The sequence below is a fragment of the Ciconia boyciana genome, chromosome 24, assembly GCF_034638445.1.
Source record: "Ciconia boyciana chromosome 24, ASM3463844v1, whole genome shotgun sequence".
Taxonomy (NCBI): domain Eukaryota; kingdom Metazoa; phylum Chordata; class Aves; order Ciconiiformes; family Ciconiidae; genus Ciconia; species Ciconia boyciana.
The window spans coordinates 442334-507644 of record NC_132957.1 but is presented as its reverse complement, the minus strand read 5'-3'; the positions used below and the strand labels follow the sequence as shown (position 1 = coordinate 507644).

The window sequence follows — 65311 nt, the reverse complement described above, 5'->3', positions numbered from 1 at the left end:
TTCTCTGGATGGATTAAAGTCAGAGCTGATCAGGATAAGCCCCAATAAGTAGTAGCCTTCTACCTGCTCATACCATACATGCATAGTCATCTCCAAAAGCATTTATTGCAGCTTTGGGGGAATGCTTACATATGTAGGAATGAAATGAGCTGGGGATGGAGTGGGAGCCCCTTGAAGATGATGGGGGTAAACTCCAGCTGTGCTCATGATCCCAGACCGGTGGTGTGATAGTGGAGCTGGAGGAAATAGCAAGTGCTTCTTTAGCTGGTCAAGGAAGGGGGACAAAAATTGCTCACTGCAGAAGGAAGGGACAAGAGGCTGTTCTAGGCCCCTAGAGCAGCTGTACAAATACCTGATATACCTAAATGTGGCCCCAGCTCCTGTGTCTGTCCTCCTTCCCTGGGGAAAATCCTGGGGTTAATGATAGCCTCAAGCACAATTGCACAAACAGCCCATTATACCCAGCTCCGTGCTATCTATCTGCTCAGTCTTGCATTCAGAAATACATTTTTAATGTTCCATTTGCTTAATTGAAAGCTTGTTTAGTCCCTGGGTGCACCAGCAGATACTGGAGTGCTGTGTTTTAGCCTGGATGCTAAAGTGATTAGACTAAGGTGGTTTTTTATGCATCAGATAGAAGCTGGTGAAGGCATTTTTTTATTTATTCATTGCCAGGGGTTTTTTTGGCAGACCTCTGGTTTGCTCCCCAGTGGTGCATTCGATCTTCCTCTGCAGGAGGTGCCCGGAGGACAATGCCAGCCGGTACCAAGCGCCAGCCGGGGGAAGGCCAAATGCCCCAAATCTTGCCTAGCTCAGGAACTACAGCTGCTGCTCTCTTCTGCGTCTCGGTCTCGCCCTGTTCTGCCGTGCAAGTCTCCACGCCCCACCAATGTCAATGCCACCCCATGCCCCCAGGCCGTAGGTCCCGCGCCGCAGCGGGTGGCGTCCCGGGGCGCTGCCAAGGTCCCTCTGCAGAAGCAGCCGGTCCCGGGGCCCTGTCGTCGTCTGAAATCCCCCTGGAATCCTCCCGCTGCTTCGTTAACAGCCGCTGGGAGCGCGGCTGCCCGTTCCCCCGCAGCCCCGCGGGGGGGGCAGCTCCCTCCAGCGGCAGCCGCAGGGACGGCGCTGGGCTCGGGTCACCGGGCGCCGCTCTCCCCGAACAGCCCACGGCTCCTGCACCGGCCGAGCCGGGCCGTGCCAGCCTGCGGCCCCACAGCAGCTCCTGACACGAGGGTCCACGCAGGGCTTCGAGTCCTCCCAGGAAAACCGCACCGGGCAGCTGGAAGGAAGGGCCGCTGCTCGGGCGCACGCTCGGAGGGGCCGCGCTGACGGCGGTGGCGGGGTCCGAGCTCAGCACGTGCCGGGCGGCTCCAGGCTGCGGGGTCTGGACGCGGTGGGACCGGGCTTTTCGGGGCCAGAAGCGCTGCGGGACAGCCTGGGGCTGCGGCCCGGCCGGGTGACACAGGGCTGGCGCGTGCCTCGATGTGGAGCTCGGACTCATCAGTAGAAGCAGGTTGAACCGCAGCTGCTTTGGACCCGGGGGTTCTCTCAGAGCATCGTTAGATCAGGAAGACGTTGTGCATCAGGTCCCAACCTGGCTGTGTTTGGTGGCCCCAGAAAGTGAGGAGAGCCCCGACCTGCTGCACAGAGCCCCCTCCAAATCCAACCTGCAGAACGGCAGAAACAACCGTCGGGAGATCCGACAGTGGGGCCTCAAGCCCTTTTTAATACAACAGTGGAATCCAAATTGCTCTTTGCAAAGTTTGGCAAAAAGGGAAGCTGTTTGTGCATACACAGAGCTACACCGCTCGGGTGGACGGGCTGAGTCCCTGCATCTGTGGCACTGAGACACTGGGGGGGAGAAGCCAAAGGCATTGCCCTGAGCCCTCCCACCACCAGTGCGGCTGTCGCAGAGCACTGCAACAAAACAAAAAAGGCAAATTGGCAAACCCCCGCTTGAACCTCAAACCTGGTGCAAAGCCAAGAAACAGAAAATTAATAACAAGAGGCGAGTTCTCCACCCATCGACGCTCCCCAGGCACTCCCCCAGCCCGGCCCACGGCCTAGCCAGCGCCAGCAAGAGTCACACTTTCAAAGCCGTCCCTCGCTCCAAATGCCTCAGGGCGCCTGGCAGACACTGGGGCATCAGGACCCTCCCAGTCCTCCGAGTAACTTCAGCTCTTCTGCTGGAGCTCAGCAGCATCGAGCACAACGCGAGTTTCCCATGGACGTGTCTGGCATGGCTTTGCAAGCACCTGCACCCTTACCAGGGACACCTCCCAAGCAGAGTATTCTGGGCTGACTCCCTTGAGGGTGCTCACAGACACCCAGAGAACCAGATCCCACTAAGAGGGTGGGAAGGAGAACTCCTGGCTCAAGCATCCCAGGCAGGCAGCTACACCCCAGGGCTGAGGCATCCAGGACAAGAGGCAGCATCTTGGGTGACAATTTTGAGCAAGTTTTTATCATGTAAAAAAAGAAGCAGATGGCATAGGCCTGTCTGCTTTTAAGGGTGTGTGCCCCACCATAGTTTAAGAAAATATTTGGGGCTTGTAGGACCTCTGCTGCCTGAGGCTTGGTGGCCTGTGGCCAATTCAAGAACACACATGGGATTTCCAGAAAGGGTCTGCAAACACATTGCCCCATCAGCAACTGGTGACACACGGCTGGTTTTGGTGACACAACACCGATTCTCCGATGCAAAACATACCATGAGCCTGGGGGACTCCTGAGGGTGAAGGATGTGGGGACTCTGGGCTCACGCTTAGCTCCGCATCGCCCCAGGGCAGCTTCCCTCCTCTAACACCAAGTCATCTTCACTCCCTGCAGCCCGTGTTAAAACTACCCCAGGAGATTTCAGAGCTGGACGGCACTCAGGAGGATACCTCCCTCGTATATTGCTCTTTAAAACTTTGGGCAACAATTCCTAGGCATTGGAAGAAGAAAAGAAGAAAGTGATTTCCATCCAAACCAATAGAAGTAGCTTTAGGTTTTTTTACCCCCCCCCACGCATACCCAATATTCAGTTCAGAACCAACTAAGCTACCTGTGATAGTGAAAATAAGATGTTTTACTTTTGCTGTGCATTTTAACCAGAACAAAGCGAGGGAAGAGAAGGCCTCCTTTGCAAGACCAGCAAGCAGCCACCCTCCTCTCCCTCCTTTCACCCAGCCACTCACTGGATGCAGCATTATTAGGTGTGGGAAACCCAGCATGGGATAATTCCCCTTCGCAGGAGATTCTGCATCCAACATGTTCCAGCTTTGCCTCTCCTGATGCTATTTAACTATTCATCGGTTGGATGCTTGACATCCCTGGGTGTGCTCTAGTCATTACTCAACGGGGCTGTTTGCTGCGGTCCTGCAGGGATATGAACAGCATCAACAGGAGAAAGTGATAATGCCTTCCTGCAGATCCTGGTTGTTAAAACCCCCTTCAGCATGGGAAGGTTTAAAAGTCCAACGCCCCATGCTGAGCACCAAAACTGCAAAGAAAAGGTGAAAAGAAACATTTCCTCCCCGCTTCTTCAGCAATCGCTGTCTGTCAGAGGGGAGCAACTGGCCCAACTCATTACTAGGTTGGAGTTGGCATCTTCCCTAGACCCCCGGCTCTATGAATTTTTGGCTTTCCTTCCCAGCTGCTTCCATTGCCTGATATGCAGTGGGGATGCCTAGACGCGGTTTCCCACATGGCAGTGGGATTGCAATGTGTTTGCAGCATGCTCTGTTTCGCATTCCATTTTCAGGGCCTGGTTCATAAAAAGAATGATTTTCACTGAGCAGGAGCCGGATACCCCTGCTGATCGATAGCTGTGAGTCTGGGTGCTGCCTCTTCTCATGCTCCCACACATTTATTAGCCCTTATATTTGGGAAACGGGGCCCCTTAGAAACCACAGTCCTGCCTGCCCAGGGTGTTCAGGTGTCTGGGGGAAGTCAAGGGCAGCTCAGCACCGCACAGCCCGGAGGGTCTGAACCACCATCTCCCCCTTCCCCGACCCTGCTCATGCGTGGAGCATCTCCCGAGGCCAACAGTCCTCCAGTAAGTCTAAAGCCATCTTTTTCCTCCCCACTGTCTCAGCCTTGCTCCCGTGTGATACTGGAGACCCACTAATCCTTTAACCGGCTAAAGACTCCTCTGGGGAAAGTAGGGCAGACGAGCTGTGATGAACGCAGCCCAGGAAAGCAAGAAATCCATTTAATGAGCAGGGCGAGTTTCCCTGCGCATCACAGAGAGAGAAGGGAGGGAGCCATCGTCTTCCCCATGAGGGTTTGTCGCAACCACAAATCAAATGCGTGAAACCAGCGGATGCAACGCCGGCCTGCACACGCTGCGCGGGGCCATGCTGCGTAGGGCGAAGGCTGGAAGGGAGGTCCCCAAAGCAGCGGGGACATCCCTGGGCTTTCTGAGTGGCTCTTTGAGGCTGGCCCTGCGGCTTGGCCTGCACTCGCAGGACGAATTGCCGCAGCTCTGGCGTCGAGAAGGCAAAGGCGTCCTGCTCGGAGCCAAGGCAGCCGCCAGCGCTCCCCGAGTGGCGAAACGGCCTTTTGCTCTTTATCACTGATTCGTTCAGGAAATTGCCTCAAGCCGTGCCAGGAAAACAAAAGGGGAAATGTTTTCCTAGAACAAGTTGTGTCACCGTGCGGGGCTTTTTTTGCCAGAACAGCTTTTTCAGCTGGTGTTCAGCGCAGAAAGGTGTGACCCGGAGCGCTGTGTGGGGCAGGACCCGTCCCAGCCCGCAGAACGGCCCGAAGTGAAAAGCAAAGCGCGGGCGTGCGGGGCGCGATGGCTCCGAGCTGCAGCCGAGCACCGGCCGGGCGGTTTAGGGGAGCCCCCCCCGTGCCTCCTGCCCCTTGGCCTCGGTGCTGCGCTGACGCCCGGGCCGGGCCGGGCCCCCCGGGACCGGCGACCCCCCCGCCCCGCGGCAGGGCGGTGCTCGGCGCTGCGCGCCCCCGCCCAGACCCCGCGCCTGCCCCGCCCATCCACCAAACCCCGCCCCTCCCGCCCCAGGCCCCGCCCCAGGCCGGGCCCCGGCACCGCCTCGTCTCGCAGGGTCCGGGCTCAGGCACCCAAGCACCGCCCCTCCCCAGCTGCCGTCCTTCGATTGGGCAGCGCCGCCCGCCAGTCAGAGGCGCGCCCGCCGTCTATTGGGCGTCGTCGATGGGTCTGGCGCGCCGCCCGCCTCCTGCGGGCTCTGGCGGCCGCTGATAGGCGGCGGCGGGAGCGGCCCCCCCGCCTGGGCCGCGGTCGGTGCCTGGCAGCCAGAGGGTCGGCGCCGCCATCGCCATGGGCACCCGCGACGACGAGTACGACTACCTCTTCAAAGGTACCGCGCCGCCCGCGGGCCGCACCGCGCCGGGCCGGCCGCGCCCCTCGGCGGGCCCGCGGCGGCGCTGGGCCCGGCCCGGCCCGCCAGGCCGCGCTGCCCCGGGCCCGGGGCGGCCGCCGCGGCGGCCTTTGTGCGCGGGGCGGCCTTGCGGGCAGCGCCCGCCGCCCCCCGCCGCGGCGGGGCCCGGCTGGGCCTGGCGCCCCGCTCGCCCCCGGGCTGCTGCGGGGGAGCGGCGGCGCGGGGAGAGCGGGGGAGCCCCGCGGGCCTTCCCCGCTCCGCCGCGGCCGGGGCTGCGCGCTGGCAGCCGGGCGGCCGTGATCCCCGGCGGCCGCGCCGGATGGGGGAGAGGTCCGGGGCTTGGGCCGGGGGCTGGAGGGGAGGTGGGCTTTGAGCCGGGGGCCGTGCCCGGCGGCGGTGCCGTTGGCGTGGGTCCCCCGAGAGATCGCCCCCGGCGTCGAGCCGGAGCGGAAAGAACTTCAGCTTCGGTGGAGAGCTCCTTGGCAGGCGGCTGCCCGAGCACCGGCAACCGCAGGCAGGACGCTCGGTAGCGTTGGCTTGGCTTTGCCCGGGGCTGTTCTAACGGCTCTGTCCCCGGACGCGTGCAGTTCTGGGCTGTCCAGCAGCTGCGTGCAGGGGCTGCGTGAGGAAATGGGTAACTGCTGGGTGGGCTCGGTGCTGCTCTTCGTGCGCCAGCTCGGGCGTTTGTCACTGTCGTTGTGTCCTGCGTGTGTGAAGGTCGCTGCGGGTCGGTGTCCTGCATGTGTGGAGATGCTCGGGCTGACCCTTTCCCCGAGCATCCCACAGCTCTGCCGTTGAGGCCTAAGAAGCAGCGTGGGTGAGTGTAAAACATTCGCCCTCGTGTTTCCCAGCCTGTTCTACGCTTGATCTCCTGTGGAAGCATGGCTGAAACCCTTAGGCTCACCCAAAGAGTTGACTCCTGCAGAAGGCGAGGCTAACGTTGCCATCGATGGGTGCCCGGGTGGTCTGGGAGGGGTGTGGGTGTGCGCTTGCTGCCATGAAAATTTCCCAGGAGTTTGATGTCGGGGGATGCCGTACATACCTGGCCCCAACAAGGGCAGCAGTGATTCCACACTTGCTTCTTTAGGAAAGAGCAATTACTCATCTGTTGGAAATATTTTATGGATGTATTTCCCTGTTCGGTCTATTTGTTTTACAGTCTTCAAGATAGTGAGGGGGAAAACCCCTTATTTCTTCTCTGCCTATAAAGCAGAAGACTAGCCTCCAAAAATATGCTAAACTGTCTGGGTCTAAACTAGTTTCCTTCTGAAGTCATTCCACCATCTATTTCCCAAGTGGTTTAATAGCCAAGAACTTGAAGGCCTAAAAATTTCTTTTTTTTTCTTTCTGTGAATAGCCAATTAGGTAGGCAAAACTGCATTCATCTTTAAAAATACCTATGCCCCTTTGAAATGTGTTTTTATCCGGAGTGAAACTTAACCTACATCTGTTTGGTTAGGAACCATGCTGTTGTGTTGATACTGCAAAGTAACTTGGCATACTTCATAGCACTTAATGAAAAATGGGGGAGAGAATTGTCCTTGTCTGTGTGTCCTTTGGGTAGGGGTAGTTGTGTGGATGTTGTTTTAAAAATAAACCAACCAACCCACAGAATACCCCTTCCCTAGCTACTCATCTTTTCCTTCCTGCCTTCTAGGCTTTTTGGGACTAGGCAAGAAATAATGAATATGGATGGGAGCAAGTGGGACGAGGTCTCCACTGTAGGACCAACTCCCCTTCCTTTCCCTTCTGCCCCCTCCAAAAATGGAATTAAATATCAAGGGGAAGTGACATAATGGAAAGAACAGTGTCCAGGGGTTGGTTTGACTTCTGGTTTAGACCCTTCTTAGCTACATAGATGGCTTTTGACCGCTCTTCTGTCAGGCATGTGTAGTGGTCAGAGGCAGAAATAATGGTGGAGGAGGGTTGCAGTCTGGGAAAGATTATTCTTGTTAAATTTAAGGTTTGACCATTTCCCCTACCACCTGTTTCCAAAGGAAGTTTGGTTGGACTCTGATTTTAGCTTTTACAGTTGCGCTTGTTTAAGAAATTTGAATCCTTGCATTGTAGTAATATTATTTAGGATGACTCCAATTGAATGCAGTGTTGCTTTAAAGTCACAATTTTTACTGTTTTATATAGTGGAAGATCTGGAACTGCTTGTATAGGAACTTCTGTCATTTAGCATAGCTTATACTCATCAGCTTTATGAAAGTTTAAAAGGCAAAGAGACCCATTTATTGTTAGTAAAATATTTATTGTTCATGTAAAATACTGCCTATAAAACCCTTGTTCAGGAGTGAAAATGGCCAAGGAGTTTGTAGCACCAGTTTCTGCGCGTGGCTGGCACGCTGTCCTGAGTGTTCCCTCGCGCACAAGAGCGACCGCTCGCGTTGTCCGTCAGCTTGTGCTTTGGGACCGGCCATTTCAACAGGGCTGCGGGAGAGACGAGCATTATTGGCTTATCGGGCTTAGCACACAGTAGGCAAAAACTAATTTAAGGTTTGGTGGCACTCTGGGGATGTGAGTGTGGTTATAGTCAAAGCTGCTCTGCTAAACTAGCGCCTCTTTATCTTTATTCCCAATTTCCCTTTCTTCTGTGTGCATCCCGGCAGTCAGGACTGCTTATTTTATTGATCACAACAAAATGTTGTTTGTTAACAAAATGACTGAGCCAACCTTGGGGAGAACAAGCTGAATTCTGTAGGCAGAGCTGCACAGAATAATGAGGCTGTGAGGATCTTGTTGTAGCTGCGTTTCGGTGATGTAACCCAAGCGAAGCCAGCGATTCAGGGCTCCGTTCCCAATTACTTTTGTAGCTGGGATGGTTAAAAAGCAGGAACTTTTCATGATGAATTTTGAATGGGTTGGATCTGGAATTGAATTCATGACCTTTTAATAGTTGTTAAAATACTGGAAGCCTTGTACCTATTAAAATGTGATCTGCACATTAATTTTCCTCTCAAGAAGATGAGCTATTATCAGTGTTTATTTTAAAAATTAAATTTGAGGTTGAGCAGATGTATGCTGGCTCATTAAAAAGGAAGGAAAAAGCACCCGTAGAAAAAAGAGCTTTCTTTACCTTTGTGGGAATTTAGACTGCTCTGATTAGAGCTTAAGCCTAACAAAGGCTGTGTTTATTAAAAACAAATGCGTGCCACATTAGTCATCAATATCTGGCAACCTTATGTACTTAATATTTATAATGAACTCTGCTTATGTGGTCTCTGCTAGAGAGAGTCTTAATCGTCTTGATTGTTCAAAAGAATATATTATTTTTGCCAGATTAATAAACTAGTGTATTTAAAATGCTATCATAAACTTGATTTTTTTCTTTTTCTTACCAACAATCTATTGCCCTGGATTTTTAATTCTGTCTTTCGCTTGCTTTGTACCAGGATCCCAAGCTATGAAGCGGGTGTCCGGGTGGTAGGATTGTGCTCTGCTCGGGCAGCTGTAGGTCTGGGGGTCATGAGGCCTAACAAGACACGGGAAGCAGGGTGATGATGGTGACTGAGATCTGAATGCTTTGCTGTTGATGAATGGGTAACGTGGTGAACGGTAACCTGCAGACTGGCACCGTGGGATGGAGGAGGGAGAAAATCAGGAAAGACTGAAGGAGCAGCGCCACGATTCAGGATGTAAAAAGGGCACTAAGCTTGTGGCTTGCTTGTGTACTTACAGCCATCTGATGATGATTGGTGCTGGTTATTGGTTCAGGTAACTTCCAAGTTAAAACCAGTGCATCTTTCCATTACCAGTGTGGCCCTGAAGGCTGTTTAGGGAGTGTGACTTCATCGATTCGGGTCAGATGTGTTTAGGGAATATTCAGGCTCTTAGATCCAATTTGGAACTTTCTTTTCTGCTCTGTTGAGACTTCTGCATTTGAACAGGCAATGCTGGCTGGTGGCCTATTCCCAAATTTAGGAACTTTTCCAAGATGTAATCACTTAGTCCAGAATCTTGAAGGTATCTTGTTGCTCAATTCCCATAGAAAATAAAAGTTTGTGGGTTCTGTCTGCATGTGGGCCTCCACTCTTTGAGTCTTTCTCCTGAAAGTGAAAATGCTCATTTAATGCTCAAGAGTGAGTATTAACAAGAAGCACTTGGAGACTGTAAGGTAGAGAGAACATTATTTACTGAGTTGGCATCTGGTTGCCTTCCTTTGTTACTTCTGCATCCAGCAACTTTTCAAAAATGCTCTATTATAAGCTCTGCTAGAATGTGGAGCAGCCCGGTAAAAGGGAGCCTGGTGCTTTGCTGCCAGATTGCAGCAGAGGTGAGTAACCAGCTGTAGTAGTACAGGACCCCCTAAATTTTCTTCCTGCGACAGCTGGAGTTAATGACCTGAGAGCCATTTGCATGGTTTATGCACAAAGCTGATAATTTTAAAATGCCAGAGGATAGGAGGTGGCTAGAACCTGGGGAGACGGCTGTGCTTTCTCAAGCTGCAGATTCACGAGAAGGTAACTCCCTTTGGAAACAGTTGGAAGCTTCAGGGTTTTTCCAAGCTGGTGTAGCTTGTGTGGTGGGTGTTCTTACCTCCTGGTTGTGGTCAGGGCTTTGCTGTACCCTACAGCATACTCCAAGGCAGCAGATCACTGTGCAAGATGGATGACCTTTGGCTCGTTCTTGGAACGCCCCGTGGAATTAGTGATGAAAAACTGTTTGTCTGGAAAATAAAGCTAACAAAATCCTGGAGTTAGGACTCATAATACAATCTTTTTAATATATCTGTTCTCATACCCTAAAAAATGGTTTAGGCGGTTTGCCAGCGAAGGCAGAGCACTGTGAGGAGCTGATTGAAGCTATCCCGGGTGGGGAGTTGTGGCACCTTGCCACAATCCACTGGCTGCCCGTTCCTGCCTCTGTTGTATTTTGACTGTTCAGCTGTGCTAGCACAATTGTCCGTCTATCTGTGCTGTCAGCCGGATGAAATGCTGGGGGGGGTGGGGGGGTGGAGCATTTCAGCAATCTCCCCGTGCAGCTCGGGAGCTGTCGCAGCAGAGTAACAGAGGGCTACAGCAGGAGTTTGGGAATGTGCTAGCAGGGGTGGGGAGGTACGCGAACTGGAGCAGTGTGCTGCCAGAGCTGTATCCTGAAACAACAGCCTGAGCAGAAAAAAGCTGTAATAACGCTAAAAGACGGGTAGGATCCTTGGCCCTGGGAGAATGCTGGTGAGCTCATTCTGGAAGTGTGTAATGAGAAGAGTCTTCTGTAATTTGCTGTGGAGGGATCAGGAACGTTTTCTGCCCATGTCTGCTTTTCTATAGGAAAAACAGATCGTATGAATGAGGAAGATCAACAAATCTGCACTTTGAACCAAAGTAGGAAATATTCCCAAGGTTGAAGAAAGCTCACTGAGACTGCCGTTATTCCTTCTGCTCAAGCCAGGATACAGTTAGCTTGAATACCAAAGTCATATATGATACAGTATTTGCTGAGACTAAGGGAGGATGGCTTAAAGGAAAACAAGACTAAAAGCAATTAGGTATTTCTTGCTCTAGTCAGTAATACAGGGATTTAAGAAAATGTGTGTAGTTGCATTAGCTGCATAGTAAAGAACCTAGTATGACAAATCTTGTCTTTGGAGTTGTTGATGAGAAGGTCTCACGGAGAGCCCGGTCTAGCGTGGCTGGGTATGAAGCAGCAGCAGCCTGCTCGAGCAGGAATGGCAAAGAGGTGTGCCTCGGGATCAGCAGGGAGCTTCGGCCCCAAAGGAGGGGGAAACTCTTACTACAAGATGTATCTTTTATTTTCACAATTCCTTTCAGTAAAGCTGGGTTTTGTGTGCTAAAGATTTCTCTGCACTAACATTTTTCTGTTAACATGGCAACACCTTGTGTGGAGGCAGAGATTTTTAGCCCATCTTTTACTTCTCATGCAGTCTGCTAGAACTCGTTTTGCTAGATGAAGTTCTGCTTTGCTTTTTATCTTGTTTGTAGTATCAAATGTCTCCTATTTTCCCCTTTTTGTGGTGAACATATTTATGAATTAAATTATTGAAATAAAACACCCTGTATGACCCCAACAGGGACTGCAAATAATTGTTTACTTACTGCATTGGGTTTTATTTTAAATAAAAATAGAGCAGGCTTATACTGTACACAGGCTTTTGTCAGGCAGACAGGTAGCCTGTTGCCATGTTCTTGACTGTAGTGTTTCTTAAAATGTGGTTAGCCTTCCTCTGCAAAAGGTCGAGTATGCAAGGGACATCTAGTAACTGCTAATTGCTGGCGGTGGCTTGGGGCCTCCAAAGCAATGTTTAGCTGTTGATAGTTGCTGTAGCAATTTCTCATTTCTATCTCTGAGGAACTGCACAGCTGCTAGCAACAAAAAGGCTTGGGGCTGTTTTGGGGATGGAGAAGCAAGCTGTCAGTAGTAAAGTCTGAGGTGTTGTCACCATAACTTTCTCCTATGTTTATCTGTCTGCGCAACTCCTCTGGGTCCTGGCTGCAAGGCAGCATAGCAGCCAGGTAGCACCACTGCACTATGTAAATGCTGGTATGAAGAATTAATTTTGACAATAATGTCCTTTCTTTCAGTTGTGTTGATTGGAGACTCTGGAGTTGGGAAGAGCAATCTTCTGTCACGTTTCACACGCAATGAGTTCAATCTGGAGAGTAAGAGCACCATTGGGGTGGAATTTGCCACCAGGAGCATCCAGGTGGATGGGAAGACGATAAAAGCACAGATCTGGGATACTGCAGGACAGGAACGATACCGTGCCATTACCTCAGCGTGAGTGCTATGTCTTTGCTCAGGCTAACAGCGGAATTCTAGCAGAGATGGTACAGATAAATTTATGGGTAGAGCATTAATGAAACACACTTGGGACACATGACAAAATCATTACGACAGACTTCAGTGTAGATCCAAGTCATAAGATAGCAAATACTTTTGTGTTCCTTGATTAATATAATGAAAGTAATTTTTAGATTCTAATGATTCTATTATAGAAAAAATGACAGGTTAAATCAAAAGTGTGGGACATCCTGTTTGAGTCTTGTAATTTCGGTTTTTTACCTGCCCTGGATGTGCTGTCTTCGTCATGTGGAATGAGTGTCACTTCTGATGGAAGCTGGGTACTGCTTTGTATCAAGTTTTGGTCTAGGCATGGTAGCTTACCATAATGCCAGTGGCTTCTGGTCTTCATTGCCCCCTCAGTCTTGAGATTGAGAGTATTTTTAGGACAGTCTGCAGCCACAAACTCCCTTGGAATCTCAATGACTTCGAGTTAGTCACAGCCCTGAAAATTAGGTCCAAGAGCACATGCTGACTAACCAGTAAGTAGGAAGGCAACTGTGATAATGCTGACTCTGCAGCATTAGGCACGTACCTATTTAAAACAGTGGCGTTGAGAAGCTTTCATGTACGCATCTTGTTAATCCAGACAGTGTCTTAAGATGTAACCTCTGTATCTGTTTCTATGCAGGTAGTTGGCAAAAGTATCTTTTAGAGGAAAAAAGAAAACCCTATTGGCAGGCCTAGTTATCCAGGGCATATTCTGATCAGCGAGTTTAAATTTTTTAGTGTTACAAATGTATACGAGTTTTTAAAGGTACCAACTTGTTTCCGAATTGTGCACAGATTGAGCCATTTGTATTAAACTCAAGGTAAGGGGAACTCTTTTCATGGAGGTGAAGTAGGGTAATGCAGAATAGATGGGAGAAAAACAGAAGAGCATGGAGCCCAAAGGGAATAATTTATAGGGAAGGAATGCAAAAACAAAGTAATGCAGAAGCAGATGTAAGTGGCAATTTCAAATTCTATCTCTTTCCATAATTGTTAGCGTGTTTTTCAGAATTTTTTTTGTGACCCTTGAGTTGTTCTTACTGGTGTGAAAGCTCAGCAGAAAAACTGCTGGCCGAGTCTGGTTCAGCAACAGACTTGGCTGATGAGAATCAGTGCATCTGTAGTCCTGTGATCCTGCCTCTCCTTTATGCTGGCACAAGCTCTTGCTTGACACATCGCTAGGCCAGTTCAGCTTGCTAAGCCAGCAGAATGCCATCCAGCAGTAAAAAGTGAATGTTTTCTGCTGACTTGGTGCCCTGAATCGGTTCAACGAAGTGTCAGACAGGTGCTGGCAGAGCAGAGGAGAAATGGTAGGATTGTGTGGGAGAGAGACACGGACGTTATAGGATTGCTGATATAGATTGGCTTGTGCTGTCCTGAGCCCTTGGCTTGAGTTGAAATGGACCCAAACCTGCACTGAGGGACCAAACTCTGTTCTTGGATTACGGGCTTGTGGATAAGTGTCAGTATAGCCCAGGGTCCCCCCTTTAATTTTTAAGAGGGACAGGAGGTATTTGAAAGATCAGCAACAAATACTGACGTTTTACTAAGGACTATTTTCCTGGTAGAAAGGTAAGTTACAACTTCACAAAAACCTTCTAGCAGTACTGATTCTGAAATGCATTGTGAGTTTTCTTGCACACTGTTTTAGCAGACTAAAAATGTCATGGCTTCCACAGTCTCTTCAGCATTTTGTTACATACATTGGAATTTTTTGGGGATGCCATTAAAAAAAGCCCAGCGTTTGGAACTTGGTTTTAGGCTTAAAAAACCCCAACAACAGTATTTGCATCAGCACAACTTTTTCCAAAGCGGGGGGAATGTTTTTAACTTTTTACTAGTAACCAGTATAGAACAGCCAGGTACCAGGTTTGTTGGTATAACTCGGACAGAGCTCTCTGTAAAGGACTGTGCCTTATGGTTTCAGATATTACCGTGGTGCTGTTGGGGCTCTTCTTGTCTATGACATTGCCAAACACCTCACCTATGAGAATGTGGAGCGCTGGCTAAAGGAGCTAAGAGATCATGCAGACAACAACATTGTCATCATGCTGGTGGGTAACAAGAGTGACCTCCGCCATCTGAGAGCTGTGCCTACTGATGAGGCCCGGGCTTTTGCAGGTTTGTAGACAGTGTGTTCTGGGTTGGTGCTTTCTGAACTTGATGACGTTGATGTAAGCTGTAATCATGCTATTATTGTCCAGGACTGAACTTTCACCTCCAGTTTTATTTTTGACCCTAAAAAAGACATTTAAGATTTTTAAAAAAAATTAAAATATCTTGGCTTATTAAATAGTGTGTGTGGTTGGGTTCGTGGTTTTTTGGGTTTTTTTTGTTTTTTTAAATCTAGTGGTAGTACATGTTTTTGAAACGCTGTCCTTGAGCTGCCTGATAGCTGAAGATTAAACACTTCCTCTAGCAAGGCTAGAAACAGTAAGCAACATTTGGAAGAGAAAATGTCACAATATAAATACAAAATATCACAACACAAAATGTCTTTCCTTCCTTCCTAGAGGCCTGATTCTACTGAGTACATATCAATGTGGACAGCTGCAGATGAATACTGAACCTTCTCTTAGATGGTGTAATTTCTGCTCCAGAGCACTGATGCATATAGTAGTGTATTCTAGTTTCATTTAAATGCAGTGATATCAGACTTGGAGATTATCAATTGTTGGGAGAAATCAAGTGGGTTATGTGAGCTGCTGTCACTGCATTACTTCTCTTTCTTCCTTATCTTGCAGAGCACTGGTCAAATACTCTTTTGCCGTTATACGCATAGGGATGTTCAGCTTACTTTTGTGTGGCTATCAAACTTGGAGGTGGAATTTAAATGTATAGCCTTTAAAATCCTTCTAGGAATATTACTAGGGCTTGCTTAAACATGTTTTCTGAAGTTTGCTAGTAAGCAAGTACCCTGTGATTAGTAAAACCACTTTAAATTTTCAGATGAATGAGAAGTGAAGTCTATATAAGAGAAGCAAAACAAGTTAGTAGGCACCCTAGATAGAGCATTACTTTGGTCACTTGGTTCAACATCTTATTTTTTGCCCTGACTTCCTACTAAGGCTGTTGTAAATAGCTAGTGATAGTACAGGTGTTGCCGTTTAAGCTCGTGAGTGAAATTTGCCTGTTTCTGGGCAGGTGGTACAGTGCCATTCTAGGTGTGATGTTTGGGTGTTAATCACAATATTTTTTTTTTAAAAACCAAACAAACAAAAAACCCCCCCCAAAAATACATATCTCTTGCATTGTAAGAAGAAAGAAGAAAATAGACTGTATTACTAGGGGTTTTATTGTAATTTGGAGGTGAAGTCTGATTAGGAAAGTGTAGGTCTGTTGATCTTTTTGGGGTTGCAGAGGAGAATTGTGACTCCTGTTGCACCCAACGTGCTTTTTCTTGTGCCTTTGCTCAAGGTACTTCTAGGAGTGATCTGTAGCCAGCTGACAATAATATTGTATTGCTTAACTGAACAAGGGCTGCAGTGAGGAAAATGTTCTCAACTATGGAAAGGCAGTGGTCAAAGGTGATGCTGCTGAAACGCTAGCAGCTAAATAAATGGTGTACTAAGTTGTTCCTAGTGTAATAGGAAAAAAAAAAAGACTGTGCCCCGGCTGATTTTGCCTAAAAATAAAGGTGAAAACCTCAAAGTAAAGGTGAAATAAAGTGCTATTAAAGTTTTTAACTGAACCACTTGTTATTTATTACAGAAAAAAATAACTTATCTTTTATTGAAACTTCCGCTCTGGATTCAACAAATGTAGAAGAAGCCTTCAAGAACATCCTTACAGGTATGGTTTGTTAAGGACTCAGAAGACCTCCTGAGGTAGTGGATCTTCTTCATGGGCACATTTTACAGTTATCTAGAATGTTTTGGAAATGAATGCTGGAATGATGGTTAGTTTGCAGGCCTTCTGATCTCACCTTTGTATTCTGCCTCCCACCCCACACATACCTTTCTGCCCAAGAATCTGGAGGTTTCCAGTCTCCTGATGTTTCATAAATTCAAGCTATTGCAATAGCACAGTTATAAAGGCACTAGTAGTTCTGTGCCTGCACAAAATCTAGGCAGCGAAGCCACAGCCATGCTAGGAAGTTAAATGTGTCAGTGTGTTCTCTTGCACCAGACTGGTACATAATATTTTTGTCCAGACTACTGAACTCTTGTTCTCAGCTGATGGCAAGGGTTGTAGGTGACGGTGCACCAACAGCATAGCTGTGTGCAGACTGCCTTCTGGGAATGTCCCTGAAGAGTCCCAGGAATTGTCTAAGAACGTGATAGTGGTCACAGGCCAAAATGAGGCCAGGGCTTATGATTTCCACTGCCCAAGAATGTTCCTCAGCATGTACAACTGCTGTAGATGTGGCTACTGAGTGCACAGCGTCCAGTTGCAGCTTCAGACTTGCTATATGTGTGGGAATGCTACGTGGCTCATGCAGTAGGTCCACTGCATGTAGTATCAGAGGTATTCCACACAGTAGTACTCTACTACTTGCTTTTTTCCCCTCTTTCAGACTGGGGCTTAGAATTTCCATTCCTTAAGATGGAGCTGTTGCCTGAATGCATTTTCTTGGCCCTGGAGTAAGGGAGCACTCTATTGTACATGAGGCCTAGGATTCACCAGTAAAGCTTTATTACTGTAGGTACACCAGCAAGTCCTCCTTACTGGGCCAAGCCATGGCCAAAGCACTTTTGTTAGTAGGCTCACAGAGATTTCCAGCTGCTGTTTCGCAAATTTGAGCTGAGCGCTCATTTGGCCTCTGGAAGAGTGCAGCTCCGTTCTAGGCTAAATGCAGCACATGGGGAACTTACTGATTTCCTTCAAAGTGAGGCTGGCCAAGAAATGTGAGTTGTATGGTCATGAGGTAGGAGAAGGAGGAAGGACAGGGTTGAAGTGGTGAGGATGTGTGCTGGGAGGTATGTAGCCTACAGGCAGTAGAAGCGGGAAGCACACAGAGCAAGAGAGATGCTTAAAATAAGTGCTGCTCATCTTTGTGTTGTTACTTCAGTTGGGGTGGGTCACTTTTCCTGAACTTGGGGTTTGGCCTAATCTTACTGTAATTTTAGTTAGACTTTAGTTTGTATGAGTGTCAGCACTGGATGCATTAGCACTTTGTGTTCCAGAGGATGTATTATTCTGGCACCAGTCTGAGGTGACTCTGCATTTGGGTAGCTCTGTGCCTGAGCTAATCCTTGAAAGCAGAGTCCTGGGAAGCATGGTGCTGTCACACCCAAGGGTGTCTGAAGGAAACCAGCATGGGCCTGCAGGACTGCTGAATTGGAGCTAACAAACCCTGATAAACTTGAGCGTCTCTGCTTTCAGAGACTCTGCCTTCCACTCCGTCCTCTGCAGTAGTTGTATCTCAAAATACTGTTTGAGGCAACAGGGAAGCTGGTGTTTCAAAGCATGGTCCTCCACTCCTAAAATGAAATAATTGGTAATTGGCAAAGAACCGTTAAAAATCATATCTAAATAGGAAGAGGGCTATCAAACAGATATTGGATTACTGTTCTACCTCTGGCTGCCCTGTGAGATCTGAAACTGGTCCTAAAGGGGAAAACGCCATATAATTTGTCAGCGTGTTTGTTCTGTCTCTTGAAAAGCTCTTTAAGACCTATACTGTGAACATGAAGAGTTGGCAAGATCCAATTCCTGATTATTGCTTACCATAGCTGAATTCTAGACTGCTAAACTGTCTCTATAGTCTCCCTCCTGTACACTGTTTTGTGAAGTTGTGCCTGATTTACATGTCCCCCAACATCTCAAGATGAGCATTTTCTGAGCTTTATTGTGACCAGATATTGATTTCAGTTAAACGAGAATGAGCTTTTGTTCTGGTTCTACTTGATTATCAGGAAGTGTCTGGTGTATGTTGCTTATTGGATGTTGACCAAAGAATTGGCTTTGTGTTATTGTTTCTTGATTATGTATGCATGAAAGCCTATTACTAGGAAAAAAGCTAAGTTTTAATCCGGTGAATTCTGTAAGGCAGGCTCTTTTAGGTTTCTTTTGCAGAGGTGTGCAGGGAAGCAGTAAGAAGTGTTGAGATCACTAGGTCTGGTGCTGGCCAACTCTGTTGGTACCAGTAATGTGTTGCAATTAGAGGAAGATGATCAAGAAGAGGCAGGCAGGAGAAAAAGGATAGCCAAGCTGCTCCTACAAGTAAAAAGCCTGACAGACTAGGAATGGGTTATATTTGCTGCCCAGCAAGATTTGCGTTGAGTTATTAGAGCTATGGGTGAAGCAACTGGAGAATATTGCTGTTGAGACAAAGCCATAGAGAAGACCGCCTGGTGCCTGAGCTGGGACGGTTTCTTGCGCCGGGCAGCCTTATAGCAGATTCACTGCTTATCTGTGATACTTGGCTGGGTCTGAGGCAACTTGCCTGGCGCTTTGAGATAGTATCCATGGTTTTAGTGCTCTGAGTGTAGTTCAGCAGTTGCCATCCATCCTGTCTTCCCTTGCAGTGTTGTCCTGAGACTGACCCTGGGTAGAGAAGATGGCCTAAGGTTGCTGTAGGAGAGAGCCCCAATACAGTCTGCTGTAACAGATAAGATACACAGGGAGCTAGAACTGAAGCTGAGGTGAAGCCTGGGCAAACTGAACTCAAAACACTATCTCTTAGCAGCATCCTGGGCTCCCAAAAGTGTTGAGATTGTCCAGTTCAGGTACAGTGGGGATGTGGCTAGTAAGACCAAGTAGTCCTGAAAAGGCTATTCCTAAAGTGATTACCTGGGGGAGAATCATCCTTCTAAGGGAGGAGAAGAAACATGGGGAAAATGTGTTGTGTAGAGCAGTGAGTTGGGAGCAACTGCAGGGGAATTGGAGGAGGGAAGAGGGTGGGAGCAGCAGGACAGGAATTTCCTAACTGGCCACCAGTTTGAGGGATCACTAAAGACTGGGGGGGGCACCACCCAAAACCCAAACAGATTCTACCCCAAAGAAAAGAGGGCTTGGCAATGACTCTGAACAGCTAGTACTAAAATACAGCACTGAGCAGGGAAAAAGGGGGATGTGACAATCCTGTACAGCTCTCCTCATCCCTTTCAGCAAAAAGAGCTGAAGGTAGCCAGTGGCAACAAGATCAGTCTTGGGTTAAAGGTTTCCATTTTAAACAATGCAAATGTGTGCAGCTTCTTTAAAAAAAAAAAAAAATACATAAACAAACCCCACATAGTCCCCCATGATTTTCAGTCCTTACTAAAGACTTCGGGTGTTGCTGTTTTGAGGCTGTGTCTGTATGAATGTGACCATAATATTTACCACAGGCTTCCAGGGAGGTACTTGCCCTTTTCCTGTCTCACAATGGAGGGAAGTTGGAACAAGGGCTTATAGTCAGTGAAATAAGTAATTTAAAAACCTTTCAACTTAAATTATTTCTGCTAACTATGCAGTTGAAATGGTTTGTTTCTGAAAGCTTTTAACCTGGCAGTCTCTCTTCAGTGATTACAGCTTTGTGGATCCATGTGCTTTCAGGCATAAATTAATTTGAGTCAAATAAATTAATTTTCTCAGGAAAAGCATTTTTGGATCAATATGGGGCTTTATGGAACCATGTAGCTTTTTACTGTCACGGGTGGGAAAACTGATGTGTTGCAGAGAGGAGCAGGCATTTCTGTCATTTGTAGTAGCAGCTTGCCAGAAGCTAAAGTGTGAAATAGATAACCATCATTGCTGCTGCGCAATGACGTTTTGCAAGCATCCTGTTCATTGGTGTTTCTAGATTATGTTGCCCATTATTTTATCAAAAATAAGATGATTCCCTGTTTTAGAAATGAGCATTCCTGCTCCCTTCTCATTTAAAAAGCGTTTAATAATACCCATGTTCATGGAGTCATTGAAAAAGAACGTGCTGTTGTGGAAGACAGTAAGGAATCTTGTCTTAATAACTTTTCCAGACAGAGCTGGCATATCCATTACAGAGCTGGAAAGCCAGCCAGATGTTACATGCCACAGCTGGTCAGACTAGATTCCCTTTCACAGCTCTCAAGTTAAAATCTTCTCATTCTTGGGTTCTAGCATCTTCTTTGACAGCTTGCTCCGACATGTGCATGTGCTCCGTTGGAGGCAATGTCTTTCTGGGCTCTAACAAGTCTGTTCTCATTTCAGAAATCTACCGCATTGTTTCGCAGAAGCAGATTGCAGATCGGTCTGCACACGATGAGTCTCCTGGCAACAATGTAGTCGACATCAGTGTCCCACCAACCACTGATGGACAGAAATCCAACAAACTCCAGTGCTGTCAGAACCTGTGACCTCCTGTAGATGACTCCTGTGCCCTTCACTTCATCTGTGCTTCATTTAGAAACTTGTGTGCACTTCTTATCTCCTGTGATTCAGTGACTCCCTCTTCCCTCCTTTACCCCATTCCCAAGTCCCCCCTTTCATCTTAGAGCTTTAATTGTAGGGCTAACATTCCCCTGCCTCTGAAATCCCTTTCAATGTGGTGACTTTTGGGCTTGAAACGTAGGCACTGATCTGATAGACGTGTTTGTGTTGGAACATCTGCTGCTGGATATTATCCCATGAAACAATCTCCTCAGATGATTTTGTTATTTTTTTTCTGGGAGAGAAACCATGGGGACTTGACTATAACAGTTGAAGATAGAACTACATTTAGGTGACAAGGTTTTTTTCCTCCCATAGTCAGATATTTTTTTTCTTGTGTTTCTGTAAACATGGGGGAGAAATTAAAAGAAAATAGCTATCCTACCAAATGCTCTGTTTTCTGTCCTGATAAAGTCTCACAGTGAGGTTTTTAGTGGCTGCACACACATAAGAAAGCTGTTGAAAATAACATTACTTATTATGTAATTACCCCTAATGCAGTTAGCCTGGCTGTGTAGTTTACCATTTCCCACTTGGGAAATCTTTCTCTATTCTTATTTGGGAACAATGAAGTATGTCTGCATTGCTTCCTCTGCCACCATGAATGCCTGTGCTGCTTGTGCAGGCTTTATGAAGTGGCTTAATATTTATTCATGGCTTATGTTAATCAGTTAACATTGTACAGTAAGTGCCAGCATATTGATTTCAGAAACCTTTTGCAACCTGTACAAGTAGGCTTATTTTGTACTGTAGGTCAATGTCTGAAAGCAGGATCTTCTATAGTTCCAAGATTTTTTTGCATGCTGCTTTTTCTCTAGATCTCTCCTACCCTGTTTGAGTGAGTGAAGCAATATTTTCATGTCATGTATATACCTGCACTTGTAAGGGTTTTGGTTGTTGTAGAGAAACACAATACTTTATACATTTTGTAAAACTTCTGCAGAACCATAGCATCTTGAACTTTCTCTTCATGATCTTTCACTATTGACCTTGTGCATAATCTTGACCTCTACTAAAACGCATAATACTAAGATTTCACATAATAACTACTAACCTGTTGTTTTCCTCTTATTCTGTTTTTCTGAATTGCAGACTGTAATTCTCAAATGATTGTACTTCACCTGATGTAACAGATTTGTCATCAGCAGGGCTAACTACTATAATACTTTGTTTTGCTGAATGGGAAGAATGTTATCACAACTTTGTGTAGTCAGTCTCTTGCTAGCTTGTGAAAATCTTCTATGATGGCTTTTCATCATTCACTAGCTCTTACATACTTGCATCCCCTCCAGTATACACTGAATGTTACGATGAGGCAAATACTGGATGAAACTATCTAAAGGAAGAGTTGGAGACCACGTGCTGCTCTCTGAAGGCTAGTGAAGCAATTTGCAGTGAATTTTTGCTCTGTATTCTGAGACTGTACCTCACTTGATGAATCCTACCTGCATATTAGTGAGTTGACTTTTCTTTTCTGATACAAAGCAAATACAAAACTGTGAGTTGTACTTGAAGGGGAAATCTGACATTCCAGTCTCGACTGTTCTGTCTGGTTATGTAATAAAATTAAGGGCGGTTAACTCTGATGGCTTTTCTTTTATAAGATTTCCAGACCAATGCCTTTAATTTTGTACTGTATGCACCTAGAGGGCTGTAGTTCACAGCACAGAGTGCATGTGGTGCCAGCACTTCCACTTTTCAATTTTGTTTAGAGGATACATTCAAGGTGAAGGGGTGCACGCTTGCAGCCTAATCCCATTGAATGAGGATATATTCCTCTTTAGGCATCACAGTGCTCTGTCCTAAGGGTGTCCCAGTTCAGGAAGCACTTTCAACACTTGGTATTTACTTTAATAGCATCCTGTTGAGAGAAGGTGCAGCCAGTGGGAACTGGAGACATCTCCTTTTTGGTGGTCCTAGACCAGAATGTGATGTGCAGTCAGTATTTAGAAGGCTGGCAGATGAGCACACCATCAGAGAGAATGGAAAATTCTGAGATATTGAAAATATTTCATTCAAGAAGAGGTGGACACTAGTGGAGCTGGGCTCCTTAATTTTGAACAAAGCTTTTTATAAAGAAATGAGTTGAATAGCTTGAGGAAGAATCATGCTGTTAAGAAGACTTCTTAGTTCAGGGTGATGTATTAATGTGTTTACTCTGCAAATCCTGTTCTTAACATGAAGTTTCTAGAATCAATCTGGCCTGGTATAAGAAGCTGAGAAGCAGTTTTCACTTCCTTGTCTCTTAAAAGAGTTTTTCTTTAGTCTTTGACTTTGTGGAAGGCTCTAAACTTTGCCTCAGAGTCCCAACAAAAGGTTCATGTCTAGGGCTTAAGTGCTGTTAAATTATATGGGTATTGAAGAGACCTTGTACAACTTCATTGTGTGTTGACCAAAGCCCCCTCAGAGCAGGTGGATCTTGGACTCATACTATTCATGCCCAGGGGTTGGGTTGTTTTTGAGATCTGTTGCATGTTGTGGAAAGGCCTACTGCCTTTTGCTGCAGGACCGTTTGGTCTACCCGAGATGTGGGAAGCATGTGTGTGCAGGCACATGTGCACACGCATAGCTTGTGAGCACTGTAAACTAAGTGGTGGTTTTATCTGCTGTGGTCACTCAGTTTATTAGCCTAGCTATTGACTCTTTCCCAGATTGCTGTGCTGCTCTCCAGGCAGTTAGAGATGCAGCCCTTCTGTGGGTTTGAGATGCCCTTGCCTAGACTAAGCATGGGGCCGTTAGTGCCAATAGAAAAAGGACAGTGGACCAGTTCTGCCTGGTAAAACCATCTTCCTGTGCATAGACAGGGGAAAATGCTTTTGATCTTGAGTACCGTGGTGTCCTGCTGAAAGCATTGTGCATTCCTCAAACTATAGCTACAACCGAACCCACTGTTGGTGACAGCTACTGAAATTGCAGAGGGGAAGACTTGGAGGAATCCTGAGGAAGCCTGAACTGTTGAAGAGCTGTCTGACATTCAAAGAAGCTCTGCAATAGGCCAGAGTCCTTAACCATGCTTTCCTGATGTGAAAATAACAGTTAAATGTAACCTCACCTGGACTGCTTCATACCGCAACTTCGCTGGCTCTGTGTCTCTTAGTATTACTGTCAGGAAAATAGAAAAGGTTCTAGCTCTCTTCCATCTGCCATAAGATGTCTGAGGGCAGAATTTGGCTTATGTAAAACTCCTGATGACAGGAAAGCTGCCTGTGAAAGAAGGAACATGTGCTATACTTGCTTTGCTTGGATGTTGAGGATGACTTTCATTTAACTATTGAAAAATAACACTAAAAAGCACTGGGTGCTTACCACCCAGTGTCAGTAATATAAACCTCAGTTGAAGGCTCCTGCTGATATTTAGAACAGGTCCTCCAATGCATAATTAGACAGGAGTCATTTCTGCTAACTACCCTGTTAATTATGGGGAGAGTAAAGGCCAAAATTCCCACGTAAAAGTGATTTGGTGGTGAGCACACAAACAGGTAATTGGTAAAATAAATTCATTGGATACACTGCCTCAGTCTAATGTCTTTTCTTCCTATTGAGTCAGATGCTTACAGACTAGGTGAGTTAAAGTCTGGGATCTCCATCGAGAGTTTGTCTGTAGCCTGCACAGGACAAGAAAGTTTGGTTCATAGGAAAGTTTTAAAGCTCTATACTTGTATAAATGTAAAAATCCAGTTGATGACTGACTGCTTGCTAGTTTGTTAAAAAGATTTTTGTGTGTGCTGTGGAGACCATCAAAATTTGGTAGAAGGAAAAGGCGCTATGATCCCTTCTTCCCCCAGTGGCTGCTTCTCAGCACTTCTAGCAGGTTAGAAGCAGTAGAGACTGCTGCATCCTAGAGATCCCCCCTCTTTGGCTGCTGTTCTGTTAGATCACTTGTAATGACCCCACAGTATGTGGAAAGGCTGGTAATGGGGTATTCCTGTGCGAACAGGAGAGAGCTCTCAGCTGGATGTGCCAGGATGGTAAGGATTGGTCTGTGCCTTTTATTTGAGTAGGTCACTTATCAAAAGCTGCTTGGAAAAAATGTACAGTAGGTATTTTCGCTTCCTGATGCTTTGATTCCTGCATGCTATACTGTGGATGTGATCTGTTTGTGGGCTGTTGATGGTTGAGTCTTACCTGTGCTTGGTGATCATTTCTGTTCCAAGCATGAAGGAAGAACTTGCTTAGAGGTTCTGGACTCTGTAGAAGAAAAAAGATACTAATGAAGTGACTCAGTCACTTAGGGAGGCCTTTTTCCTTCATAAAAAAACCTAGGGAAAACAATATTAAAGGTAGGGGCCTGAATTTCAAATAAGAAAAGAAAAATCAGGCTATTGGAGGTGAAGACTAACTGTCCTTCAAGTAAAATACAGTGAGTCAGGGCTGAGGTTGGATTCTCTTGACTTGCAGACTCTTAATAGATAATACAGTTTGAATGGTGATTAATGGAATGTTTCTGTGAAATGAGTATCTCCAGGGCTGCACTGTTTCAATAAATAACAGTAATTCTTATTTTAAACTGGTCAGATAATGCACGGTAGTGTTGTCTATCAGGCTTTGTAGGCTATAAATAGCACTGGACCTTTATGCAACCCGGAAGAGAGGTTCCTTTCATTTACTTTTATTCCTGGTTCCTGTGTTAAGTGCAATTCACTTTGTAAATATACGCATCACTTGATTTTTGTGCATGCTTATGATGTATTGTGGATATAAAGATTGCCAAATCATACCGTGTGTGTAAAGTTCTGTTCCAAACACAACTGTACAATAAGGTGTGAACATAATTTTGGACCTGGTACCTTGCTGGCTCCGAAGCCTGAACGCTGTGTTGATACTAGCCATGGCTAGTACCCCTGCCCTGGCCAAGGGTGTGACGCTCGAGGCTGTGTCCCTGCGGGGAGTGTCAGTCCAGAGCCGGGAGTTCATTACCCTTGGTATCCACTACCCCCGGGAGCAGGTGTTCCTGAGCGGGCTCGTCCCATCGCTTCAGGACACTGCGTTAGTCTTTGGAGTGGTTCCTGGTGCCCTCTCGCACCTGGCCTGGCCGCGGGAGCGGTCACCGCCCGCGCTGGTCACCGCTCCCGCGGCGCCAGCGCTCGGCCGGCGGAGGTGGGAGCACGCCCCTGGGCCCTGGTGGTCCTCCACGGAGGGACGCGGGAGTCCGATCTGGGGCTTCAGTTGTCTGCTGCTCCAGAAGCAACTGTTCGAGTAAGGCGGGCGTGAGGCCGGCAGAAACCTGAGGCGCCGGGCTGCGGCAGGGGAGGGAGGCCCGAGGCCGCGCCGGATCCTCTCGGGGAAGGGGGGGGCCTTCCAGCTGCTGCCCGAGGGGAGGAGGCACCGCCGGGTCGCCTCCTCGCTCGCTCTCCCCCGGCCTCCCGAAGCCTCGGGCGGGGGCGAGGGGCCACAGCCGCCCCCGACGGGGCCGCTCGCACCGCGGCGGGGCCGCCCCGCGCTGCCGGGAAGCCCTGAGGCGCCGGGGCCTGAGGCGCCGGGGCGGGACCGGGCCGCCGGCCGGGGTGGGGCGGGGCGCGCGTGCCCTTGGCCGGGGGGCGGGGCGCGGCCGCCCTGCCGGGGCACTATTGGCCAGCGTCTGTTGCCAGCGGGGTCGCGGTGCGACGCCGGCCGGGTTCCGCGCAGCCCATTGGGTGGGCCGGCGTGACGTCAGCGCAGTGCGGCGCGGGGATTGGCGGGCGGCGGCGGAGCCGCTGTGAGGGCGGGCGGTCGCGGGTGGGCGGTGCCCGGCGGCCGCAGGAGCCGGCGATGGGGCGGCGCGCGCCGCGCTGAGGGGCCGCGGGACCGGGACCGCAGGTACCGGGCGGGGGCGGGGCGGCACCTGCGGGCGCCGGGGGGCAGCAGCGGCCGCCGCCGCCCGGGGCCGACCCAGCGCCCCGCTCCTGGCCGGGCCTGGCCGCCCTCCGGTGCGGCGCTACGGCGGCGGGAGCGGCGTCCCGGGCGGGCCGAGCCGAGGCGGCCGGGCCGCGGTCCGGCCGGCCCGGGGGTCGGGGCCCGAGAGCCCTGACAGCCCTCCCGGTCCCCCAGCCCCGCCCGGGGGGCGGGCCCCGCCACGGGGGTGTCCTCAGCGCCCCGGTGTCCGGCAGCGTCCCGCCGCCCGCGCTCGGGTGCCGGAGCCGCGCCCTGGGGACGCGCTGCGCCGCGGGGTCTCGGGGAGGATGGCTGACCCGGCCGCGCTTCCCGCAGCCGCCTTCCCGGGAGCAGCGTGGCCTCTCCCGCAGGAGCGCCTGGTGCCGGCCCCTCTGCCCGCTCCCGCCGGCGCCGGGCAGCCGTGCGAGCCAGCTGCCCCAGACCGGCGGGCGGTTTTGCCGAGCGCTCGCCTCCAGCGCCGTGTCCCGAGCGATGCTGTGAGCCGGCCCGGCCGTGCCTCCGCCGCCTGCTGAAGGCGGAGCTGCGGCCCCTTCCCGCGGGCCTGCGGCTCTTCCCGGCGGAGGACGGGGAGCGGGCCGGCATCCGTCCCCTGCCTGGGAGAGCTGGGGGTGTTGCGTAGAAACTTAGCCCGGGAGGAAAATGTTGTAGGCCTGGAGGTTTGGAGCAGCAGTTTTTTATATCTGTTCATCAGGCTTTATTTCCACGCGTGTAAGTAGTTACTGTGAAAAGATTTCCGTGCAGATGGACTCCTGTGCCTGTTTTTTCTCCTCTTTTGGAGTGCTACTGGCTCTTGTTCTAGTGCAGATTTTTGACCTACTGAGGGCTGTGTGGCATGACAGGGAATGCACTGTCTTGTAGAGCTTGTTACAAAGATTTCCCAAGAGAACAAGCTCAGTGTCACAGCAAAACCAAAGAACTTGCTCAGCTGTGTCCTGGAGCACCACCAGCTGCCTTCCTCTGTGGCATAAGCTTAGAGCTTGTGATTGACTTATCTTAAACTGGGACTATAAATCTCTCTATCTCATTTAAGCCAGTTTTCTTGAGACAACCTAACTGCTTGTTTGTGAATTTGTCTGAGGGACGAGTCTGTGGCTCGTATACAGGAAAATGATTGTGACATTGGAGGTACTTTTCTCACGGTCTCAAACATTTGCCCTGTCATATGAACGTGTTCTCTATTTGATGGGGAGACCAAGACTAAAACCCGAAAAGCCATGCGATGGCCTTTGACTGAGACTTCTCGCTTATCCGTGCAATTGCCTCCGCTGTTAGTACCCACAGAAACGGTGCTCACCTAAACATGGGGTGATGCATCTGCGTTACACGATGCTACTGCCCCGTTGAGAGTTTAGGCTGTTGTGTGACTCGTCCTCTCAGAGGAAGCTGTGCAGAGCTCAGATTTTACAAGCAGACAGGTGGGGTGTCTCTCAAGTCAGTGTTGATGATGACTAACTGGAAAGACTAGGGTTAGCCAGAGCAGCTCTGGCTTTTCACCAGGCTTGTTTGTATTCAGCGCACCATCCCTGCAGTGTCCGGAGACGAGGCTGTCCTGCCCTGATGTGTGTGTGATGAAGATCTGTCAGCAGGGATGTGCTTCTCATCCCACCCTGTGCCCGTTATTTGCTCGTGCTCAAGGGACTGTTCATATCCCCCTCTCAACCCTCCCTGTTACCAGCCCTCATTTTCCTTGGGACTCTCATTCTCCTGCTCCACTGTCCTTCCAGCAAGCGTTTATCTCTGTATCTTTCCCTTCTGATACAGTTTCTAGCGCTTTCTTGACCTTTTTCCAGGTTCTTGTCAAGAATGCCTGCGATGCCGCTGCGGTAGGTCAGCTCCGATGGCCATGGCCAGTCCCCTTTATCCACCCTGCTCATGGGGACGTACAACCTGGCTCCGTTGCCAAGCTCGCACATGCACAGAATAATCCTTTTAACAGCTGGATGTTAGCCTTGTCTTTCCAAGGCTTAAGTGTTTGAATACTTTTTTGCGTCTCCAAAGGATTATGGAGACAGCTGCAGGGGAGAGTGTTTGGAGGGCTAGAAGAGCCCTGGTTTTCCAGATGCATTTGAAACTGTGATGGTATGTCACCCTTCAGAAACAGAGGCTTGAAGGGAAGGGAGCTGGGACTGGAAAATCCCTTTGTCACGTGCACTGTAACAGTGAATTTAATAACTCCAGCTGAGGACACAAGGTCTAACTACCCCCAGGCATGCGCAGTGGAGTGTTACAGGCAGCCTCCATCAGTAAGGAAGTCGTAACTTTGCCAGGAGTTGACCAGGTGGCACAGGAAACAGCCAAGTGTGAGCTTAATGTGTATGCCATGGACATTAAAGACTAGCTGTAAAACCTGGATTGTTTGTTTGTGGTGAGCTAATTAACACCACTGGTAGTCTTTAAGTGGAAACAGAAAAAAAAGCATTGCAACTAATGGTTTCTTGTTTCTGATGTGTTTGCCCTTTTTTTGTTGTGGAATTGCGCTGAGGCTGCAGAGTGAGGTCACCCCACCCTGGACACCAAGGAGACCATGCAGATGGGCAGTATTACAAATGTACTTCTTGTAAACAGCTTCCGACAGAGTTCTTGCCTTAGTAGATGCTGGAAGAGGGGCTTTCTCATTCCAGGTTATTGATGCTGGCCCGGATCAAGCAAATGCACGGTGTTTCCCTGGGGGGAAGTTAGCATAGATTCCTGGAAAGAGCATGACCAAAATCAACCCAAATGCATCCAGCACAAGCTGGGCAAGTTGAGACTGGATATGGGCTCTGAGACTCTGTTAGTCCTGAGGGACTGCTGCAGGTCCTCAGGATGTGACTTTGTAGTAGTTCTGCAGGCAGCGATACAAAGTAAAATGTGCATTTAGGGGCTTTTTTCACTATTTAAAATATCTTGGCTTTTCACGCTAAAAAACACAGAACCTTTTCTTAGAAGATGAAGGGAGGAATCAGGCATCCTGAACTATAAACTACAGGATGAGTTTATTTTTCCCCCACTTGACTTTGACTCAGCTTTGGATATTTAGAGATTTCAGAGTTTCCGTTTTCTAAACTGGCTTTTTCCCCCCTCCAGATTAAAGTTCATGATTGGTGTGTCTTTTCTTCCCCCCAGTCTTACTTTGGTTAACTTATGCTTCTGCATGCTCTTAGCTCAAACCCTTCCCATGAGAGAGAAATGATTTCTGTTTACTTATGTTTGTCCCTTCGAAAACACACTAACCACTTTTAAGTTAGTAAGAAACGGGCACACAGTCTCTGTGATGTAAAAGACAAGCCATATGAAAAATAAAGCTGTGGGTCACTTTTATGTGGAGGAAATGAGCACAGCACCAAATCAATGTGAAGGGTAGGCAAGCAGTTTCCATGAAGTTCGTGTAAAATGGCTTTCTCTGGTGCTAAAACGATGGAGTAATCTGTGCTGAGGCACGGTTCGTGGCTTATTGAGACAGTTAATGTCATGCACGTGAATAGCAGGTTCTCCACCTCTCCAAGTCTGGTCTTGTTCTCTTCCCAGCTCTGACTGCAGCAGTGCCATTCCCCGGGGAGGATGCTGTCATGCTCGCTCTGTCGTCTTTATGCCGTGTTTGCCATAGTTAGACCAGGTCGGCTCTAGCTCATCAGCATCGCAGCAACAAACGCAGCTCTGCTGGGAGAGGTGGTTACCCACTTGCTGAGCATTTGGGAGAGCGCTTGGCTGTTATCCTGCTTTTTAAAAGTGGGAAAGTTGCTACCGGGCTTCTTACAGTTTTGGCCACCTTTCCTGGTGGTGGAATATGGCTTTCTACAGCTGTGACGGTTACAGGTTGTGAGAGCTCTAAGCACTGATGGTAGAATGCAGAATGGCAAAATCCTGAAGGCATGGACTGACAAAGTGTCTTGGGGCAGGGACTGAAGCCTTTGCATCCTCTAGGAAAGAGAACAGCCTGACGGGAGCTGTGCTGACCTGCAGCTCTTCCTATCTGTCAGCCTTGCAAATGCGTTCCCTGCCCCAGACCTCTCTAGGATGAGCAGTGTTACAGTTTGGCATCTGTTATTTGTCCCCATTTTCAATCAAATAGGCATCTGTAAGTTTTCTTCCAGATTTTATGTAGCAATTCTAACTAAACTTTTCAATTCCTGATAGAACACAAGATGATTATGTGTGGTTAACCTCAAGGGCAGGCGTGCTGTAACTGCTCTTGCAATTTTAATCAGTTGTCATGAAGTCCATGATAGACTGAAGGAAACATTCTCCTGCTGTTCCCAAAAAGAGGGAACAAGGGGCAAGGAGCAGTACTGGCTTGGCAAGCATAAGTACAAGCAAATCAAACCTAGTTTCTAAAGCACCCCTCTGCAAATAGGGGAATGCACCGAGCTCTTGCAGTCTTGGCTTTCACACCTATTTCTTTGTTTGAAGCTTTGAGACCTTTAGTCCTGTTTCAGCTGAAAGCTGTTTAGGTTTAGATTTGAGAGTGGTGGGAGGAGGGAAAAGGTAAAGTACAATTCTGGACTGTTCTCAACTTTTATTTCCTCCTAGTTTTTCTTGTACTTCCCTGTCGCAAATCAGTCAAGGCCTGTGTCTCCAGAAGAACTAGAAATGCAGCCTAAGCAAAACATTGCAGACTTAATTTGGGGAGAGAGAGACTGGGGTTTTGCAGCACTGCTATCAATTGTGAAGTTTCATCTCAGGATTGAGGAGGGAATTTGTAGCGATAAGGAGTGGGCAGAAGGGAGACACTGGTGAAATCATCTAGGATCAGCTAATCCTCGTCTTTGGCTGACCATGGAGAAAGAGGATGCACTCAGTTGGTGCCTGCTTTGGAGCTCTTCAGATGCAGATGGGTGGTGGGGTTGAAGGCTGTGGTGGTGCCTTTGCTGGAAAGCTCTTTGAAAACTGAGTGTGCTAATGAGGTTTGTGCACTGAAATAGCTAGGTTGAAAAATATAAATAGGCAAGTTAAGTTCCAGATCAAATATCTGTTTGAAGATCAGCACACTACCTGGTTTTGAGCAGTGGCTGCATGCCGGCCGCGCGCTGCTCTGAGCAGTTGGAGCGAGCAGGGCTGCTGCGTGTTGGCAGGTGGTTTGTTCCAGCTCCAGTTTGTCTCCAAGCAGAGCGTTATTATTTGTGTAACAGTGTAAATGGTGCTTTATAAACCAAGGAGGAGAACACTGGGGAGAATGCCAGTTCTTCCTGACATGGGATTCCCGATCCTGAAATAATGTTTTGCATCCTGAGTGGTGCCCTTTGAGACACTGACTGGTCCAAAGTTGTGTGGGCGCTTCTGTGTTGATCTGGTGTGTGCGTTACTGCTACACTAAAATTGTGGGGTTTTTTTCTGATGTATTACCCAGAGCTGGAAAATCCATTTGTTCTGAATAAACTGAAACTGCCTGGCAAGTGACTGCACGGGACTGGGGAGCCCTTGAGCTTCGGCATTGCTGCAGGTGCTGCCTCTCTTTAAAGGAGCTCTCTGAAGCGATAGGGCTAGGAAGCAGAACTATTCTTGCTTTGTTGCTGCTGTTATTTTGGTGGAGGACACGGGTGCAAAGAGAAGTGAGAGGCCACATGGCTCTGGTGGCTTTGGGAGGCAGCATTGCTAGGGGGGAGCAGGGCGGGGATGTGCTTGCGGGTGGTGGGACAGTTTTTTCCCCAGTGGTGGGTAGCGCTTCTGCAAGCGTTGCTTTGTGGGCATGATAACCGATATTTTTCACCCTGGTTCATGATTTCAATAAAACTTTCAAGTCTTACTAATGCATTTCTCTTTCCCTGCAGAAAGAGAGTGATAAAATCTGGGGGGAGGTGGGCAGAGGTCTGTATAGTTGCATTATGTAGTGAATTGTGCTGTTCACCTCTAAAAGCTGATGTCTTTTGAATACTCAGAGGAGCAGCAGGTGTTTCTCATGTCCCAGCTGGTTTTCAGTTGTTTCCTTATGAAACTTGTTATTAAAATGGCTGATTTTTGGTTGGAGATACCCTCTGCAAAGAATTTTCTCCTAATGTTGCAATTCGTTTTTCCAGATGTTGGTAATTAAAGTGCAGTAAACTTCCCTTTCATATGGTCTTGTGGCAGATAACAAGTCTCAGAAGATCCGAGATAACTTTGTTCATTTTGGCACTCCAGCTGTAACGCATGGCCTGATCTTTCCCCAGTACAGCTTGCAGCAAGAAAAATATCACCCTTTAGGCTTCTCATTTTTATGCTGATCTTTTTCTCAACATGTAAACTTGAACCTTTTGCTTCTTTTTGAATATTGAGTAACATTGTTATATATTGGGCAATGCTCTTCTAAAATGAAGTTTGATTGAAAAACAAGAGGGTGAACAACATGATAGGTACCCCAAAATCTGGGGTAATGGGAGCCCTGCTGTGTCACAGCCCTGCTGTGTTCACACGAGGCCCATCCCTATGTCCTTGTTTGAAAATCAGGGTTCACTCCCGGTGGGAGCCCACTGAGAACCGCAGGGTGCGTGCCACGTGGGTTCATCTTTGCCAGTCGCTAGCTTCCTGGTGCTGCAAGACATGGTGGTAAAGTGCAGCTACTGAAGAGGTTGATCAAATACACTGAAAGTTTTGGAGAGGAGGGATGAGTGTGGATGTGGGCTTTGGAAAACAACAGTATATTGATCACAAAGGCTCACTGCAATATTTTTTTACCAACAGGGAATAGAAGTCAGATCCTGGCAATGTGTCTGTTTCGGAAAAAAAAAAAACAAACAACCACATTCTGTGGAAGACTGTCTCTTCATCTGTGTCTGGAAAACAAACCCATTTGCCATCAAACCATAGTCTACATAATCACGACTTCAGAGAGCTTCTAGAATATGCCTAAATAGTGGCTTGGTATAGAGCAGTTTTGATCATTTGTCCCCAGCAGGAGCCCAGTAAGTGGAGGCTTGTGTTACTGTTTTGCTGCTGCTGAGTCGTGTTATTGGAATAGCTGAAAGGCAGCAGAGTTGTCCCTGGTGGTGGTAGATAATGTACAAATACAAGAAAAACAGGAGTCCGAAAAGGCTGTTTCCTAGAAGTGTCCAACCTCCTCCTGGGTGTTACATGGTTAAACTTCGACTATCTTATGAACGGTTGGAATTCAGCCCTAGGGATGAGGCAGGTAAGCCTCTGTGGACAGCAGTGGTGCTTCACGGTATCTCAGCCTGTATGTTTTGCTGTTAAAGGCATAGGAGGATGTTCCTGGTGTGATGCTTTATTAGAAGGTTCACGAGCTCCCAGGACGTTGTCCCTTGACACTCCCCCCCTTTGTTTTTTGGGGTTTGCTTTGTTTTGAGCCTAGGGTCAGGTCTGTCCCATGACTGTCTGATTCACAGCGTTGCTCCACTGGCACTGTCTGAAGAGCAAGTTAATGCTGAAGTTTTTGCAGCACCGCCTTTAACTGCGACTGTCAACCAAATGTCGTAGGCAAGGCAGGAAATTGAGAAGCTGCCTGGGGAGTGAAATGCTTTCCTGTGTGTTATCTACCAAATTTAAAAATGCTTTAAAAGCTGTTGTGTGGCATCAGATCTTATTTTGAGTGTTGGGGTATGTGTCATAAAATGCTGTGTCACTTTTCTCACTAGACAGGGCTCGTTGCACCCTGACTTGTAGGACTGTTGCATTCAGATGGCTTCTGAGCATATGACTCGAGATTTCTTCCCAAGTCCTGGGCAATTTGAGAGTTGCAGTGAGGTCTCATAGCAGAATTCCCTCCTCTCTACCTGAGGGCACATCTTGTGAAGCTTTAGAGCTATCTTCAGCTGATGGATCAAGTGTGAGCAGATCTGTTGCTGGCTGTTTGGGTACTTTTAGGGTGTTATGCAGCAGACCTGCAGGGTAACTTTTGGGAGTCAGATAGTTGACATACAAAATTGTACTTTTTTTTTAAAGAACAAAATAATGCTGCAGTCTTCAACCCTCAGCAGAGAGTATGTTTAAACAAACAAAACTGAAAAGCAAAGCCCTGCAGCAGTTTGGGACCAGTCCTTGGTTTTGTGTGTTTTGTTGTTGTTGTTTTGGTTTTTTTCTTTTCTTTAGATTAAACCACTTACGCAACCTTTTAACAGTAGCACTTCAGGCCACTCACTGGATCCTGCCCATGCATATCTTTGGTGGCAGTATCTCAGGGTGCGTAATCACTGTGGGTGCGAGGGTCTGGAGGCCAGAGTTTGCCCTCCATGATATATAGGAGGCGGGGTGCCCTGCCAGTCGCCCAGAGCATGGGGGCTACAGGTGTGCTGGTTAGGCACTGCAGCCACCTGCAGTAGGCAGAGCTGGGTGCTGAAAGACATGTTGCAGGCCTGGGATTGGAGTTGGGCTGTGGAAAGATGCGTGTTAGCTGGCTGAGACAGAGTGTGTGGGAGCAGGTGCTTAGATGTGGTGAAGGAAGCAATTCTTTGTACTTGTCTCCCTCAAGAAGTTTGTGTTCAGATGATCTTAAGGCCCCAGGATTTGGGCAATCCAGTTTTTGTGGTGAAAAGGAAAGCATTGATGTTTGGAAATGCCCTTTAGCAACTGAAAACCTTCAGTTCACTGATGATGTTTGCAGGATCATATGATTAGAAAACGCAGTGTCTGCATACCGAAGTTAGCTAAAATGGATTTGGAAAGCAGGCTGGGTGGCCTTGCTCTGGGGGTTAAACGTCAGCTTGTGTGAGCAGCAGTCAGAGCTTTGGTGATCTGCACACAGTGAGTAGGTTACTAGCTAAATTAAAAAAAAATAAAAAGTACTTATGTACAGATGGGTGGGTTATGTTGGCTGCACAACTTGGTTATCTCCTGGTAGCACTGTAGTGAGGTGCCAGGTCTTGGTTACGGTAATCAGGGAAATGGGTTGCTCAGTGAGAGGAACAGACTTAGCCACTGGCAGCCTTGCCAGGAGGTGGTTTTTTTTTGTCTTGGTGGAGATGTTCCAGGGAAGCTAATCTGTACAGAAGCTGGTGCATATGAGCTGCACCTGAAGAAGGTGGAGCTGGGTTTAGTTCCAATTTGCTCTGGATCCTATCAAAGCCTTAGAATTGCTCCAAGGGTTTACACCGGTTGAGATATTCATCATGTAGACAGGCCATGAGCAGCCTAGAGGAGCCATGACCTGCACCTAACAATTCCCCTCTACTGTGATCATTTGGCCTTAGCCTTTCCTGTTGTTGTCTTTCTCATCTTAACTGTGGCTTTTCTCTTTGTGGCTTTGATCAAGATATTCGTCTGGCCTGCTGTGGTTTCCCTGTCTGGCAGAATAACTGTCTTATCAGGCTGCAAAGTCTAAATATGCAGGAACAGAGCTGGGGGACCCTTTAGCTCCTTGTCTTCTGCCTGTTCCTGCTGGGCATGTCTTCTGGGTGGAGAGCAGTGGTCCAGCCTGATTTCTGCAGTCTTGAGCTGTTCGGTCATTTGAGAGAGTTTTGAACCCCCTGTTGCCCTTTGGATGATATAAACTGGATCACATCTCTCATTGCAATGTCTGAAGACTGACAAGTCTTTGCATAAGCCGCCTAGCAGGCAGGATCCTGCACCAGCACTGTGGTCTCTGCCTTGGAGCAGCGAAGAAGCACTAGCTGCTCTTCGAGGAACCGGCTCATCTCGCTGCACATGTTTGCGTTTTGGAGTCCTAGTGCAAAACTCACTCTTCCGAGCCTACTTTCCACAAACAGGGTTTGTTCTTCTTCAGTTTGAGTAATCTACAAACTCAGCCCTTTATATCCTGGATCTGCTCAGAAGCTGAGGATACAAAATCTTGCTGAGAAGAGACTTCTGATTTATTTGCTCACATCTAACTGTGGCAGCAGACGGGATATTGATAATAAACCTAATGTCTTAGAGACTTTTTTTTTTTAATGAGAACAAGAAATGTATCCCCAAGGAATGGGCTTGGAAATCACAACTGCCCAGAAGAAAACAGTGTGTGGTTCAAACCAGCTGTTTGGGTCCTGATTCCAACTCTCAGTTTTTGGTGTTTCTGCTGTAACATTGGGTTTGGGTTCGATGAGCTGTTGACAGTTGTGAGAGAAGGCTGTGTGTTGATGAGCTGAGCCTTTAGGGAGCCAGGAAAGGGACTGGCTTGGCTGTACGCTGTGGTTCATGTTCAGCTGGGTATGAAATTGGAACTGGAGTGCACTGCAGATGTTATCTTTGGATTTCAGTTACTTCCTCGCTAACTGTATCCATGAAAATCTTGCTGCTTTTCCTTTGTATTTGCTGAATGGCATGAGTCAGATATTAAAGTAGTGACTTCAGGTTCCACCCTGGGATGGACCCCGACAAGGAAACGCCAAATAACTTGTAATAGAAAACCGTGCGTTTCCTGATGGATGGCAGGGTGGCAATTCCCTTTCAGCCCTGAATAGGGCTGCCAGGGCAAGGACACGGTGCTGCCTGTATCTGTCAGATGTCGAGCACAAAGAGCCTCAATATAAATACTCCCAGGACACAGGGAGTGAGGACAGTTTTATTCCAATACGCAAAATGGACCTTTTTCCTCTGGACTTAAAAATAAACAACATTTTGGCTGAACAAATGGAACCGACCTTTTTATTAAAAGCATATATCTTCTCATGCCTGGTTCAGTAAGAGGCTTTTAAAATTGAAAGAACTCCTTAACTTGCAAAACAGCTGACTTAAGTCATTCCAGTAGCATTTATCATCTTACTTTTTGCTCCTTAAAGTTGGAGAGCTTGTAGCCTTTTTTTTTCTTTTTTTTAAAAAGGAGAGCAATAAGAAAAGCAGCTCTAACCCTGTGTGCTCTTTGCACAGGTGGAGAGAGAGGCTGAGCCAAGGCAATGCTGAATCTGTTAAGTTCATTTTTAAGTTGATGGAAAGATTCCCATTTGTTTTGATGGGGATTGACCTGCCCACAAGCTCAAGCCTATTGCTGTTCAGATGCGGAGGAAGGATTACAGGTAGTTATCAAGAGCAGCTTTAATAAAGATATTAGAAACTTTTCTACTAGAAATTAGAAAATATTTTGTAACTTGTGTGGATGCTACCAAAGTTGGCATCTGGTGATGCCAGTGACACCAGTGAAGTGCTCTCTCCTTCTTGAACACATTCACCACGAACGGAGCTGTCCTGACAGATGAAGCCCTTGGCTGTGTAAGAGTTGCTTAATTTCCAGGACACAAAAGAACACTTGTGCTTACCCAAATCAGTGTTTTCAGGGCTTTGATGATCATATTCTCGTACTGGCTTTTTGTTTTCTTCATCTGTAGTCTGGCCAAGCCTCCAACCAGGAACAAGCCCTTATTTTCTTTAGCTATTTGAGTTTGATTTAGGCTTAGCTGAACCTGACAAAACTGCAGTTTCATGGGAATGTTTGACTCCTGTTAGGCACAGAGATCTCGAAACAAAAAAGCATTTCCTTGGATGGGATGGTGAAGGTTTGTTTGCCTGCTTCTACCTCCGGGAGACAGAGATTGAAAATTCCCCCCCACACCCCCTAAATTAAACAAACCTAACTCTCTTCATATTTCTTCTTTGGTAAGTTTTGGGGTTGGGGTTATTTTTGTTTGGTTTTTTTTTGTTGGTGTGTTGTTACCCACCCCCCCCCACCCCCCCGAGCTTTTATCCTTTTCATTGAACAACTTCTGTGGGTTTGTTTCTCTCTTGAAATCCGGCCACCAGGATGAGACACCATTCCAGCTATGATCCCAGCAGTACTGGTGCACAGGGATTACTGTGCATGCCTTACATAAGGCAGTCCTGTTTACAGACACAAGGATTTTGGTCTTTACCAGCAGTACGATGTTGTTGGCTTGTGTTCAGCTTGTGACTAATTGTAACCCCAGCTCTTTATTTCTGCACAGCTGCCTCTTAGGGACCAGGCTAAAGGAGTCTGGAGAAAATGGGATTTTTCTGAATCTGCAAAGCACGCCTGTCTTTGGGATTGAGATAACCCCTGCCAGGGAGGAACACAGCTGTTGCTGGCAGCTTGGGCGAGCTGCTGCCTTCCCTCAAAGGCAGAGAGCTCTCCCGTCTGCATGGGGCTCATCTGAGCCAGCTCCTGGTTTGTCACGTTGGGCTTTTTCTTTGCATCTTCTCCCCGATTCTTGCATTTGCTGCTACTTCCTCGTGCTCTCTGTGCTGGGTAAATCGCAGAGGTGCCGAAAGCGTGATGGTGTGCACGTGGCTGTTATAAAAATCAGGGTCGGTCTGAAATGTTGAAAGGGAAAGGAGGAAAATTGGCCCACTGCCCTTTCCGTGGGGCTCTGGGAGGCTTTTCAGTGCTTTTGGGTGGTTAATACCTGCATGTTCACTGTTGGGATGTACCACATGGGATGTGGAAATGGAAGCACATGCATTGCTGTAAAGAAATAAAAAAATGGAAAATCAAAGGAGGGGTGGGGGGTGGAGCCTTTTGAGTTCGGTGGAAAGGCTTTAAAGGGCTCAGAAAGCACCTGAGCGCAGCTGAGAGAAGGGCTTCCCTGAGCTGAGCCACGCAAAGTGGTTTGTGCCGTGTGCAGGTGAAACTTTGCAACTTTTACAGAGGGTACGAACTTAAGTTTTCAGGACAGCTCTAGCCAGAACGACGTGGGCCTGTGGGGCTTCTCGTTGCCTTCCCCATCTCTGCGTTGGCATGGCGTGTTTGGTTTGAAAGGCTCTGTCAGGTTAAAGGGTGTGTACCAGGAATTCTCTCTGGGAAAGGCAAATTTGCAATTCTGACGCTAAATTATGTAAGTAGGACACTTGGAGCCTTAATTTTATGGTAAGGCAGCCTCACAAAGCCTATTAAAGGGGACAGAAGGCTAACACACCCCGTGGTTGTTGGGGCCCCGGGGTGCTGCCACCCCCTGTGGGGCTGGAGGAGGGTGGTGAGTGGGGGGCCTGCGCCCCGGGCGGTCTAGGGTACCCGGCTCTCACTGCCGTGCTGTTCCCGCAGGTCTCTGTGCCGCCGGTGCCGGTCCCCGGGGCAGAGGGGCCCAGAGCTGCCATGACGACGGGCGACTGCTGCCACCTCCCCGGCTCCCTGTGCGACTGCCCGGGGAGCGCTGCCCTCTCCAAGTCGGTGGAGGACTCCGACATCGGTCGCCCGCAGTACGTCACGCAGGTCACCGCCAAGGATGGACGGCTCCTCTCGACGGTGATCAAGGCACTGGGTGCGCAGAGGTAAGGCTGCTTCAGGGAAGGGGCTTGGGATGAGTGCATCTGTGCTTTTTTCCTCCTTTTTTTTTTTGTGGCTGTAGGGGTAGAGACAACAAAGTCTTGTTTGTGAAGGAGTTTGCCGGGGCGCTAATATTGAGTGCGTATCCTCATTAGCCAGATGCTTCCCAGGCCTGTGCTCTCTTTGCGGGAGCTCATCCCAGTCACATGTGCTGGTGGATTGGGTCTTGCGTGTTCATCAAAACCCCCCAGGCCTGCAGCCGCTCCAGCATGAGATGGCACAGGCAGCCACTTGCCATGTGGCTCTGCCAAGTCCTTGCTGAGCAGCAGTGAAGGTGGGACGCTGTGCTAGCAAGGCCAGCATGCTGTTCATGGTGATGATTTAAGGGCTGAAAATGGAGCACAGCCCCTGTTCCAAGGTGGTTGTGGAGTAAAGGCATGGTGTCAGTCCACAGCCCCAGGGAGAGGAGGGTGTTTGTGTTGCAGGAGCTGCAGTGTCCAGCTATTGCTAGAGGGGATGTGTGGCAGCTTCACTTGCTCAGACTCTTACTGATGTGACTTCTCATCATGTATTTTGAGCAGCTTCCAGAGCAGAGGACACTTGGCAGCATTGTTCACTCCAGCTAGTGAGACCGGTCACATTTTGTGTTCAAATCCTGTCCGAACCTGTCTGAACAGATGTTATTTCTTTTAATTAATTTGGCCAAATGTTGATGAGGTCTGAAAGCAGTGACTGCAAACATGGGGGAGGAAAGCAGGAAAGCTTGATGAGAACTGAGGCAAATGTAATTGCTATATCTAGCAAACCTGGAGCAGGTCAATAAAAATGCAAGGGGAACTGAGCTTGCCCTCTGACAACTGATAGGCTGGGCGAGAAGTTGTGTAACCCCTTAAAACTTGTGGAGGTGTAAAAATCAGGTGGGGAAGCTGCCTGGGATTACAGGTTAAAAAAAAAAACAACAGAATTCCTCGTGTGAGTGTCTTCATGGCACACCAGTTCGTTCATTTTGGTGGTGGTGGATTTCAGTCTCTTCCTTGTCACCAGCACTTAGCAAAGCGAAGCCAGGAGCAGTGTGACTGTACTGGAAGGCTGAATTAGTGATACGGTCTCTACAGCCTGCTGGAAAACTGTGTATGAGGGTGTATCATGTGGGAGTGTGACCAGGCCCCTTCCCCCTCTGGATAGGAAAGAAAATGGAGTCTGATAAGAATTTTTTTTTTTTCTCTCGCACTGTCAGCAAATTTTTTCCTTCTGGATTGTTTATTGGTAGCCAAGGTTATATTAATGCGCTGGAAACATGAAACTTCTCAAACAGGAAGAGCACAGATGAAATATCTTGCAGATGCTTTTCTTAGGAAATAACAGATGCAGGACAGCACTGGAGGCTTGGGGTTTTTTTGATCTGTCCCCATCACAAAGGCTGTGTGAGTGGACTGTAATTTTGTTGTTCTGATACAGCACTGATCTTTATGGCAGTAAAGGTTACAGAATCATCAAATAATTCAGATTGGAAGGGAATTCTAGAGGACATCTGGTCCAGCATCCTTTTAGAGCAAGGCCAACTTCAAAGTTGGATCAGACTACTCAGAGCCTTGTCTGATGCAGTTTCCAGTATCTCTGAGGATGGAGTTTCCACCACCTCTCCAGACTCCTGTTGCAGGGATTGTCCTGGCTGAAGAAGTCCCCTGAATGAAAGGCACGTGAAAATGAGGAGAGAACAAGGGACAGTGGTTCACCAGTGATGTTTAGCAGAGAGAAGGAGATGGTGCAGTGGGTGTACATTGCTTCACAGTCCTAAATATGATTAAAAAGTCCAATTGGGATGAAACCTGCTAAACGTTGAGTTGAAAGTGGTAGAGATCTCCTGTGGTGCACCAAGAGAGGAGTCTTGGGTCTCCTTTAGTTAGCTGACGTGCACTTTCTTGCTGGCTCTTCTCTTCATGTCCCACCAACGTTTTTCCCCAGTACGCTCCTTTCCTTGCACTGTGTTTCTGTGTCTTGCTCTTGCTTTCTATTTTGTCTGGTTGTGCAGACTAATGGAAGCAGCGCTACTGCTTTTGAAGATTTGCAGGTTGCTTTTTCTGACTGTTGTGTTGCAATCCCGCAAACTTCTTTTGCAGTCAGTTTTTTTAAGTCAGAATAGCAGTGGAGTATGAACTGTGAGATGGGATCAGTGTGGCTTTTGTACTGTCAGCAATATGTGGAAAAAAGGTGATAGCTGATATAGCTCACGTGGATTTCAAGAGGGCATGCAATAGGGCAAATGCAAATAAAGTTGTTCCTTTCTCGCCCACCCTCCCACCCCCAAATCTGTGCAACTTTGGATGTAAGAGAATGGTTGTTGTGTGAAAGAAATGGCTGGTTGGAAGGTGGAAAAGAAGTGAGATACTAGTGAGTGGCTCGTTTTCATGGTCCAGGGAGGGTAGCCCTGCACTAGGCCTCTGCTGTCCAGCATTTTATTCCTAAATGATCTCGATGAACAGCGAACACTGAAGAGATGTACTGAATTGCTGAGAATGGCAAACTTCAGTGTCTAGAGCCATTTGAGGTTTCTCAAGGAGCCCAAGACATTCTTGTTATGGGGCTGGCAGATGTGGCACAGGGCTTCTAGGAAACCTATGCCTTTGGATGCCAGCTGGGATGCCCTTGGACCTAAAATGGTACTAGATGCCCGAGTTTAGGGAACAGAACGTTATTGGAAGTGACTGCAGGCTAAAATAATGGTTGCAGTTCAGTGTGTAGTGCTGCAGATGAAGAACAATAGTCTGGGATTTACATATGTGTTCGCGGGTTTGAGGAAGGAAATCTTGGGCATGTGGCAGCTACGTGCAGCAGTGACCAAAAGGCAAGTAAGATGCTAAGATTTAGGAAAGCAATGAAGAACAGAACTGCAAAAATCCCTGGTGTGCCCGCATCTTGAAAACTGTAGCTCTGGTCCCTGCAGCTCTAAAAGGATGTTTTAGAAACACAAGAGGGAGAGGGAAGGGTAGTGAAGGTGATCAGAAAGGTGGATGTGTTTCTGTCTAAGGCATGACTGAATAGGCTAGGACTCTTCTGCTTGTGAAAGAGGTGACTGAGCAGGCTCTGATGGAGGTCTGTAAATCTGGGGGGTGTGGAAAACATTGTCTTTTACAGGACAAGAATTAGGGGATAGTACACAAAACAAGCAAATGAGAGGTTTCAAGTGAAAAGGACTTGGTTCTTTGTACAGCTAGAGAAAGTCCTTGCTACAGGAGGACACTGGATGGCTCTGAGTTTATGTAGGCACAAAAAAATTACTTTAGTCTGTGATCAACATTTGTGGCATTAATATTATCTGATACACCTGAGCTAACGGTTGCTGGATGCTGGAGCAGTAGCACTAATAGTCCACAGTCAGCAGTGGCAGTTAGAAGTGTGAGGGAACATCTTGGGACCAAATGGGTAGTTTGAGTGCAATCAGCAGTGCAGGCCTCCTATGGGGAAGGTTGCAAGTGTCTCTGAAAGCATCTGATACTTCCCTTGATAAGCATCTCTGGTTCTGTGAGGTCCCAAGAGAGCAGATCTTGAGCATGATCAAAGAGATTTGATCTGTAGTTGAAAATTCTAGCCAAGGAGTGGTGAGAAGTGGTGGCTGTTGAAGCGCCGAGGCATTTCTGCAGCCAGTTAAAGGCCAGAATGCTGCGGAACGGTTCTCTGCGTGGCAGTGTGCAGATAGGATCCTGAGTGAGTTACTGTGGGTTTGTATGCAGAGAACTTAGTCTGGGTGACTGCTTGCCATGAAGTATGTTGTGTCCTTGGAGAGCTGAGCTTCCAGGGTCAATGTAGTTGTGTCTTTAGCAGTAACTGCGTAAGGAACAGCGATATCTAAACCCAGGATGCAGAGGAGAAATGGGGTGAGAGTGGGTAGGCAGTCTGATAAATGTGACTCTGATTGCAAACCTCTTGAGTTGGCTCCGGGTGGCTGGGGGCACACTGCGACTAGTGTGGATCATCTGGCTTTGCTTGGGGCTTCTGGATTTGCATCAGTGCTTCAGGGTTGGTTTCGGGTCCAGCGTCAGCCTCTCTGCCCGCTGTGAGCGGAGCTGGAGACTGTGGGACACGTGCGCTGCGGTCCCTTCAGTGGCCAACTGAGCTGTCCAGGCTGATGTGCCAGCTTCTCTTGGGTGTTGTGGTGCTCATCAACATGGCTTCCAGATTTCACTGACCTAAAGTGTCCTGGGCACCTCCACGCTCCCCTGTGACTGGTTTCTTGCTGCAGCAGGCTGCTTTGGAGAGTCACAGCACTCCTGGCATGCTCTGCCACATGCTGCCTGCTGTGCATGTGCCCTTCTAGGGCTTGGTGGGATCGGACCCCGTTCTCTGATGTGGCTGTATCGTTCTGCCTGCTCTGACCGTGATTTCATTCTGTTTGTCTGCCTCTTTAGTGATGGTCCCATCTGTCGAATCTGTCATGAAGGTGGAAATGGGGAGGGACTGCTTTCCCCGTGTGACTGCACAGGAACACTGGGCACCGTGCACAAGAGCTGCCTGGAAAAATGGTTGTCCTCCTCCAACACAAGTTACTGTGAGCTCTGCCACACAGAATTTGTTGTAGAGAGAAGACCGAGACCTTTGACAGAGGTACCGCTTTCTTCCTGCTTCACTTTTATTTCTTTACCATTTGAGAGGAAATTACTGATTTGCCCTACTGTCCTTGTGGTTCTTGCTGTCTCGTCCTCCTCGCAGTACCTTAGCACTCACAAAGAACAATTTGTTTAGAGAGATCAAGTCTCTTATCAGACCAAGTGACGTAGTTGCAAAAATGCAGTAGCGATGTTTGGGGCAACTCTTACCTGTGAACCCCCTACATGCTACCTACCAGTGACAGGCTGTAGGACTACAGAAAACATTGCACTTGTAGATATACTTTGACACCTGAGCATCAAAACGCAGAGGTCACCGCATGACCAACTGAAATATGAAGCACTCAGAAATATTCTTTTCTCCTGCTAGTTTTAATCTTATCTCACAGTGTTGCATTAGTGCAGCTTCCTTGCGTGTGACTTTCTTGTCAAGTTCTGCTCTGAAAAGTGAGATGTGGCGATTGCTGATACTGTTCATAAAAGAGCCATCCTCCCTTGGCTGATACTGTGTGCATCAAAGCCTTTGGGTCTTGCTCCTTCCTGCTTAGCTGTGGTGCCCTGCTGCTGCCCTGTGTTCCCCCCAGTCAAAGGAGAAAGCAGGACATGGCTCAGCCAGTCCTTACGTTCCTCTTTGCCTTGACTGTAGAGGGACCAGCTTCCTGATGGGTCCATCAGCCTCCCAGAGTTGGAAGGTACAATCCAGGCCCTGGCTGGTGGGTGGGTTTGGTTTTGTTTTGTTTCTTTTTATCACAAGGCTCTCTTCGTTCCCCTGTTTAGGCGATCTGCTGTGCTCACATTTCAGACTTCCTTTGGCCCCCAAAGTTTATAGCAGCTGCCTGTAATGAAGGCCTTTACATGTGGGGAACAAGGGCAGCTTGAACTAGGCCATCTTCTGACCTCAGAATTCAAGTGTACATCCCCAAAGAGGAATAAGTAAATCAGTGAGTTACAGTACAAAAGGCTGTAATGGTTTGTTTTAGAATACGGTTTGTTTTAATCTGTCTAAATACGTGAGTTGTGTTGGCAGGTGAGCAGGCGATGTTTATGGCTACTGTTTCTGATGGTGCTGCAGGACCACGTAGGAGAGTGTTGCTGGCACACCTGAGGTCCAACCTGGAAGATCAAAGCAAGGCCCTGCAGCCCTTGCTGCCCGCATGCTGTTCAGATCCCATTCACTGCCTGTAAAACTGCAGGCAGGCTCTTCCCTGTGTCAGCTTGCTGCGAGGTTGGGCTTGGGCGTTCATTAAACACAATGTGCAACTGCAGAGAAGCATCAGTCTGCAGGTGGGGATTGACAGTTAACAATTTTGGGAGCCCCCCCCAGTCCTGCAGCCATCAGCAATGAGAGAAGTGGGAAAGCGTCGTCTGGAGCCACCACTGCAAATACTCCACTTCTTTGTGTGCACCCTGTCCTTGCATGGTTTTTCATCACATGCCCCCCGGCTGTATTTGGACTATGGCACGTAGCTCTGGTTTTTGTTTTAGAAGTTACTTTTCCTGTTGATAGCATTTCAGACCAATGCAAAGCAGTGCTGCTGCTGCTGCACTGTTGTCCGTGAGGCTGCAGAAGGAGGTTTGTGAGCTGATTCTTAACAACAGACTCCTGTTACCTGCCAGCTATCCAAGGTTTGTTGGTGCCTGCCACCAGAATTGTATGTGTGGGGAGGCGGGGGTTAATTCTGGTTTGTAACTGTCACTGCTCTTGTCTGCTGTCTCCTTCCCCTTGCTCCATCAGTTAGATTAAAACCGAGTCGCAACTGGAATTCTAAGTTGCTTTTCCCACCTCTGTTTCTATTCCCATCAATTCTAGAGGTTATTTCCCTTCCCTTCCCACCTCCCTCTGGAAACGATACCTGCCCCCTCCTCCTTCCTGCAGTCCCCAGCTCTCCTTCCCACACTGCCATCTCCTCTGGGTGCCCAGTGAGCCTTGGAGGAGAAAAGAGCCCCCCAGCTGGGGAAGCATTCAAGCTTCAGTTTGCCAAGTTCATATTCAGTTGTAATGATTGTTTAATTTACAACTGACTGTCATTGACTTCACAGCCCCAGACAGAAAAAGGTTTTAGACTACAGTGCGAAACCAAACCATGTATTTAGCAAAGCAATTTGTAAAAGAGCATTACATCAGTGGTTAGTGCTGTCTGCGTCTTACTGCTTTTCTCCCAACTGCTAAAACATATAAAATGGCTCTTTGACCAAAAACTCTCAAATGGTTGTTTCAGAGGTTGAAAACCACTGCTTTAAAACATTTGGGAAGGGCTGTATCTTGGCTTTGAGGACACACTGCAGGCAAGCCCAGTCAGTAACAGTGAGTTTGCTAGGGCTTATGCGGGCCAAAATTTTGAGTGCAGGTTTCAGATGTTTTAGCTTAAGAGCTAGTAAAGTATTCATGCCCAGAAACAAACATGTGGAAGTGCATTTAGCCATAGTTCACAGATGCTGTAGCACCTCATAACAAGTACAGGCTTAGAAAACTGCATACTTGAATAAAATCTCAAAGACCAGTGTATATTGGAGGAGTTTCTCCTCTGACATTGATGTCTGTGCCTCCAGCAGGCAAGAGGAGCTGGCTGGGACAGCGCAACAGGAAAGTCATGGGTCCTCTGTGCACCTTCTTGTCTGTACTCCAGGGTGGATGAGTGAGCAGCCTGGGACAATCAAATTTTAATTCCTGTTGAAATCTGTGAAGAGCCCCTCTGAACTAGAGCCTGTAAGGGTATGGTGACCAACAAGCAATCTTTGAGCATTGAGAGGTGATGGGTGGGCAGCATTTAATGAGCCTCAAATGCAAGAGAAATGCCACTGTGTTTTCAGAGAGAAATAGACCCCTCAAGCCATTACTGATAGCTGTCAAAGGCTTTGGGATGTGAATTATTTGTTACTTGTCGTGTTTGGGGACTGTCTATGAGCACGGCAAAGGGGATGATCTGCCCTGTTGTGGTGCCTCCTGTGTCTGCTGGGGGAACAGCTTGCATGAAGTGCCGTTAGTGCCTTGTGAGTTTGGAGGCTGGTAAACACTTGATGAAAAGTTGCCACTTAGCTGGTGAGAGTGATCCCTGCCGTAGAGCAGAGTCTAACGTGCAGCTCACCATCATCATACAGCCCTAGAGCGATTCCCTTGTCTGCAGTTCATTGGCAGCAAGCTTTGTCCCTGGCTTGAGGAGCAGCCTGTAGCCTGGTTTAATAAATCCCATGGTAGCAGCCTGCTCTTGCTCTTTCTCAGGGGCCAGCAGTGCTTCCCCACCACGTGATGGAGTGCTGCAGTCCGGTACAAGCTGCACTGAGCAGCGTGTGTGCTGTGGCTGAGGCACGTGGCTGTGCTGGGTCTCCATACAGCGCGGTTCAGCTGATCGGCATGTGCACCGCATACCTGGCACGTCACGAGCGGAGGGCTCCTGCTAGAGTGAAATGGCTCACCTGGCTGGAAAGACGGCCTGTTTTTGTTGTACTACTTCCACCATACTGTAAAATGCTCTGATCCCTGCCTGGAGTCTCCAGAAAATGTCCTGGAGTTCAGTTTCTTGTTTTCCGTGGGAGTTGTTAGAACCACTCGGAGCTTCTGCACCACCGAAATCTGTGCTCCTCAGAAGTAGCGACAATGAGTGTGCTTCGCCATGTGATGTTTGCTTGGGCTCTTTGTTCACTTAGAGACCAACTTACAGAACTTGGCCGCTTTCAGAAGCGCGCCTGCTGTTAGCAGAGGCTCTGCCCTTAGTGCAGAGCCCTTCTGAAAGAGCTGATAACCACTTTGCCAGCTTGCTGGCACTTTCCGTTAATACCCTCTGTCTGCAGTCTGGTGTAATCTCATCCCCACACCAGATTGGGCCAAAGCTCTTCACTAACTACTTTTGGGAAGCGTCATCCCCAAGTTGTTAATCTGTTTCTGAGAAGAGGGCTAGGGAAAGAGGCTGCTTAGTCATTTAAAAATGACACGGTTCCCTCAGCCTTATCTGAGAAATTCTCCGCTCCTTTGTTGCAGGGAGGGGTGGGGAGCAGAGTGTTTTGAAACTTTTGGGGAAGTGATGCTCATGTGTGAGTGTGCTGTTTATTAGGTCTGATAAAAATCTGCTGTTCACCAAGTAAAACTGGGAAGTCAAAATAGAAGTAAGTGAGCAGAGGAGGATAAATGGGATGGAGACTAGGACTGGGAACGATGCGGGAGCATGCCTTGTGGCAGTGGTGTTGATAAAAGGGCCTGTCCCAGGTGTGAAAGGCTATCCAGGCATCCTAGCTCTCTTCTGCTGTCACGTGGCCACCGTGAAACCCGCAGGAGAACTAGGTGACATGCTACCTGCTGATGTTGGTCCTTACAGGAGAAAGCAGCTAGCTCTTGCTCTTTGCTCTGCTGTGTCCTACCTTTCCAGCCTGGGGAGATGTAGAGCTGCTTGTAGTGGCTGTGGTGGTCACTGGTCAGCACAGCCGATCTCCGTGGGAATGGGCCATCAGCCCCATGAAAAACTAGCTCTGTCTATGTGTGTTTGAAGAGCCTTTAGAAGGAGAGAGGCTGAGAGTTGACTGTGGACTGGAAGAGGCGTTTTGGCAAGCGCTGTGGGGAAGCTACGTGGTCGAGTTGAAATGCTTCTGCGGAAACTGCAGAAAGTTCTTGAAAGTCAGGAAATGCCACAACCAAAATTGCCTTAGTTTTTACTTCAGCCCTCTTGTATATCTGTATTACAGTGTGGTCTCTATGTGGTCACAGACTGCGTTTTCCAGGATCAGTGCATGGGTGAAAGATGCCCACTAGCTAACTTTGTTTATCTCACTGTGTTGTGTGGTTGTGTGCTCTTGTATCCCTGCTCACAAGACAAAATTATTCATTTCCCCATGGGCTTCTGTGGGGTACTTATTGCTGTGATATCCGAGCACTTCACAAACAGTAATTTAATTTTGCAGCCTCCTTTAGGGAGGGAACACAGCAACCTTGTTCAGCATGGATTAAAGAGAATTTTTTAATAGAATTGTATTTTTATTTTCTTTAAGCAGCCATTTATTTATGTTGTGGTCTGTTCAGCGTCAAAAATAGTAACAGTGTTCGCTGCCAGTGTGCCTGATCTCTGAACCGGGAGTGGGGGACTCATCTGAGCCCGGAGCCAGCTCTGGCAGCCACGGGCTGGCCCATGGGTACAGGGAGGATATCTTCTGCAGTTCAGCCTAGTTCAGTTATTTTTTTTAACTAAGCAGCTGGTTGAAAGCTGAAAAAAAAAAAAAACCATGAAAGGCTTTTGTTAGCTGTTACGCTGTGAGATTGATGGGCTGAGTGCTTTTTTGGGGGCATGTTTTGAACCACTGCAGTTGAAGATGGAGAGTTGAACTGCAGTTGCAGCCGCCTGGGGAGGGTCTGTAGCCAGAGGTGCAGGATGCTGCCATGCTGGAGCCTGTTGCTGTGAAAGGGCAAAGTGGCTTCTGCTTGGGTCTCTGAAATGGTCTTCAGCACAAGAGGGTTGTGGACTGGGGCTCTCGAGTGAGGAGCATGTCCCCAGCAGAGAACAAGATGGCCAAGCCTTGAAGAGGGATGGTTTTCCGGTATTTGACTTTCTTACATCAATGTTAGTTTAATGTGCATCCATATGTTTATGGGGATGTGATGCAAGAAGTGCAAAATGCATTTCTATGTTACTTGGAAGACTTCAGCAGTAGGTATTTAGAGGAAATGTTTAAACCATAAGTTGCAGTGCATACAGCTTTCCTGGAACAGGTAGTTTCCTCTTTGGTCCAATAATGTTAAGCACAGAAAATGCAGAGTTACTGCATAGGATTCATCTTCAGGAAACATCTGTATCTTTGCTGTCCAGAGCATTGTAGAAGAAGGAGCGTAGGCCTTTGGAAATGAAGCATTGCTTCAGTCTAGACAGCTCTTTCTCCCAGGCCACAGATGGTCAGACAGTTCTCTAGGCAGGGTTGGGTTTATTTGCCCTAACTTTTTACACCTTAAATTTGCCTCAGCCAAACCTTGTTCTTTAGAGACCTGTAGTCTATGGAGAGAAGGAGATGCCTTTTGTGATCAATTAATTTCTGCCTCCTTAGAAACCTAGGTTAGGATGGGTCACCTTGTCTGGAGGTGCCTGCTTCTTTCTGGCTCTAGGAGAACCAAGGTAAGCGCTGTTACAGGCAGCTCATTGTACGAATCTAAATATCCCCCCCTCTTAGTGTTCTCCCTTCCACGTAAACTCGTTTCTTTGGTTTGTGGCTAAATCCATTGCAAACCTATTTTCTCTTACGAAGTGCTCTCTTCGCTGAAGACGCTTTGTCCTCTAGGATTTCAGGCAGAACTGCATGGATTGAGACATTTGGTACTGTATTGGATGCGTCGTGTATTTCTAGAAAGCATTATCCAGGGTGATGCTGTGGCTTTGTTTCTGCGGCTCCTGGTCTTCTCCCTTTCTGCAGCCCGCTGCCCACAAAGTGAGGTGGGAACACGGGTTGCTCCGTGTTTTGTGTGCCTGAGCCCACTCCTGCCCGTCTGCTTTCCCAGGTTACCAGCAAAAGTATTTCCTTTCCATGGCCGCCTTGTTTTGTGTATTCTGCTGTGGCACTGACCTTCTCATTTCTCTTTTCAATTCATTAACCGCTTGTAAAGTGTTTTAACTTTAACCTGTTGTTAATTTTGTCCCCTCTGAGTGTTTCTAAATGGGAAACACCATCTCTGCTGCCCAGATTCCCATTTCAGGCCATCTGCCCATGCTGTGAGTCAGCTCTGGTTTCCCATCTCCTTTGGCCTGCACTGCCCATCAGACAGGCGCTGCCTACTCGGCCTGGCGCAATCCTGGCATTGGGCAATCAGCGCCGTGGGTCTGTGCCGAGCAGCCGAGGTCTCTGCGCGGAAATGTCCTGGGCTGGCAGCTTGGGCAGGTGTCGGAACAGCAGCTGTTTAATCCCAGCAAAACGTCAGTCCATGTTAAAGAGGAAGGATGTATTTTTGTCCACACATCATGTAAATCCTAGGGAGAGGAACCTAGGGGTTACAGGACTCAGCTCTGGGAGTGGGCATGAGTTTCTGGTGCTGAGGCCAAGGCTCTGGCTTTGCTAAAATTACCAGGATGTCGAAAGACAACATATCCTGGTGGTAAAAGCTAATGAGTGTTATGCATGACTTGTTTGTAATGCTTCCCTAAGCATTTAATACCTTTGCTAAAGAAAAACTTATTTGAGACAGCTCACTAATTCAAAAAAAGATTGCTCTGGTGGATTAGTCACCACTGGAGCAGTTTAGCCACACCCTTTGTTCCCATATTTCTGTCCTTGCAAGCAGGTCTCATGATGGAACCCCAAGAAAATTCTGCTTCCATGTCTTCAGTGCTGGTGCTTTACTGCAATATAAGTGTTAACGTGCTTTATTGAAAAATGGCAGCTTTAGTAATATCTGCATGTCCCTATGCCTCTGCAAAACAGCTCCTTCCAAGGGTAGTATGCAGTACAGGAGACTGCCAGTTTTTTGCTCCTACTGTTTTTCTTTGTGTTTTATTATGCAGGTTTGATTAAAAGATGCTTATTTTTCACTGATTGCTAATACTTTTGGTTCACTTAAGCTGGGTATTTTATATAGGTCAGTGGATGGGGTTTTTTTGTCTCATAAGGAAAGTATGACTTCCAAACACAACTGTCGCCTGCAACAAAGCGTGTTTGAAATTCTCAGAGATGTTTGCTTGGCTGTTTAGGTCACGCTGGAGTATGGTGGCTGTTTAGGACACCTCCTGTGGGTCTGCCACGTGCAGTCTTTCTGCTCTGTCTCACTAGCCTCCCGCACCTCCGTAACTGTGGGAGGTGCTGCTGGCACATCTCCGGTACAAGCGAAGTGAGCTTTGCAGGGAGCAATAGTGATATTCTTATTACTTCTGCTTACGTTATTAGGAAAAGAAGCTTTGCCTCTGGGCGCAGAGCCTGGTGCAGCAATCGCTGCCCCCCCTCCAGTTCAGAGAACTGAGATGTGACGTCAGCTCTCCCCCACCCTTCTCCAGCCTTATCTTCCTCGCAGACAGACTTTTTTCTTTGCTTTCCTTGAACTCTTCTGCTGAACTCGCCGCACTGTTCTGTCTTGTCTGTGCTCCTCTACCCCCTTCCCCAGCTTGTCCCTCTCCTTTTTCAGTGCAAGCCTATGTTAGACTCCTGTATCTAGTGGAAAACAAATCACTCTTGGCTCCCGCCGAGTCCCATTCCTCTCTCATCTTTTCCTTTCTCCCTGCTTGCATTTGCTGTCTGGAGATGCTGTTCTCAGATCCCACCCTAGATCCTCTTGGTATTTCTCTGTGCAGTCCCTGGCACTGCTCTGCAAACCTGGAATGGCCTCTTTGGGGCCAAAACTGGAAGTACTTCATCCCTGTGCTCTTGGCACTTACCAGTGCCAGTTTCTTCCTTACATGTCCATCTTCACCACTTTGTCCAGCCCTGTCTGTGCCCTGAGGATCTAGAGGACCTGCTACCAGTGGGGTTTCTCTGGGGTGCAGCTCCTGGTGGTGCCGTGATCTCATATTTGTGCATGTCGTGGTGCGGCATTTCCCATGGTGACACCAACCACAGAGGCACCTGCTGCTGTGTAGGAAAGTGTCCGGGTGACCTGCAGCACTGCTTGGGTTAGTTACTCTCCTGTCCACTATTTCTAGCGCTCCTGCACCCCTTGCTCTCCTTGGGTCAGCCCAGTGCCCTGTGCTTCCCGGTGGCTGGAGCCGGGCTGAGTGCATCGGAAAGGCTCTCGTGCCCGTACAAGGAGAGATTCAGCTTGTTGAGGTTCATGGAGCATCAACAGCAGGCAGTCGCACAGTGGGGAAAGGAGGATGAGGAGGGGCAACTTTGCTCTGCAGCATTTAACTGCTCTGCTTGCAGGGCTTGGAGCGTTTGTGGGTCTTGGCTTCCTGAACTCTGAGTACTGCATTAGAAAACATCCCTCCCCACCTTGGTAAAGGAAACAGGACCATCCTGCTGGGGCTGCCCATGAGGCTTGGTGGCCTGCAAGGAGGTTTTGGTGGACACCCAGAGAAGGGATGTGATGGTCCCTCTTCTGAAGCTGCGGTTTTTGATTTGACACATTTCTCAGGGCAGGGACAGGGCTAATTGTGCTGCTGTGAATCAAGGTCATGTTTTTCTTTCTGGGTTACACGGTCAGGCACCAGGTTAGCAGTGAAAGGAAAATTAACAGGCGCCTGAGCAGCCGTAGGCTAATTATTTAGTGGACAGAAAGGACACAGGATGTTTTGTAATGCAGCTGGCTTTACATGGCCAAATGCTCCTGGTTTTGCTGTGGCTTATGGTAGCTGTGAAGCACATGGTAAACTTCGTGGCAGGGTCAGCTGGTGAGATTGGCAGGTCACGCTGGTCCTGAACGGCGCTCACCAGAGCGGGTGGTCCACCTGCGAGACTGGGAGAGACCCAAGCACATGCTGGCTGGAGACTGCTGGTCCCACCGGTGCTGGTACCGCACTGCGCTGATCCCACTTGGGATGGGACTGCCATCAGCTGGCACGTGAATGCTGCATGCAGTGTGTTTTATGAAACAGGGGCCGATGGCTCACAGCCATGTACATTTTGCAACACAAGATGAGTGAGTTGTAAACATCAATGAAAGCTTATTCTAAAACACCCATTTGTAACCTCCCAGAAAGACTGCAAGGTGCTGAGCACTGCTGGGACAGTCCTGCATCAGGCCATTCCCCTTGGTCCCAAGTGGCAGAATGCAGCCGACCTCCGAGACATGCAGAGTAGCAGGTGCTGGGATGGACTGTCTGGGAGACTGCTCTGTTATACTTTGAGCTCTGCTCTTGGCTTCCAGAGGAGCTGATGATGTCCTGGTGCCTTTTTCTGCATTCCCTCCTGCCTTCTGTCACCTGGGGCTCACCCTAGCAACTGTTCATGGGCACTGCAACACCCAAAGATCAGATACTCATCATCCCATAGCCCTGCCGTGGGTCCAAGAAATGAGCTCCCTTCCACAACCCTGCTGATACCAGTAGAAAAAACATCTGGGAAAGCCTCAGAATCATGCTGGAAGACAAAGAAATATGGTGGTACCCAGAATAACTTCTTGTTGCACAAGCAGAGAGAGGTGGTTTCCAGCAGGGCGGTCCGGGACCCAGCTCATAGCCGAAGTGGGCAGCAAGCATGCCAGCCCCTTTAGTCTCACACATGATTGCAGCATGGAAGCAATTGTTTTTTGACTTGGCCTGGAAGAAGGCCAAGTTGTGCTTTTGTTGCTTTCCCATGTTTACTTGATAGTTTTCCCTACAAAAATTGTTTAATCTGACTGACCACTTTTTGGATTGTTTGCGAAGTTTATTTTAAGTTCTGTATGCACTAATGTGCTGCTGTGCCAGAAACCCTGCGCCCTTAGGGTGGCTTATTGTATTCTTTTTTTACTGTGTCAGTGCGTATTGGCAAAGTAAATCAACTACTTCAAAAGGAAATTAATTTGCTTCCTGCCTTTACATGTTTGGCTCCCATTTTAGGGAGGAAGAAGGAGTTTCAAAGGTCACAAGGAATATAAATAGAATAAGAAGCAGTAAAATACCTATCTGCCTTCAGTCCCTGAGATTCTTATTGTATGAGGGTCAAAAGTGACCCAGGATGTCCTCTGACAGGGGACGGAGTGCTCTGGGATTGCTAGAGGGATGTTGTCCCAGTCAGGGTAATTCAGCATTCACCTGAGTGCTGTGTAGCTGGGGCAGCCCTGTGCTGGCTGGAGTAGGGAGAGCCAGGCACACGGCCGGGGGTTCAAACGATGGGCCTGCCAATGCACTGTTTGTAGGAGCAGCTTTACTGCGTAGATGAGTTGCCGTCCACCCTCGCTTCCTGTTAGGGTTGCTCAGGACTGCGTGTGTGGTCCTTATCTTCCCCACGCAGCTCATCACCACTAATCTCCTCTGCAGAGCCACACAAGGGGTGACTTGCAGGTCTGCCTTCCTTCTCCCAGCTCCTCCTGTCCAAACCACAGTTGTGGCTGCTCTGAAATTTCCTTCTGGCTGTCTGGCCATCAAGTTGTGCTCAGAATGGCTTTAAAAATGCTTCTAACTTGTCCTCTGTTATTGCAGGAGCATTACTCGGTCCCCAGATCTGTCTGCGCTCTTCAGCTCCCAGCTTGCTCTCTACCTTCACTTTTTCTTGCTCTGTTTGGGTTTCTCAGATGTGTCACATCTCTAAAATACCTTGCTTATCAGTCGTCCCAGCTGAAATTCCTGGACAGGCTCTTATCTGTTGCTGCAGCATCCTCTCCTCCATTCTTGGCCAGCTCAGTGTCCCATCACAGGTGTCTGCAGAGCATGCTGCTACTGTGGCTCTGACCACCCCAGCCACGTTGCTGTTCCTTGCCCACATTTGCCATCTCCCCCTTTTCTTTCCCATTCCACCAAAGTTGTCTGCACTTCTCATCCTGTCCTCACCCCTCTGCTGTGTCTCGCTGTATATCCCTCATGTTAGACTCTCTCCGTAGTTAAATCTGCACTAACTTGTGTGCACCCTTCCATGCTCCTCTTCTGGGCCAACACTTTGCTTGTCTTTCTGGCCAGCCATGTCCTCAGGTTGCCTGTTGCCTGTCTTTTGCCCGGTGTGGTCTCATTAATTTCTTGCATACCTACCACCACCCCTTCTGTATTGCTATTTTAACTGTAGTTTCCCCTGTAAGGAAGGAGCTTGTGTGCATAGCTCTCAGATGGGTCCCTTTTCATGCTTCCTGTTCAAAAGTGGGCACCCTACTCCAAGTCTGGAAGTAGGACGTGCCTGCCTGGCCCTGGCTGCCTTGCGAATATTCCCTTCCCTGCTCTGACTGTGCCTTTTTGATCATGTTCTCCAATTTATTTTTTTTTTTGAGGAAAAAAAATCCTAAATGAGACCAGCAGCTCTCGTGCAGGAAAGAAGGAAGGATCCGGCAGCCCAGCATACAGAACTCCCAGTAAAAATGTGCTGTAGCAATTCTGGGTATTGGTAGGAACCACAGCTGCTTGCTGTTCTAAAAAAGGAAAGGAAAGGCTGAAAATAGCATAATCCCAGGAAAACTAGAACAATTGCTGTTGTTGAAGTCAAGTATCTAAAATGAACCCACACTGGAAGCAAGTCGGGACTCCTAAAAGTAGTGAATGTTTAGAAATTGCCTGTTGAGGGAAACCTGCCTGCAACAGAGCTGCATTTGTTCTGCAACCTGCTAATTTTTGAGAGCTGCAAGAGAGAAGCACTTGCAAAGCCTTTTGGTAACACAGAGCAAAGTGCAGTAACCTCCACTGTGATGGATCACTTACTGCCTGGGAGGCAAGAAAGCAAGCCTGAAAATGGGAAGGGATACACGTTCTAGTGTATCTGTCCTGGTCCTGGCAGGTCTCATCTGCCTGTAACGTGGTGGCCAGCAGATGGCCACCAGCAGTGGAAAGGTCTTTGGGATTTTGCAGTCATGAAGGTGGAGTTTTCAGCAGCTGTGTCTCTGTGATCATGCCTTGTCCCTTCACGGTCACTTGTGATCCACTGAGATCTGTGAGAAAGCAATGGGGGATCTTCCCCCAGCCAGCCGAGCTCTGTGTCCCTCCTCACCTGACAGTCGTGCTGCTTTCTCTTTAGAAACAGTCAAAGGCTTTCTCTGTGAGAGAGATGCGGATTTGGGCACAGGTTGTTCTGTAAAAGAAAATGGGTTTGTGTTACCTTCCTCTGCCTGGGCCAGCCCAACACCATGGCTCCTCGGCTGCTGTCCTGCTTCATCTGCTCAGGTGCAAAGCTCTCTGCTAGTTACTCACTTTCTTTTTGCTTTTCTATTTTTTTTTTTCCCCCTCCAGTCTTGGTTTCTTAGTTGCTGAAGTGACATGCTTTTTTCCTCTCTGTCATCATCTCTGTGAAAATACTGGGTGCGTGGGTGTTTGCATTCCCCACTGATGGCCCTGGTTGGGCGCCAGGCTCCCTGGTGAGCAGCACTGCCGCGGCTTGCTCAAGCCCCGAGGACAGTGCCGTACCTTTGAGAGCACTCCTTCTGCAGAGCTGCCTTGCACAGTCTCTCAGGTGGACCTGGTATTTCAGATTTGATTTAAATCAGGAGTGAAACTCTGAAATGTCATGATTCTCCAAAAGGAACCAGACGGCTGGATTTGGACAGCTGCCCTTATGGCTTGGCCTGGCCACAGACCCCAATGCCCTGGTTTCCCATAGCCCCTACACCAGTTGCAGAGTCCTGGATCTGTTTCTACTGAAGCTCAATCCGAGACCTGTCAGATCTTTGCTAAGCTGGGCTTTACTGAACCGACCTGCCTCTGTCTGCTAGCTGCTGCCTGCTCCTTGCTGCTCCAGTGAAGAGCCCAGGCAGCTTCTGTATTTACTACTGCCTTCTCCTGCATGTATTCTTCAGTTGTCTCTTCCCTTTCCCTTGTTGGTTGTTAAAAATATACTTGACGCTCTCTAGCTCTATTTTTGTGAAGGTTTATGTGAGTTAAGTTGCCCTGGTTTCGGCTGGGATAGAGTTAATTTTCTTTCTAGTAGCTGGTTATAGTGCTGTGTTTTGGATTTAGTATGAGAATAATATTGATAACACACCGATGTTTTAGTTGTTGCTAAGTAATGCTTACACTGGTCAAGGACTTTTCAGCTTCTCATGCTCTGCTGGGTGCACAAAAGCTGGAGGGAGGCACAGCCAGGATAGTTCATCCCAACTGGCCAAAGGGCTATTCCATACCATACAGCGTCATGCTCAGGATATAAACTGGGGGGAGCTGGGTAGGGGGCAGCGGTTGCTGCTCGGGGACTGGCTGGGCTTTGGTCGGCAGGTGGTGAGCAGTTGTATCACTTGGGTTTTTTTCTGAGTTTTGTTCCTCTCTCACTCTCTTATTGTTTTTCTTTTAATTACAATTTACTATTATTATAATAATAATTTTTTTCCAATTATTAAACTGTTCTTATCTCAACCCATGAGTTTTCTTACTTCTGCTCTTCCGATTCTCTCCCCCATCCCACTGGGGGGTGAGGGTGAGCGAGTGGCTGGGTGGTGCTTAATTGCCAACTGAAGCTAAACCACAACATAAGTGTATGCACCAGATACGTGCAGAGAGCATGTGAGAGCTTCCCAGCATAGCAGTGCTGTTTTGCTAGCACGCTGTGTGCTCTGCATGCCACTGACTAATGCCCTTTCTCCCTTCCTTCCTGCAGTGGCTGAAGGATCCTGGTCCCCGCAATGAGAAGAGGACCCTATTCTGCGACATGGTGTGTTTCCTGTTCATTACTCCCCTGGCGGCAATCTCTGGCTGGCTGTGTCTGCGTGGAGCCCAGGATCATTTGCAGTTCAACAGCCGACTGGAGGCCATCGGACTCATAGCACTAACTATAGCACTTTTCACAATCTACGTCCTTTGGACACTGGTAAGTGTCTGCTGCCCAGGGCCTTGTTTCTGTTCAAAAGGGAGATCGAAGTACTGGCTCGCACCATGTCGGTGCAGCCAGCCATTTCTGACTTCCCTTGTGAGAAAACCTTGGGCTCTTTCTCTTGAATGTCCATTTAATTATCTTCAAATGGGAGCTGCTAAAAGTTGTTGCTGAGAATGAGAAACCACTTCCTGATCATCTGCTTTCCAGACTGACATGGGAGCCGTGTTCCCTGGGGTGTCATGTACCCAGGTGCAGACATGCCTGAGCGTGGCTGGGGCTGGGTGGGAAGGTCTGGTGCTGGGGGCAGGCAGTGGTCCAGCTTTTGTGCCTGTTCCTATTTTTGAGAAGAAACACAAACTTAGTACCCAGGTGGTTTAGGGGAAAAATAAAACCTGGAAAATGTTTGACCCTAAATAATCTGCCATCATGTCTCTCCATGCTTTGTGCTGCCAAGCACAGGTTGGCCATGCCCGAAGGAGGTGCAGACTGGCTGTTGGGGGTCTCTGTGGCCCACAACTAAACAAATTCCTACACAATATATTTAAGATGTTAGTAGCACAGAAGGGTGTGTGCAAGGAACACTCTGGCCCTGGGGAGACCTCTGACTTCTCTCTCATATTGGGCTTTTGGATTCGAGCCCTGAGCCAAGGCTGGGTAGCCAGCCTGCCCTGGCCCACTGCTGTGGCTTACAGCTGTGCTGTCAGGGTTGGAGGCACTGGAGATTAGTGGGAACCTGCACTTGACACTGGGTGTTGAACTGATCCGTGCTGGGAAAGAGCTTCCTGCAGATGCCTCGCTTTGCATCTTTTTGGACATGCTGAATTAGAGAGCCAGGAGCTTGCAGCTTGGGGCGAGTCCAGAAGAGCAGCAAAGCAAATGTGGGTTTGCTGTGTAGCACATCTGTGAGCACTCCCAGCTGAAAGCCCAGAGGAGCAGCTGGGCTGGGGAGCAGCTCCCTGCCCTGCTGCTCCCCGAGCCCACGGGGCTCCCCTGGCCCTGCTCTCCCTGGGGGCTCCCAGGCCAGGGTCTTCCCTCTGTTTCTCATTCAGGTCTTTCATGTTCTGTTGCTAGGTGGGTTTCTGGGTTTGGATCTTAATTTCGGCTCTCCTATTCAAAGCCCTGTGTGTGCTCAGTCCCTGATACCCTCGATACCCTTTTCCAGCTGCTTGCTGGAAGCACCATTTTGGGAAGGGAAGAAGTGCAGTTGCTGGGGGAGAAATAGTGGGATCCCAAAAAGGTGGCAGTTCTGCGGGCAGTAGAAATGCCACAGCCCATTTCCCTGCCATCTCGTGCTCTGACCTTTGAGTAACAGCTTTCCCTGGGGTTAGAACATTCCTTGCAACTCTCCCACACAGACTCAGGTGCCAGGGGAGGGTGAGTTGGTGCTGCAGCGTTCGCGCTGGGGGGGTGCCTGCAGCGAGAGTGCCTGATCCATGCGGCTGCCAAAACATGCAGCAATTGCAGTGCACAGGGAGCTGTTGAGGAAAGTCTCCACTGCTGCATGTAGGTGCTGCATAAGGTTCATTTCTGTAGAAAGCCAAGCTAAAATTGGAAACCTTAAGAGGAAGTGCTTCTGTCTTCTCTGTCCCAGGGCTGGTCTGGAGGAGCTGGAAATCTGGAGGAAATGGGAAACATGGGGTATTTTGAAATAACGAGTCCTGGCTAAAATGGCTCTAGTTCTGCTGTGCTTCACGCTTCCTTGAACAGAGAAGGACATTAAGTGAAGTCCCTTTATTCACATTTACTGTATTCAACTGCAGTTCTTCCATGCCGCCATGGGCTGTGCGGCACAAAGGGCCGTTACGTGGGTGGGTGGCTGTAATCAATGTGAGGATTGCGAGGGAGGCTGTGGCCAAGGTTGCAGCTTCTTCATGTGGAGCAGGAGCTTTCCTTGAGGTTTGCACCAGTAGCTCCCCATTCACTTGCTGCCTCTGAAGACTCTGAGATGCATTTGCTTCTTGTTTATCAACAAACAACCTTAATCCCACAGTTGTCCCTTTACAACAGGAAAAAGGGGAGTGCACAGATCAATAAGCTAAATTACCTCAATGCCGTGGCGCAGCTCCATTTCTCATAGCAGATGTCTGAGACTTATCCAAAAGTAATAGGAATACTGACTTTTCCTTGTCAGATGTACTTCCTGGTACTTCCTACTTGCCAGCTGAATGTTTCCTGTACTTTTACGAAGTACGAAAGCTTGGTTTTGATAAGTGGCTGACTGGATTCAGTATTTAATTTTCTTGCTCACAATTTCTAGGAAAATAAATAGGAGGGAAATATAGGCTGGTTTTATTCCTCCCTCAAGAAATTCTACAAAAGTTTAATTTCAAAGCTAAGGGATCAGCAGGAGCTGAGAGAAAATCTGTAGTGGTCTTAATGATTGCAAAAGGGCACAGCAAGGAGTCCAGCCCGCTGGGGAAGCACAGCTCGAAGCTCCCCCTTGCAGGGCTGCTCTGAAACTGCAGGGCCAGCTCATGCCTCTGGGCCAGGCTGGATCAGGTCCCCTCCAGCCTTTGCATCCTGTCCTGTCTCCCTCCGGGTGGACAAGACTCCCAGGCCACAGTGTTGTCAGAAAAAAGGAGTCCAACCAATGTCCCATTGTTGCAGACCAAGGAGAGAAGGCTTTTGCAAAGGGCAGAGAAGATCTGCCAGGATCTGTGAGATGGGAGGAAGCTGTTTGGATTCAGCCACTTGAGGCTGGTCCTGTTGAGAAACCCTCGTTTTGCCCACACAAGGTGCTCGCTTCAGCCCGTGGCTAGGGTGAAGGGGCGAGTTGTGGTTCCTCCCTGCCACATCTCATTGGCCTGGTACCCAAACCAGCTGGGCAAACTCTGTCCCTCTGTCCTGGTGCTGCCCAGAAAGCCCCTTTGGCTGTGCCATGCCCAGCCTGGTGTTACCAGGAATTAATTGATTCCTCGTCAAAGGCTTGGGACGTGGTGTGCCCCAAACCGTTTCAGGGTCTGTGCTGTCTCCCTTGGCTGGGGGGTGCTGGTGGATTGACAAGGAATATGCCGAGAGCACGCAGAGGGCGGGTGGGTGACTGTGTCTCTACGGGCTCGGGCGCTTGTGACAGAGGGTTGGTAACCAGAGCTATGCGTTATTGCCTGCCAGGTTTCGTTCCGCTACCACTGCCAGCTGTACTCAGAGTGGCGAAGGACCAACCAGAAAGTCCGCTTGATGATCCCAGCCTCACGGAGCCCTCACCCCGTGCCCCACTCCCTCCTCTCTGCCAAGCTCCTGAAGAAGACCGCGGATGAAACCACCGTCTGAGCCGTCCCTCGCCCGCTGCGCCACATGGCTGCTGGGGCGAGGGCAGCCCTTCGGGGCTGGCAGAAGCAAAGAGGGCCGGGTGTGCCCTCATGCACAGGACACACGGCAACTGTGGAGGCACTAGAGAGCAATCATCCCACCCGAAGGGACTTTGCCGTCAGCGTGTACTTTATACTATGGCAAACAGACAGATAATCAAAGTCTCTCATGTGAAATGGCCCAGGAGAGCCAGATGGCAGAATATGCCTGTCTGCAGGGACACTTTCCTATAACTAAATATCATATGTGGAAAATATCTCCCTCTATATATATATATATATATATCTATATATAATATTATTTTTTAATGGCCATGCATATTGTGTTTCAGTCCTTTTGTGTTGATGTTCTAAGCTTCAGTATAGAAGCTGGCAGCCTGATCTCATTCAGAGGTTAAATCTATGCCTTTTCTCCAAATGAGCATATAAAGAACACTTTTCATCGACTGTTCTTGAAAGTCCCCTTCTCCTTTGCACTAAATTGGTTTTGATAATACTGCAGCAGCCTTTCCTGTTACTCTTTGGTCTCTTTCGTGGTGTTTCTGTCCTTTCTAGAAAGTTATGTGTTTTTAATAATTATTATAATCCCAGAAGGAGTAAAATGATGTAATACTGAATGGAGACATTTTGTATTGTAAAGTACTGTAATTTTGAGAATTTCAAAATAAGTTTCAAAATGAGAAAATCTTTTCCTGTGCAGACGTGATCTCACAAAATGCTTTCCTTGCAGATCCTGGCTTGTCCCCAGGACTCGGATGCACTCAGCTCTTGGGATGTCTGGCAAAGGTAGATGGAGGATCTGAGGGTGGGAAGTGATCGCTCATACTAGCTAAACCCACCGTTGCCGTTTGCTTTTAAAAGATTCTGAAAGGAGCTTTCCTGACCCCAAAAGGTGAGAGTTGGAGTCTCTGTTTGCTGATGTCCTTTGACCACCTTGAGGCTGGACCTCTCGTAGTATCGGTTACACACATGTACTTACAGGACAGGCCGTGCTCTGCAGCCGCTCAGCAGGACGCAGGTGGTCTCGGCTGTCTCTGTGCACTTTATTTGCACATTCCTTGGCAGCAGCCGGAGGAGCTGCTGTGATTTGGTTCATCCCTGAAAGCGCTGCCTGCCTGTTATATGTCCTCTAGTGAAACACCCCAAGTTTGCTGGTTCCCAGAGACCAGGCTCTGGGTCTCTTCTCCTGCAGGGCCGATGTTCTTCCTCCTCCTTCATCCATCTGTGTTTCCAGCACATCCAGCTAACGAGACCCCTTCTTGGAGTGCCCAATCTGCTGAGGGTCTCCCTGAGTTTGGCTTTAGTTCTTGCCTCCCCACCCTGCCAGACGATGCTTGTGCTTGGTGCTGTGCTTTCCTGAGCGCTGTGAGTGGAGTGGGCTGTAAGGATGCCGGCATTGGCACTGCCCTGTTGAGTGCTCCAGAGTTGTGTGCAGCTGCTTGGCGTGAGCCTTGGCTCTCCTGCAACAGTGAGGATAGATAGCAGGGAGGAGGCAGGCTCCTGGGTGCCTGTGTCCTTGCAGTGAGTGGTGGTAGTCACACACTCTGTCCCTACGCTCCTTTGCTGAACCCTGGATCAGTGGATCAGTCTGATGCCCTGCTAGATCAAGACCTGTCATTTCTTGAATTCAAAGCACCATGTGCCATTCTTCCTTCTCTCTAGCTGCAAAGCAGGATGCTTTTCCTTATGTGTCCCCTGTTCCCTGACCCTAGGCTGGAAGTTGCTGGTGGCATGAGCAGCAGGGGCCTGTGCCCTGTCTCTCCCAGTAGGATTGCTCCTGGTCTGTGTCTGCTCTCCTCCTTTATCTCCTGTCCCAGGGTTCTCATGCAGCTTGGTGATATCCCAGCATGTATTGCAGCACCCTCCCTCTGCTCAGCTGTGGGCCCCTGTGGGCTGGTCCAAGCTGGTCTCTGTTCTGAGCACGAGGGTCTCATTTGATCACGGGGTGAATGTCTTCTGCCGCAGCCAGGCTGTGCATCTCTGCTCCCCTCTCTCTGCCAGCTTCCCTGCCTGTCTCTTCCCTTCTGCCATGTACCCATGGGCACCTTCCCTCTTCCCTGTCATGCAGGGATGACTCGGCCCTCGGTGCTCCTGGAGGTTTGTAGTGCAGAGAGGCCTCTTCAGCCCAGCTGCAGTTATGGACCCTGTACAGCAGCAGCATCCTGCTTCAAATCAGCTTGTGCAGCGGAGGCACTCCCATGCAGGCGCTGCCTCCCTTCCCTTCCCTTGGCAGTGAGCGCTGCTCTACTGCTCTGTGCCTTGTCCTGGGTACCCCTTCCTTCAGCCCCTCCCCAACAAACCCCGTGTCACCAGGGCATTCCCAGCGAGGAAAAATTCGGAGGTTTAGTTTAACCTTCCCAGCCCTGGCTGCCTCCCAGGAGCTTGGTCTTGCGACACGTCTAGTTCTGACAGGTAATGAAGGATGTGCACTCCCACACCATGTTCCCCAGTAAGGACTTAATGGAGCCAGTGTTTCAGTTAGGAAACCCACTATTGATCCAAATATGCAACTGTGAAAGCCAGAAGTCCCTGGCTGGGGTCAGCTGGGGCCCAGCCCTGTGCTGCTGCGCGGCCATGGCTTCACTCTCAGCTTCGTTGTCTTTATCGTAGTTGCCAATACTTAGAGTTGTTGTTTGTGCCCCTGCAAAACCCAATAGCGACTCTTGGAGTCTTCTCCTCCTTCCCAGAGGAGATGTTCAGCTTGTGGATGTGGGAAATCAGTGTCTCTGACCCGCCACATTCCCATGTCATGGGGAAATGGGCCGTGCAATTATGTAAATAAAAGTGAGACAAACTTTGGGCTGTTGTGTTGTTACTGGAGGAGATGGGAGGGCCTGAAGAGCCTAGGCTGTCTCCCTGATAGCAGGCCCCGTGTGCTGGTTTCCCGGGGCACTGTGGGCAGCTTTCCTGACCTGTCCCCAGGAGATCTGGCAAAAGGTTTCATATTTGAGACAAAGCTGGACAAAACCCAGGGTTTTTTGCCATTTATGGGCAGGTTTCTCTTGTCTGCACACAGAAACCTCCCTGGTGTGGGCCAAGCAAGCAGGTGATGTTTGGGTCAAGGGAGTCCTTTTGGCCTCTCCAGAGGGTGGGTGGGGGGCTGCACGGAGCAATCCCAGTGCTCCCTGTGACGCAGCCCCGCAGAGGCTCCTACTGCTGGCGCTGCCTCAGTGAAATGCCTGACCAGAGTCTGCCGCGCTGCCGGCCGGTCCAGCCCGGCCCAGCCCTTTACTCCAGGGTGCTGGGACACACCGGACCTGTCTGCCAGGCCATGCTCTCGCCATCAGCCCGTGCTCTCGTCCGAGCCCTAGCAAGGCCTTGGGGTGCTGTGTCCGAGGCTGCAGGGCAGGAGGTGCTGATCCACACTCTTGGGCCACGCTGTGCTGCTGGCTCCAAGAGCCATCCAGGGCCAGCATCAGGGCAGGGGGTGCAGGGTGGTGCGGGGCAGGATGCCTGCCCAGGGCTAGATCTGGCACCTCGCGGCAGAGACCCAGGCACCCATCGTTCCCTTTTCCATGGTGTGATGAGGAGCCCCAACACCGCCTGCAGTCCCAGCCCTGCCCTTAGCCCCTGGCCGCAGGGTGGGCATTGGACCTGTATTGCAGAGCCTGGTTAGAAAAGCTGTGCTGCTTTTGAAGAGAGGGGTGGAAATTGGTAAGCTGCATATTCAAAGTGCCACCCAAGACACTG

At 48.7% G+C, this 65311-nt stretch overlaps 2 protein-coding genes and 1 long non-coding RNA gene across 4 annotated transcripts; 2 read left to right on the top strand and 1 right to left on the bottom strand.

The window, feature by feature from the left end:
- The first annotated feature begins 5189 nt into the window (after positions 1–5189).
- On the top strand, positions 5190–25188 carry RAB11B (RAB11B, member RAS oncogene family). The gene is made up of 5 exons (XM_072845913.1): positions 5190–5324; positions 11891–12086; positions 14068–14261; positions 15852–15932; positions 20253–25188. Exons 1-5 carry the CDS (start codon positions 5285–5287, stop codon positions 20396–20398), a joined length of 657 nt encoding a protein of 218 aa, XP_072702014.1. The 5' UTR covers positions 5190–5284; the 3' UTR covers positions 20399–25188.
- Positions 7612–13200, bottom strand: LOC140643734 (uncharacterized). 2 transcript variants are annotated; one of them, XR_012039633.1, is made up of 4 exons: positions 12474–13200; positions 9888–10030; positions 8690–9397; positions 7612–8218 (listed from the first exon to the last, which is right to left on the bottom strand). It is a non-coding gene; the product is annotated as an uncharacterized lncRNA (long non-coding RNA). The 2 variants fall into 2 exon arrangements; XR_012039632.1 differs by having other exon boundaries at positions 7612–9397.
- Positions 25189–26181: 993 nt separating the features above from the next.
- On the top strand, positions 26182–64405 carry MARCHF2 (membrane associated ring-CH-type finger 2). Its single transcript, XM_072845296.1, has 5 exons — positions 26182–26267; positions 39178–39404; positions 43806–44001; positions 58098–58307; positions 61425–64405. Exons 2-5 carry the CDS (start codon positions 39229–39231, stop codon positions 61581–61583), a joined length of 741 nt encoding a protein of 246 aa, XP_072701397.1. The 5' UTR covers positions 26182–26267; positions 39178–39228; the 3' UTR covers positions 61584–64405.
- The last annotated feature ends 906 nt before the right edge of the window (positions 64406–65311 follow it).

Bases quoted from the DNA above. Each gene is read 5' to 3' on its own strand.
- RAB11B (XM_072845913.1), top strand. From the start codon at position 5,285: ATGGGCACCCGCGACGACGAGTACGACTACCTCTTCAAAG. The intron at 5,325-11,890 runs GTACCGCGCCGC...CCTTTCTTTCAG, and splicing joins GTACGACTACCTCTTCAAAG to TTGTGTTGATTGGAGACTCT. The intron at 15,933-20,252 runs GTATGGTTTGTT...TTCTCATTTCAG, and splicing joins CTTCAAGAACATCCTTACAG to AAATCTACCGCATTGTTTCG.
- MARCHF2 (XM_072845296.1), top strand. From the start codon at position 39,229: ATGACGACGGGCGACTGCTGCCACCTCCCCGGCTCCCTGTGCGACTGC. The intron at 39,405-43,805 runs GTAAGGCTGCTT...CTGCCTCTTTAG, and splicing joins AAGGCACTGGGTGCGCAGAG to TGATGGTCCCATCTGTCGAA. The intron at 58,308-61,424 runs GTAAGTGTCTGC...ATTGCCTGCCAG, and splicing joins TCTACGTCCTTTGGACACTG to GTTTCGTTCCGCTACCACTG.